A 72,089-nucleotide genomic window follows, 5' to 3' on the forward strand; every position below is an offset into this window, starting at 1 on the left:
CCGCCAACTTTCGTCGTTTCGCCAACTTTCGTCGTTTCGCATCTCGTGTTCGTTCGTGTCTCCGAGCATCTTGCCTGCTTTCTCTCTCTACCTTTCTAACGGTACCGTTCGCGCTCTTTCGCTCTCGCCATTGCTGCTTGTATTGTCTGTCTGCCGGAGGAAGCTTCGGCTAACGGTTTTCGCCGACAGCCGACAGCCGAGAGGGCCATCGGGCCATCGGGCCACCGGCCATCGGCCTCCTACGGCGACGTCGACGCCGGCGTTGCCCGAATGCCGAAACGCCAAAATGCCGAAATACCGAAATGCCATGCAGCAAAAACAGTTTGCATTTGTTTTTCCGCGTGTTCGCACACGTTCACGGGTCTGCGTCACATCCTTTCTGCCTTTCTGTCTTTCTGTCACATCCTCACATCACATTCACATTCCTCCTTGCTCTCTCTCAGCTCCAGTGCGATCTTCTTTTTTCTTGACTTTTTTTTTGTGAAATACCGCTACTCCGCCACCGCGTCTGTGTCACTGTGTGTGTGTGTGTGTGTTTTTGAGAAAAAGTTTTTCAAAAAATACATTTTTTAAAGTTTGTCAGTTTAAGCTAAAAACCGTGTTTGGAAAAACAAGGACTTGTTTAGTATTTTTTATAAAAAGTTTCAAATAAAATATATTTTTCAAAATCAAGTTCAAGTTTTGGAAATGTTTTTGAAAACAACATAGGGCTTAGATTTTGAAAAAGGGCTTTTCGAAATTGTTTTTAGAAACAAATGAGTGAAGGGGGAGAATTTTCTGAACAAAAACCAAAGATTCAAAACAAAAACTTTGTGGCAGTTTGAAAAAAATGTAAAAAGAGGAATTTAAAATATAACGATTTTCAAAATTTTGTTCAAAAGTGAAAATTGAGAAAGTTTTTGAGAAGTTGTTGAAAGAATTTCATTTGGAAACTATTTTCGAAAATAAAAAATTCCATAAATTCCATTTAAAATAAAATGTGCAGGAATTAGAATTTAGAAACTAAAGAACATTTCAAAAAATAGAAGAGAATTTTCAAAACATAGTTCCATAGTCATAGCTGTGAAGTAAAGTCCCGTTAGTCCTGAAAACTCTCAACACTTGACCCATAAACTGTTTCGAAACTTTGCAAATTAAAACCTCGCTCGAATGCCGTTTTTTTCCGAGATATTGCACTTTCTGCTGAGAAACTCCGGGAGTTGCAACTTGGCGTTGCTCTCGTGTTGCGGCTGCTGCTGCTGCTGCTGCGGTCTCAGTCGCTGCTGGCGCTGGCAGAGGCGGCGACCGAGGCAGAGGCAGAGGCGGCGACAGCGACCGCAGCAGAAGCAGAAGCGGCATGGCTCGCCTCCAAAGTCCGAGTCGTGTCGAGATCGAAGCGCCGAACGGAACGGAACGGAACTGAACGGAAGTGCAGTGCAAAGCGGAAACGGAAGTTGAGCAGCATTCCCACTTAGTACGCACACACTCTCACACACACACACACACGCATTGTGCGCATTGGAGTTCAACTCTTATTCGAAAAAAAATAAATTATTATTCTTTTATGATTAATTTTTGAAGCGCGCGACTCTGAGAATTTTTTTTGTAAATTTTTTTAAGGTGCAAATATAACCAAAAGCCTAATTTTAAAAATCAAATACTAATAATCTCCAAAAATCAAATCCCCCCTCCCCCCAAACAGCAGCAAGAACAACAACGCGCGGTGTTGTGAGCTTGCCACAAAAAAAAAGAGAAAAATATTATAGAAAAGAAATAGAAAGAAATATTCAAATAAAAAAAAAGCAAGCAATAAAAAAAGAAAGCAACCTTTGTGGCAAATCGAATAATGTCGGCAAAATGTTTGAGGAAATGCAGTGCGTGTGCATGAAGGAACAAACTAAAATGCCACTGGGAAAAGTACTCTGGACAAGTGAACAAGACAAGAAGTAAACAAAAGTATATTCAATAAAATATATATATACAAATTACAAAAACAAGCCAACAATTAAGAGAGAAACTAAAAAAACAATCCCTGGAAAACCGGAAAAATGTGCGGCAGCCAAGTTGGCTGCCTTTGAGGCTGACTGAGTGGCTCCAAGGTGTGTTCTTTTGTGAATATTATTCATTTTTCAATACTATATCCCCACTATATAATATCAATCTTCGATTTTTAATCCAGAAGTCCCCCCAAAAGTGTATACATTTCTTTTATTCTTGTATATTTTTCTTAAGTGTGTGTGTGTGTGTGTTTTTTTTTTTTTTTAATGATCTAAATTTGCTGATTTGTGATTTTTTTGTGAAACACTTCCGCTTGGTGGTTGGTGGTTGGTGTTTGGTGGTTCTGTTCTTTAATGGTCGCGTTGAAATCCCCCACCTCAACTCACCTCACCAACAAACCTGACCTATTTTGCGGGAAAATCAAAGAATATTCTATATAAATAAATATTCATTCACATGCTAGGAGATCTCGAGAGATCGAAAGATATATATTTTTCAGTTCGGGCCACTCGGCTCTCGGGCATTGAAGAATTATTTCTCGAATGCCATTATTCTTTTCTTGTTTTTATGATTTCTAATGAAGTGCGAACGAATTATACAAATATGGTTTCTTCAACAATGCCAAATGAATAATAAAACATAATTCAAAGGCTATTGCGATTGCGATTGCGATTGCTCATCAAAAAGATATTGCTAATGGGTTTGGGGATTTATTTTAGGGATATTAGGGGAATATTACTTAAAAGATATATTTTTAGGGAATTATAAGATTTTTTTAGAATTTTGAAATGGTAGGAGAGAAGTCTGAGGAAAAGATATTTGTATTAAATGGATTTTTTTTGAATGGAACTTGAAATAATAATATTTAAAAGGTGGGTTTTTTGAGATTTTAGAATTATGTGTTTTTTAAAACAACTTCAGAGACTTTTTGAAGAAAGAACCCTCTAATATCTGAATAGTTTTTTGGATGGTTCTTGTAGTTTAGAATAATAATAATAAAAGGCTATTTTTTCAAAGGGTTTTATAGGTAAAGAAAGTTAGGAACCTTTTTGAAACAGAAACCCTTAAAAACTGGATGGTTTTTGGATATTGGAGTAATATTACTGACAAAATACTATTCTTTTTGAGTTTTTAAGCCTTTTTTAAGCAAAGTTTTTGAAGAAAAAAGCTCTATTAAACAGATACACTACAATATAAGTAGTAGAAAAGTCTCTTTGAGAGATTTCTTTAATGAGATTTCATATTTCGGAATGCCCTAGACACATTTTTGCGATTTATTTTAGAGCTTAGGCACTGAAGAGAGAAGAGGAGACAAAAATACTCCATTGTCTCGATCAAAACTATTTCTAATTAAAACAATTTTATAAACAATTCCTCAAGTCAGCTGGCACTGCCACTGCCAGACAAACATAAACAAAATGAGAAATCAGAAATGAGAAAGAGGCGGGCCGAAATCTGAAAAACTTACAATATTTTCTAAAATAAATCTCGAGTTGATTTGATGATTTGTTCATGTCTTTATGTCTTCATGTCTTCTGGCATCTCGGCCAGGCCATCGCTCATTGGGAATCCAACGAACCGCAGCCCCGAAAACATCCCATTGGGCTTATGACTTTTGGTATTGAGGCTTTCATCTTTTTGGCATTTTTGGGTTTTTCGGGGTTTTTGGGCTTTAGAATTCTACAATAATTTGTGAAGCATTAAATTGAAAACAAAAAAAAAAATAGATTCTTTGCAACAAAAGGGGGAATTATTTAAAAATGATCTCATAAAAATGTTATTTATTCAATTAATTTATTTGCTGTCATTTGCATTGAGGCTCAATCGTAAAATTATACACCAGAGAGGGCTGAAGTCGGAGTCTGGCAAAGAAATGGCCACTTTGGGGGACTTTCTAGGCCACTTTCACATTAAATCATCATCAAAAAAATGCAAAAAAAATACAATCACATCAAAATCAGCCACAGGATAAAAAAAAATGAGAGAAAGAATTAATGCAAATGTTGGCGCTTTCACATTAAATATGCAAAAATTGCAACAAAAATGAGAGAATATGCTGTGAAAAGTTAAATACAAAAAAAAAAATACCAAAAAAAGAGGAATAACAATTGGAATAATTGTGAAATATAATGGCATATGAAATTTCATTTCAATTTCATTTCTGCATCTTTTTATTTATTTATTCAAGCAGCGCCCAGCACAACAGAACAGCAGTAGAGGAAATCATGTCCATAAACTGAAAATTGCCACCCACACACACACACACAACACAACACAAAACACACACATTTATAGGCAGGGACATTAAGAAAAAATCATTCACAACAAAGGCCACCGCAGAGCAGCCTCAAAAGCAAAAAAATTCAAAACTAAATGGATGGAAAATATTAAAAAATATTATAAATAAATTAAAACGAAATACATTTACTTTCAGTAGCTTTTTGGCCTTACAAAAAGTGTTTGTTGAAAGAGTAGAGGATTTTTTTAATGGAGTTAAGGGTTAAGAGGGTTTTTTTTAATTAAATAGATCAAGAAGGTTAAATAGAACAGTTTGGAAGGGAGAGATTTTGGTTTAGAGATATTGTATCTCTTGGAAATGTGTTTATAAGTAGGATGTAGATTTTATAATTCATTTATGAGAGAAGTTTAAATCATTAGTCATTAGACTTTAAGGGCTTTATAAGAAAAATAGATAGATAGATAGATGGACTTTAAGGAGTTATAGATATAGGTGTAGGTATAGGTATAGGTATAGTAAGAGTATAGTTATATCTTTTTATCATCTTGACTGAGAGAGATAGCCATAAAAGATAGTTAAGAGGTTATTTATATTTTAAAACTATACTTTTCCAAGTTATTCCTTACATACCTTCAAATGTTTCAAGTATTTAAGTGATAAATAAAATAATAAATATAAAATAACAATAAATAATATATATTTGAATCAGTTATAGAGTAAAGGCAAGTAGTTATGTCTACAGACCTGTCTCTTACTCCATAATTGACCTATTTTGTAATCAGGAAGCAGGAAACCAAGCTGACAAAAGGACATGAAAGGCTGAGCAATGGCCTGTAAGTCAGAGTAGTTATTGAAACACAAATTAAAGGACTTTTAAGGACCTAACTCAATAACTCTATAGTATATACCCAAAATATATATCTTAAAAATCCAAATAAAACCAAAAGTGACTGGCTTCGGGGGTAGACCTTCCCCTTTGTTGTTATCCCGACACATCCTGGCCGGCATTGTGAGCTTGGCTCTGTCCTGGCTCTATGTACTCCATGTACTGGCCCCATTTCTCCCATGTCCCTATGTAGTTGAAAATGGTCTTTAGGTCGCATCGCGCATTAAACCATTGCGATGAAAATTTTGCATACATAGAGGGGGTGAAGGGGAGTGTATATCTAGTATCTAGTATCTGGTATTTCAGTATCAGTGTTAGTGCTAGTATCTGTGTGAGTGTGTGTGTGTTTGCTTCCTTTTTGTCCTCTCGATGCGATGGTGTTTGTGTTTATTTGTTTGCTGTTGGCTTTGATTTGGTTTCTGGCCTGGTGGCTCTTGCTATCGCCATCAAATCAGGCTCACACAAACATAATTGTTCCCATGCCTTGCTTCCAAGTGTGTGTGCCTTGTCCTGTCCTGTATCCTAGTGTGTCACTGTGTCTGTGTGCCACAGTGTAAATAGCAATTACAGGCCATCTGAGCTCCTCAATGTGTTAGGGTAAATATACATACATAATCAAGCGAATGCCCCCAAAAACGAAAATGCAATGAGGCGAGGCACGGCTCACAACAACAACAACAACAACAACAACAGCAACAACTAAACAACACAACACAAAAAAAAAAAAAAGCGAAAACAACATGCAACAAAATAACAACAACAACTAGAACTATACTTTGCACTTGAAATAAAATTTTACAAAAAATATTTCAAGACTTTCGAGAGATTTCAGTCTTACACTTCTAGTCTGAAGTCAAAAATTCAATCTCTTCTAGTTAGTTTATATGATATTTTATCAATTAAATATTAATTATAGTATTTAAAAGTGTTATTTTTATTAAAAAAACGACTTTTTCCCGGTGTACTGCACTTAAGCCTCGCCTGCGCCCATAAGTATGCTTCGATAAGTGTGAATAAGCGTGCCTCGCGAAGACTAAGAGGATAGAAGAGAGAAGAAACTGAAAGAGAGAGGGGGGCGTGGCAGGAAGGAGGCTAAAAAGCCAGGAGTCTATAATAATGCATTAACTTGGTTAGAAAGAAGGGCTTCAAAAAGCCAAAAAATAGAGCTGGCAGAGAAAAAATTATAAAATAGAGCTCAAATAGATAATTATAGCACTTAAATATAGTATAACAGTATATTATTTTGTTCTATTATAGTATAAAGTATAATATAGCACTAGAACAGATACTAGATTTAAGGCAAAAGTCTGATTATTATTAGAGTATTATGATATATTATGATAATAGTAGTAGTATTTTAATAGTATTATAGATATTAGTATCTATTTAAAGGCAACTAAAAAGAAATATGCTATAAAATAGTAAATCAAATACATATAATTGTTCTAGAAGAGATTATAATGTGTTCTAGAGGGTTTAAGATAGTACTCCCAGAGATCTTGAAGTCTAGAGCTGAGTCTTAAGGTCTTGAGATCCTAATAGCTTAAGAGCGATCTAGAATCTAGAGGTCTAAAGATCTAGAAAGCCAGAATTCTAAGAGATCTACGAAACTTTAAGTCTTCAAGTCTTGAGATCTATAGGTCTTGAGATCCAGAAGGCTAGAGGTCTTGAGTTCTAGAGCTCTGGAGATGTATAAGGCTTGAGGTGCAGAAGTCTCATGGCTCTAGAATTCTGTAGATCTTGAGATCTCGTGATCTAGTGATCTAGAGGTCTAGAAGTCATGGGGTGTGGAAGTCTAGAGCTGTTAGGACCTGAGATCTTGAGGTCTAGAGCCTCTAGGTTTTGAGATCTTGAGGTCTAGAGCCTTAGAGGTCTTGGGATCTATAGATCCTTATAAGATTTTAAACAATTTCCCAAAAGCCAAGGTCCAAGAGCACCTTTCAGAGATTATTATATGAATTGTTGATTATTTTTTAACAATTTTTGAATTAAAAACACAATTAAACCTCTTAGAAATGGCTCTTTGGAACAAACTCTTATACTAATTCCCAAAACTAACAAAATCGGAGCAAAAAAGCCAATTAAATGATGAACTTGCGACAAGGAGAGGGAGAAAAGGGGGCGGAGAAAAGAAAGCAAAGAAAGCCCGAAAGAAAAGAACGAAGACGGAACACTGTACAGTGAGGCATGGAGGTGGACGGACGTCGCATTACACAATATTTATTTAATGGCACGACTTTCCATACATAGAGAACCGCCGCCAATTTATGTCGCCCCCCTCTCTCTCTCTCTGTGGCTAGTGCCGTCCTTGTCCAACTGTTGTCTGTGAGGCATTATTACCCACCCATATTGGAACTCCTCGTGACCGAGATTCAAAGCTGACGATGACGATGACGATGACGATGGCGGTGGAAGTGGCAGTGGAAGTGGAGCCTCAACCCCTTTTTCGGGCCAAGAAGAAGTTCGACTTTTGGCTTTGTCTTGAAAACGAAAGCAGCCCGGAAATGTTTGTGCTGGCCTGGCCCGGCCCGGCCTGGCCCATGGTATATAGTGACTACTTAACTGTACTATACCATATATCACCCAGAAAGGGGGGAGGGGAGTGCTGGCTCTGGGAAATGGGGAAAATGTGCAAAGACAGAGACAGTGGCAGCCGGCAGCCGGCAGTGGCAGTGGCAGCAGGCGCGATGTGTGCATATATTATGCAGTCACCTCCAAATGAAGCTACCAACACTGCCAGAAATCAGGGGGTAAATTGCTTAACAATCTAACTATATTTATTATAGCTCAAGAACTTAAAGGACAAGTTTAATGATCAAGATACTGGAGAAAAAGTCTGAAGAAATTGAAGAAATATGGATATATAGTGGCTCTATAACTTGATACATAAAGTCTGTTTAAAGTAACTATTATTAGGAAATTTAGGGTAATATTTAAAAAATTTATATAATAATAAACAAAATATATACAATAATTGAAGAATATGAAAAATAGTTTATATATAATAGATAGAATATTATAGCTCCTATATAATTGTTTATAATTTTATAATAGATAGATAGATATATAATAGTTTTCTGATAATATAATATATATAATAATAATAGTTTATTTTTAATATGATAACTTCTATGTAATAGCTTCTATATAATAGTTTCCAGATATATAGTAGTTTGATTATAGATCTATACAATTGTTTTCTTAGGATAGCACCTATATTATAGATTCTTTATAGTAGTTCCTATAGAATAGTTCCCTTAGGAGAGTTTCTTTATAATAGTTCCTAGAATTTTAATACAGAAACTGTCAGACAAAGATAGCTTCCTTAAAATATTAAATAGAAACTAAACTCATTAATAAATTAAACAATTTTGATAAAAAAAAACTATTATTGGTGCAGGAAATTATTATTAAACATAAAATAATAATATAAAATATGAAAGATGTAATATAATAGACACAATGTGATAATATTTATAAGATATAAGATTTAAGATTTAATAATAGTTAGTAGAAGTATAGATAGATAGTACGATAGATAGATAGAAGTATAGATAGTATAGTAATAATAAATATAAATCAGTATAATATTACTTACTAATTATGGCTTAAAAAATTAAATTACAAATCTTAGCTCACTCTTAACCCTTTATTAACTTACTCATTTAAGTATTATTATTATTAGTATTATAATTATTAGTTGTTATTAGTAGTAGTATTATTATTAACTATATTACTATATTAATTTGAGATATTTTTGTGCCAAATTCCAACCCCTTTCCAGCCCCTTTGCCGCTGGCTTTAAGTTGGCTTTAATCACGGATATGCCCGCATATGCAGGCGCCAGTACATAGGCTTATATATAATACTATATGTTATGCTATGTGCTATGTGTTATGTACTATGTGCTATGTGTTATGTGTTATGTGGCAGGCAGTCTGACAGGCCAGCCTGTCGCTGCTCCGCTCTTTTCACTCTTCTGTCTCAATAACTTTGGACTTTGCATTTTCGTTACGTTTCGTATGCAATTTTCGCATTTTGTCTATCTCTCTCGCACTCCGGCGGAGGAGGAGGAGGAGGTGGTGCCACGCCCCTTGGCCGCTTGTTAAATAGCATCCATAGCTATAGCTATATAGCCTATAGTATAGTACGTGTTGGGAATGTAGGACATTGTTATGCAGGCAGGCGGCAAAAAGGAAGAGCAAATGAGTTGGACAAAGCGGGGCAAGGGGGCAAGGGGCAAGGGAGGGGGCACTGGGTGGTGGACGGGAGATGAGGGGGGGGGGGCTATGGGGCAACATTGCAGGAGTAGGCCAGCCGCATGGCACGAAATGTGCAACACAAAAGTTTTCGTCATTATTGGCTTATGAGGTGAAATTTATTGCAGCATAATTCAAGGGGCTTGGAGCTCTGGCTTGGAGCTCTACCTTTCTTCAGCTCCCTCTCTTTCTGCCACTCTATACCTGTCTCTCTCAGGGGGGGGCTCAGTCTCTGTCTTTGGTGGTCTTTGACTCTTTCTTTGGGTCAACTGGAAGAAAGAAAGCTTGAAGAGTTCTTTAAAAGAATATTTTTTTAGAAGAAAGATGTTCTTAACTTACTGTCTCTTTTGGCTCCTTAAAGGCTGCAGACCCTCTCTTTTTTAGAAGAAAGTACTATAAACTCTATAAAAACCTCAGAAGAACCTCTTTCTACCTTCTAGACCTCGCTTTCTTTCATTCTCTCCGCCTCTCATGGTCTCTTTTGGCTTCTTAAAGGCTTTCTCCAGATGAAAGCTTAAGCAATTCTACAGAACAAAGATATACTTTATAAGAAAAAGGCTCCCAACTAATTCTATATCTTTTTATCTCTCACTTTCTCTATTCTTCGAACTCTTTTGGCTTCTTAAAAGGCCTCCCATTCTAAGAATCTTTGGTTCCGCCAGAAGAGAGTCTAAAGAGTTTTAAAGAAACCAATATACTTTATAAGAAAGAGGTTCCTAACTCGAAATATCTTAAAAAATGAAACTAAAACTATTGCAAATTAATATAATTTTATTAAAATAATATAAGTATTTCCCTGAAATTCCTTAATATTTAATCATAATTTCTATTTTAAATTTATAAAATAATAATATTTTCAAATATTTTCCTCCATTTTCAGAAGCACTCGGAAAAAATAAACCAAAACCCGAAGCCAAAAACAAGAAACTAAAAAATAAACATTAAAAAAAAAAGAGAGAGAGAGAGAGAGAGAGAGAGAGAGAGAAGAAGAAAAAGAAAAGTTTTAGAATTATTACAAAAGAATCTTCTATATTTGAAATATTTTCAAAACAAATTCAAAACTTAATTATATTAACTCATAATTAACTATTTGATAATTAATTAATTAATTAATTAAATAGTAAACAAAGCTCAAATAGACTGAAATAGAGTCCAAATATATTACGAAAGTAAAATGCAATTAATTCAACATATCATATAAATTAATTAGAACAAATTGCATTTAAGTTATTTAAAAAAAAAAACAAAAACCAGAAAGAAAACAAGAACAGAAAAGCAAACAAGAAGCGTACAATAATAAAAAATAATTTAATAAAAAAGCAATGAACCAAAAGTAACAATAAAAAATTCAAGCAAAAATAAACACAAACAGAAGATCAAAGTGCGGTGACTTTTGCTCCCAAAAGCCCAAAAAAAAACAAAAACACTAATAATTAATAATTAATAATTAATAATACAATAAAAAATTAATTTCGCGTTAAATAATAATAGTGTTTAAATGGAACAACTGACCTAAGAGGCCCCGAGCGACACAAGACGAGGAAAAATATTAAAAAAAGGTAATAATTTCATAAAAATTTCAAAAAAAAAATAAAAGGTCAAAGGCGGGGCCATGAATTTAAATGCCCTGCTGATTTTTATTATTATAATTTGTTTTTATTTTCAACAAGTGCTCTGCCCTCCTGAGATCTCAGAGATTTCCATCGCCCCCCCCTTCGGAAAAATGTCTATTCTTAGACATTCGTTTGCTTTTCTATTCAGATTGTCTTTATTTATTTGGTTTTTGTTTGTTTTGGATGCCACTGCCTCTAGTTCTGGCTCTGGCTCTATCTCCTTGTGAAAAATGATTTCTTAATGAGTCGCAACTGTGCGGTAGATTGAACAAAAAAATTAAAAGAAAAAAAAAAGAGAATGGATTGGCATAGATCATCGCGAGTATTACGCTGACTAATGGGTGTCTAATGAGTGGAAGAAGTGAAAAATGCTAGAGGGCCGGGCCGGCCTACAAACCACCACTCGACATTGAATCATAATAATAGATTGTGGGAATTTTATAGAGTTTGTTTTTCTCTTGTTGTTTTTGGGTAATGCTTGAAATTAGAGGTGGGGTGTTGGATTCAAAATTATACGGAGTTCTTAGGATACTTCTATTACAAGAGGTTTAACTTAAAAAAGTGGCTTTATAGGGTTAATAATAAAATAATAATAACTATATTTGATTATATTTTAGTTATAATCTTAAGAGTTTCATTAAAAAGCATAAAATATTGAACAATTATGGTATATACTTTGTAAAAAGCAGTATTTCTAAGAAAAAATACTACAAATATCCCTTAGAAGCAATACCTTAAAAAGTACCTTAAAAATATCCCTCAAAATAGACCTACTTAGTTCTTAAATCCCTCGTATTAAACCTCAAATAGTAAGCCCTAAAGAAACACTACAAAAAGTGCTAAAAAATAATCCTTTCACCCTCAAAAATAAGTCTAAAAATACTTCTTAAAATATCCCAAAAATACCAATTAAAGTACCTCTCAAAATACCTCTAAATAAACCCAAGAAAGCTCTAAAAATTCCCCTAAAACTTAACAGTTCTGCTAAAAATCTTTAAAAATCAATCCCCTGCCAAAAACTAGAATAAATTTCTGCAAAAAAAAAATCTTAAATCCAAAGGAAAAAAATGGGGAAAAAATATCCGCACACTCACAGAAATCGGAGGAGCTTCATTAACGGACAGCATTCCACTTTCGTAACTCAATTTGAAGCTGAAAAATCCGTGGCACATGTCCGTGGCGACAGCAGCGCAGGAAACAAGCTAATTCCCGAATCCACCATCCAGTATCCAGTATCCAGTATCCAGTCCAGAGTCCAGCTATATATCTGCTATCTGCCATCTGCCATCTGCGGATATATATCCACATCGCCGACCGACAGCCGAAAAATCGCTGACGAATCGAAATCAATTTCTGCAAAAATTGAAGGAGGGGAGGCAAAAAAAAATGATAAAAAACGAAGGAATTTCATGCGAGGTAGCAGGGACTTTTATTTCCCATTTTTTTTATACTTTTTTTTTTCTTCCTTTTTTTTGGTGTTGTCCTTGTGGGGCCATTCATCGGGATTCATTCATAGAGCAATCAGTTGGAGGACGAAGGATGGGGATGGGGGGGGACTTAGGACTAATCAAATCAAAGAGTTCGACTCCCACCCCCTCTCTCTCTTTCGGTGGGAAAAAAAATCAAAAAATCACTTCCGATTTCCGATCGGTAGATAGGAAGTCAAACAAACAAATACGAGACAGGAAATGAGGAGCCAAGGGACCACTCTCATATCCCAGTTATCCTTACAATCAGGACGAAGAGAAAAAACATAAAAAAAAAAAAACATTATCTATCAAAATTTATTGGCCACTGCAACGGTGATAAAGTGCAATTTTTTTTTTTTTTTACCTGAAAAATGGCCATTCTTGTTGCTTGCCACTTTGTGGCAATAAAAAGTTTGTTTTTAAAACAAACATTTGCTCTCCAGCCCCCTCCAGGCCCACCCTTGTCACTCGTCGGCTTGTAAGATTTTACAACACTGCCACGCCCCAACGCCCACACACACTTCCCCCCCACCCCTTACATGTGTGCTTCCAAGCCAATAAATACCATTTTTTTTTTGGGGCATTTTTTTTAAGGGCATTTCGGTTCTTGGAATTCAAAAGATTTCAAATCTTTTCGAAAATATTTCAAAGTTTTTGATTTGAAAGATTTTTATGATTTTATTTCGTAGAAATTACTTTATTTGGCATCTGGAAGAGATACAATTTGGCTTCGAAAAACTCATTTCCAATTATTTCAGAGTTTTTCAAAAAATTTATCTAATTTGTGTGAAATTTTGCAAGTGCTAGGGATTTTTATGAGGCTCTTTACTTCATTTTTGGAAATATTCGAGATGAGAGACATATGCCGGGGGAAGTTTTGGGGCTTAAATATTAGTTTATAATATAGGGAGATGAGATGTAGAAGGGGAGAGCAGTACCAGGTATCATATAATCTGGGTCATCACTTAAAAGATAAATATTTAGGATAATCAATAGAATATATGTTCTTTATAGCTACTATTTGAGATTATTAGTATCTGAGAGTAGTACCGGGTATGGTATAGTATTATTTATAACTTCAATTGGAAATATTCGAGCTAAGAACCTGTTCTTATCTAGTTTTTTATACAAGAAGTACCGGATATCATATAGTCTAGGTCAGGGGTGCCCAAGCACTGCTTATGACAGAGCAAATTCCAATACCTATGCACAAAAGCACAAATACATATGAGCGATAGTTTTTTTTTTTTTTTCTATCGTATCACTGAAAAAAATTTTTGTAACATTTTCAACAGAAAAAAAAAAAAAAATTTTTTCGGATAATTGAGAATTAATTTTAGGATTAAAATTATTTTCAATATGCTCAATTATTTTTCGAATTTTTTTTACTGCGCTTCCATATCGGCTTGTGACGCAGATACTTTAGCATAGCATTTAATAAAATGCCTTTCCAAATTAATTTTTTTGTTTCCGCTTATTATTATATTACATATAATACATTGCTGCTCGCAAAGAAAATTTTCGACAAAGAAAAAATGCATCGTTCCACAGTCAACCATTCTGTCCAAAACCACAACAAGAAGTGCTTTTTTGCAGTGAAAAGTTTTCGGCAATCCAACAACAAAATGCCAGAAAAGTGTTGAAACTGTTTAAGTGTTATTAAACTACGAAAAATTGTTATTGTAATTTGCCTTGCCTATACTGGGAGCAGCACACGTATATGATTTTGCTCTACCCATATGACAGAGCAATCCAACAACAAAGGAGGAACGAGAGCAATGGGACTGGGCATCCCTGGTCTAGGTCATAACTTTGGTTATATTTGAGATAAAAGACAGAAAAGTAGCAGGTATCTTATAGTCTTGGACTTAAATGAGAAATATTTGAAATAGGAACCAAGAATATATGTTCAATATAGTTGATTTTTAAGAATAATACCAGGAAACAAAAACCAAAGAGGTAGAAAATGAGAAAAGTACCAGGTATCGTATAATAATAGTGATAAGTTTAGTATTCGAGTTGAGAACCTGATCTTTAAGGTTAATTATAGAGATTAAATTAATTTTTGAAGAAGTACCTGGTATCGTATACCAAAAATACTAAATTATAATACTTCTACTAATAGAACTAAGAGTAATACTATTTCTTATATTATTCCTATTATTTCCCCTTACGAAAAAGAAAGAAAATTCAAAATTCGGTTTCGATTTCCAATTCCTCCTCGCTGGGGAACACCGAAAGGTGTTTGTATAAAAATAAATAAAAAATAAGCCCCCTGATCGGCCCATCGGCCCATGGCCCCAGTGATTTTTTGTAGCAATTGGGCGTGTGTTGATGGATTTTTAGTTGTTATTGTCGCCGAGGGCATGGTGTATGGTGTATGGTGTGTGTGCTGCTGGGGTGCTGCTGAGAACCCTTTCTGTTCCATTTTGTTTTCCATATTTTCTGGCCATTTTTCCCGGCATGTGTAATTTGTATTCATCATCGTGTTGATGATTTTTTGGACAATAGAGACTGAGATCTTGCTGTAATTAATTTTAATGCAAAACATTTTCTGCTTTCTGGCAGAGAGTTGCCGGCGAGGCATTTCATTTGTTCCGTTTACCGCTTGATGTTGCTAATTTTGATGAGCATAATGATTGATTGATTGATTGATTGATGGATGGATGGATGGATGGACGGTAGGATGGAATCCAAATGAATGCTGATGGTCTGGTTGAGTGAATTGCTTTTTGATAGATCACAAATATGTCAAAGGGGGTTCTGTCTGCTTTCTGCCAAAAATGCAGACAAGGGGTTTCAGTTCATTCATTCATTCTTTTTGTGGAATTTGTGGAATGGAATTCGAAATGGAAAGCCTGAAACTGAAATAGAAATGAAATTTGGTTTATGAAACGCTAATTGGATTAGTCTAAGCTTTCAAATAGAGCATGGTCACACTAAATAAGGGGGGCACAACTTGACAAATTCATAAATTCAACAGCAAGCCACAAATATGAGTTTCAGTTTCAGTAAGAAAAAATAATTAACAGGGAAAGGGAGTGAAAAAAAAATAAAAGAAATTATAATAAGAATTAATGGCCAATGGGGCGTATGAGTGATTTAAATTATTTACTTATGAGAGGAAAGTAGAGTTCCTGGCCAAGTTCTAATGACCACCCCTTGAAATCTCATCCCATAAAAATTATCCCTGATTTCTCAATCATCTGACCCTTGCACTCAATCGACTTCAAATGCAAATAGTTCATGCCATCCCCCCCTAATAATAAATATGTATTTCTGGTGCAGCAGGAAGCCCTTCACCCTTCAAGAGGAATGCATTTTGAGGGTCATATTTCTTGGAAGCTCAGCTCATGTGAGGGACATACCAGCATAGAATATAAAATGAATAATGGAGGCTGAAAAATGGCTGGAAAAAAAAGCTGGAGCGATGACAACTATAGGAAATATTATAAGGATATGCGCGGCCATAAAGCACCAAGACCACGACCACGACCAGGACCACGACCAAGACCAAGACAAATAAAAGAGAAATCGTTTATTGCAAAAGAGCCCATAAATTGATTTTTTCAAATAAAAATAAAATATCGACACACGAAGGAGACGACACACAAGACATACAAGCTAAGGACGAACAGGAACAGGACCCCAAGTCAGACAGATAAAATAAGCCATCTACCATAAGGAGCCACAAGGATGGTGGGTGGATGGGTGGGTGGTTGGGTGGGTGGTTGGGGCCTGGAAGGGGAGATGCTGGCAAGATACACGAGACTCAATGGCCTGCCGCTGCTGCTCTTGTGGTCCAAAAAGAAGCCGCCTCCAAGACGCCAAAGAAAAATACGACGAAAGAGCAAAAGATAGTTATACAAAAAAAAAATAGAAAGAAAAAAATAAAAATAAAATTTAGAGAGAGAGAAACATTGTCCTTGTTGGTTTTGTCGTCATCGTCCTTTCTTTTCTTTCCCATTTTTTTTTTTTTTTTTTTTTTTTTTTTTTTGGCCAAGGTACCATTTCCTATTTAAGTTAAAAACTATTAGGACCAAAAACCACCCACCCACCCACTGCCACAGTACATAAATTAAGTGTGTTGGATGGGACAGTAGGGGGTGGGGTGCGGTGGGATGATAAAAAATGGAGTTCTGGTCTGTGAGGGGTTGGATGAATTTTTATTAAAAACTATGGCTCTACGGCTCTTTAATAAAGATGCGAAGGAGAGACGACATCCTGGGTATCCTGGTAGCCAGGGAGAAGCATCACGAGGCACAGCCCATAAATAAGGACATACAGACGGCATTTATCTGGCCCGCAGATGAAAAAAAAAAAAAAAGGGAGAAAAATATACAAAAAATTGTTACAACACCGAAAAGATGGTCGGGGTGGAGGGGAAGTGGTTAGATAGTTGGTCTGGGAGTAAGATAGGAGTTATGTAACAAGCGATATTTGATATTTAGTTATTGAACTAGGGGGGAGTGGGGTGGGGACTAGGAGGTACCTGGTATTTTTAGTAATTTTTATAACTTTGGGGATGGGAGGTCTATTAGTTCTATAGATATTCATATTTTTCCTAACTTGGCTATTCAAATAGGGAGGAGTAGGGATGGGACTAGCAGATACCTGGTGTTTATAGTATTTTTAAGCTTAAGGAGGTCCTGCAAGGCCCACAAGTACCGGGTATTCATACTTTTTTCATTTTCTTCCATACTTAGCTACAGAACTAAGAAGTAATAGGGATTCCTGGTATTTTTATTCTCCGACTTGATTCGAACTGTATGGCCTGGAGGTCTATTAGTACCGGGTATTTATACTTTTTCCAATCTAACTACTAACTTGGCTACTGAACTAAGAAGTAGTAGGGTAAGGACTAAGAGATGTCTGGTATTTATGGTATTTTTAAGCTTAAGAAGGTGCCCTGTTTCGAACTCTTCACCCTAGAACGTCTACAAGTACCGGGTATTATTATTTTTTTCCCATTTCTTCCCTATTTACTTACTGAACTATGAAGTAATAGGGTTGGGACTAAGAGATACCTGGTATTAATAGTATTTTTTAGCCTCAGGAGGTCCTGAAAAGTACTATTTCTTCCCATTTCCAACCCCCCAGACCTCCAGAAACGATCGCTCTCTTAGATATTAGTCCTATAACTGATGCCCCTTTTAATTCCCCGCAACTTTGCCAACTCTAATCCGAAAGGATAAGCCCAAGAGTGTGGGGTCCTGCGAAGGACTCGCTACATAAATCAATTTGGCCATTTATTTAGCGGCAGGCGGCAGGCGACATTTGCATTTGCTTATTAAAAGGGATTGAGGAACAGAAACAGGAACAGGAACAGGAACAGGGGCGGCGGCGAATAAAATACTAGAAAAATGGAAAGGGGGGGGGGGGGGGGGGGGGGGAGATAGTCGAGTGGAGTGGAGGGAGGAAAAAGGACAAAAGGACGAGAGGCGGCAGTCGTGACAAATATATTTCACAATTTTAATTGGCCCAACAAACTTGAAGTCCTGAAGTTGGAAACTAACTGAACTGAAGTTGAGGCTAAAAACTTGATTCCTTTTCTTTATTTGCCGCCTGGACCTGCCTGCCACTTCATTTCTAGAGCTGCAGTTTCTGTTCTTTTATTTTTTTTTTGTTTTTCGAAGCTTTTCTTGGCCACTTTATTGTTTTCTCCCCCACAGATACCCTTATTTCCGAGCACTCGAGCATGGTAATTATGGGAATAGCTTTAGATCATCGGAAGCTATAGTCTCTACACCTCTCTAGTCTCTAATTCCCAAAAAAATAAAAAATAGAAAATAGAAAATGAAAAGAAATGGAATTTAAAGTTCAAATTCCTTACTCTCTAAACATTTTTAATCAAAAAGTTAACTAAAATCAATTAAAAACATTTAATGTGGAATAAATTGAATTAAGTACGCAGTTTAAGGCCACACACTTTTGACCACCATTCGAGTGTATTTAAAACTTCCAACTTGGTCTCGGTCTCAACTTTTTACCAACTACAACTCCCTTTTTTTTTCGTCCTGGCAGAAGGCAAAAGTTTTCGATCCAAAAGGCAGGTTGGCTAAATTAAAAAAAAGCAAAAAAAAAAAAAAAAAAGGGAAAAGGAGTGCGTGAAGAATAAAGGAGCTGTGTAGTCTCTGGATTCTATAGCTTCTGGATCCTCCAGCCTGGCCATAAACTTTATCGCCACTAAGGAGCATCTGCCTGGCCTGGCCTGTCCTGGCAGCTCCTGGCTTTCTGGCTTACTGGCAATCATACATTCATATTCTCATGTTTATTTAACGATGCTTTTTACGCTGCACGAGACTCGGCGCGAAATGCAAAAAGGATTAAAACTCATGCCCAGGATACTGGCTATACTTACTTATACACATACACATACACACACACATATATATATAGATATATATATATATATATATATATATATATACTGATGCTGCAGATCCTTCAAGTGGCGTGAAATTTGGCACTTTGAGTGGCGTTTCTCGGTCTTTACGTTCAACTTTTAACTAAACCAAAAAAGTACTTGTGTGTGCTGCTTGCTAAAATATTAAAAAACATCTTTTACTTTCGGCTCATCAAGTGTCAGAGTCATCAGGCGTTGAATGGCATGAATCCCGGCCAAGTACTTCATCGTTTCAGAACTGAAAAGTATTAAAAAGAAAGGTTCAGATGGGGATATAGTGTATTAAGTGTTATTTTGAGTTAAAAAGTGCCTTAAAAGAGCACCTCGAAGGACCAAAATATCATATTTTAATATGTCTTGTTTCATTTTGAAACATACATATTTCCAATATCTATAGTTTATATATCGATGGTTTTGAGGGTTTGGGTGTTTTTTAAGCTAAAAGGAGTCATAGAAATGAAGGTGGAATAGAAACTTCAAAGAATAGTGGCTCGAAGGGCCAAAAATATCACATTTAAATATGTTTTTTGTTTCATTTTTTAACATTTATCGATGATTTTGAGAGTTAAGTATCTTCCGAGCTATAAAAATGAAAATAGAATGGAAAAATGAAAATAAAAAGCAGGCTCGAAGGACCAAAATGTGATTTTTAAACCTATTTTGGACAAAAGTGATGAACTAAAATGGAGCCATGGACTTGAAGAGCACCTCCTGGTACAGTTATTTCCCTGTCCTCTGAAACAATTTCCCTCCCACTCCAAGACACATATATTTTATCCTCTCTGGCCCCCTTTTTTTATGATTTTTGCTTTTTCTGCTCCCATTGGCCAATTACGGAGGACAAAAGCAAACGGAACGAGTGTCAATTGGTGACGCAGAAAGCAAAAGATAAAGAATGCAGTTGAACAGATACAGATACAGATATATCTACGGATAAAGTTGCAGATACAGATACAGATACAGATACAGATACAGATACAGATACAGAAGCTGCAACTGAGAGATGGATATTTTTTAATAACACAAATTGGGCGTCGAGGAGAGAAAAGAATTATTATTGAAATATTTACAAGAGGCACACACAATTGATATCTTCAGTTGGTTGGAGGTGGGAGTGGAATGGAGTCCTTTGGCCTGATCCTGCTGCTTCCTGCTGCTAGCACCTGGTCTGGCCTGGCCTGGCCTGTGCTGGCATCTCCTCCTTCAGTGCGAGATGACATAATTTATGGGCCATCCTGCGGCTAAAATAAAGTGGAATGGGCTTCGACTCGACTCGACTCGAGTGGCAAGAAACGAGAAGGAAAGGACCGAAGTGGAGGACCCTTTAGAGGTCTCCTTCCTGGGCAATTAAAACGCCAAACTAATTAGATGAATTCTGTGTGATTTCCGTATAATTAAATTGCCCATTTGAGTAGAGGACGAGTGGCAAGGACTACTTCTATTCAGAAGAGATTCCACCTGATTTGTGGACAACTCGCAGGGCACTGAGAGAAGAGAACTAAGCGGCCCAATTAGGCCTCTAATTTATGGGGCAGTTTGGTTTAAAGATTTCTGATTCATTTCCCCAATCGATGGAACGTCGATGTTGAAACAATATGGTCTTTAGGGCCGAACCATATGCCCAGGGACCATAAACTCCTAGGCTTATAGCAAATCCATGCTATACTGATTTTACGACCATTTCTTTGCAGTGTCTGGAGGAGGATGTTTACAACTTTTATAACATGCTAACTATACAGGACAGGGGGAGAGTGGGAGTGGGTCTACCCCACCACTCGACGTTTAAGTTTACGGTACTTAACGTAATTTCCTTTTATTTTTTAGGGTAGTAGTAGTAGTAGTGGGAGAGGAAGTCCTGTCTGGAAGACAAGTCTTGGGGGCATCTCTTCATGTTGATGCGGAGGAGCCGGAGCCGGAGCCGGAGACCTCCAGTTGAGCCAAAGATAAATAAGCAAATAGGCAAATAAATCTTCATTTCAACTTCTTGTGAGGCTTTCTTAACTTTTTCTCAAGCCCACACCGTCGTCCTTCGTCCTTCTTCAGCTCCACCATCACTCACATCCATTTCTCACACACTTCTACTCTTGTCTTTTAAGTTTTCTTCGTTTGGTGCCCCTGCTTCTTAGCCAATTCAAAAATTTCTCCAACTTACGCTAGTAAATTGTTCGGGTAACATGCACTTAAGTATGCCAGGACGAAGAAGGACCTTCTCCGCCTTCTTATCCTCTGAAACCCGCAGCTGGAACATGTGTACCATGCACGAGCTCTTCTGTCTTTTTGGCCCACTCCGGCACCCGGCACTCGGCACTGTCTCTTTGCTCTTGCCATTAAAAGTTGGGCCCTGCAGGGCGAAAGTTTTCGCCCAAAAACGCTTAGTCCTGCTAACCAGACATCCTGGGCCACCCTACTCCTTAGCCTCTTTCCGCTTTTACATTGTTCAAGTATTTTTGGTATTTTACTTTGGTATTTCATTTGTCTTTTGGGAGTTATAGGCCTCTTACACTCCACTTTCCCAACTGGCTTCATCCAGAGCACCCAGAAGTAGGCAACACATTTATTTTCTCAACAATCTCTACTAATATTACTAACTAATTATTTATTTAATTTTAAAACCACTTCCTCCACTTCATTTTCTTTTAATTTTTAATCTAAACTCTAAACCTATTTTTCTTACAAAATTAAACCAACAATTTCCCTCCAAAGCTTTGGGATATCTTGTCTCTGTGGAATTCTTTTACTAGCGCCCCCTACCTTCTTCTGTTTCTCTTCTCTCTCCTAGAGCTGCATTGATTTGCATTTATTATTCCTGGCGTCAGTAGCGCGCCAAAAATTTCATTACAAACATAAAACTTTATTTGTTTCTTTTTGTTGTTTGTTTGTTTGCTGGCTGTTTTTGCCACCTTGCCCTACCTGAGGCACTAATTTCAGTTGTCATTGTCAGTTGGGAAGAGAGATTATCTTAAACTGTTCTACTAGAGGTAGAGATAGCTTCTCAGACATTCCTGGAATCAAGATTCTAGGTTACTTCGTATCTTATTTATAATTCTCCCGACAAATTCGTCGTCTAGCTGGCAGGCTCCTTCTCTCTCCATCCTAATCCTTCCGCCCTCCAAGTCATACACTCATCATTCAGTCAGTCATTCACTCATTCACTCACTCACTCATTCATTCACTCACTCACTCATTCACTTGTACACTTCCTGCATACCTTTGCATATTTTTGCAATTCAGCGGAAAGTTCACTACTCCAGCTTCCTTCTCGTTTTCCAGCTTTTCCTCCCGGCGCTTTTCTTCTCCTCCTTCCCATCCACCTCCATCCATCTCCATCGCCACTCGCTTGTGTCCTCGGCTTATGTCAGTAAACTGTAAATATTTAATTAATTTGCATGGATATTTTTTATGCCAGCTAAGTTGAGTTTATTAGTCGCGTCGAGCTGCTGCTCCTCCCACTCCCACTCCCACTTCCACTCCCACTCCACAGTTGGCTCTTCCGTCCTGGACTCCGGCTCCTTTCTTCCTCTGTGGCTCTGCATAATTTACGGGGGCTCTTTAAGCTCCAGCACGTGTGCTACTGTGTGTGTGTGTGTTCCACTTTTCCACTTTTCCGCTTTTCCGTCGCACCTCACAAGTTGCTCCGATTCCGGAGAAAACAAATTAACGCCAAATAGTGGATTTTTCTTAGATTTTTTGATCAATTTTCAGAAGATTTTGGCGCTAGCTTGGGTTTTAGGCTTATGAGTGAGGGAAAATGCCTGGCGAAAGCTTATTAATCGATATAGATGCGTGGTGTGTATATCGATAGTGCTATCGTTATGGATCTCTCATCTCTAGTTGCTATTTTTGCTTCTGAGAAGTGGGTTCAACTTCAGAGAATACAAATAAACTCACAATACAGTCTCTTCTTGAACTTTGAGATCAATTTCCTTAAAAATCTCATTCTCAAAAACTCGATAAAACACATAGATCTTTCATCTCTAGGGGCTTTCTGAAAGGTTTCTTTTGAAAAAAAAGCCTAAAAACTTGCTTCAAATCAGAAAAGAAAGAAAATTTAACCGAAAAACTCCCCAGATTTGACTTTTTCAGTCAATTTCCAGAAGAAAAAGACACTCAAATGCCTTGATAGTGTTGGAAAGTGCCATTTTAGAGAGCTTATTAATCTTTCTTCGATAGATCAGTATCGGTTATCGCTACAGATCTCCCATCCCTAGGGGAATATGGAAAGTTATCCTAAGGAAAGAAGGACCTACAGAAATCAGTAGCGGCTCGGCAGCCAAACCGTTCAGTCGGCTGCCAAAAAATAATTATTTTATTTTAACTTTGCTTTTTAATAATATATTTTATTTATTTTAATATTTTCTCATAATATTTTTAAATACAAAAACCTGAATTAAATTGTGAAATTTATTCTCCTCATCCTTTTATATTTTTTATTTTTTTTTTGAGCACCAGGTTCATTATTGCGGTTAATCTGTTTGTTCTGCTCTGGTCCTCCGGTCCTTGTTTGGGTTTTACCTTCAAACTTTACCCTCCGACCCGACCAACCGAGAAAAAACCCCAAAAATTTTTCATTTTATTTGAGCTTCGGCTTGTCGCACACCTGGATGGTCAGACGCCACCGAAGAAGAAAAAAAAAATTAAAAATTAAGGGAAAGTGTTGGTCATTCACCGTTTTAAGGGGTTAGAGGCCTCTTCTCTTTTTCATTTTTATTATTATTAATTTTTTCTTTTTTTTTGTGGCCTGGCACATTTTTGTTGACATCAAAAATGAGAGGAGGATGGAGAGGCATGCCACAAAAAACTCCTTTTCTTTTTTTATTTTTGAAAAATATTTATTTTTTTTTTTTGGTTATCGTTGTTGCTGCTACTGTTGGTAGTTGTTGGTGCTGCTATTGTTGGATGTTGGATGTTTCCTTCTTGCTACTGTGGATGTTGTTGTGCCTGCAACTGCTGGACTACTGGACCTTTTAGCCTTCTGCTGCTGTTGCAGGTTGTGGTCCTTCTTACAGTTGGAAGTTGTTGAAGTGGTTCTTCTTTATCTTTTTTTTTCTTTTATTTTTATTTTTATTTTTATTTTTTATTTCTGATACTTGGAACATTGTTGATGGTGATCGTTACTGTGCCTCCTCATTTGCTTCTATTTTTTAATTATTTTATTTATTTTTTTATTGGAGCCTTGTTGAAAGCTTGAGGTTCCTGCTACTGTGGATGTTGTTGCTCCTGCTCCTTTCCTTTTCTTTTTTTTTCTTTTCTTTTCTCAATTTGATGTTGTGGACTCTGCTATTGTTGGTGATGCGGCTCTACGGGTTTTTTGTTAGCACGACTCTTTTTGCCCCTCCTTCTTTCCTTCTATTATTTTATTTATATTTTTTTATTCATTTTTTTTACCGTGGGTCCTTGTTGGAAGCTGTGGATCTCGGTCCTCGTTCCTTCTAGTCCCTGCACTTCCTGCTACTGTGGATGTTGTTGCTCCTGCTTCTTCTTGCTGTTGTGTGGAAGTTATTCATCTTGATCTTTTATTTTTTATTATTATTTATTTATTTACGAGCATTGGATCCTGATAATCATCTGCTCAATACCGACCAGGCTCCTTCTTTTCTTCTATTTTGTTCAATTATTTTATTTGAATGTCAGAGCTTCTAATTATTCTTTTATATTTATTTTTATTTAAAAGAATTGGATCCTGATAATCAGCTGCTCAATACCAACCTGCTTCTTTTCTTCTATTTTTGTAATTTTTTTATTTTAATTTCCGAGCTTGGGGATCTTGTTGAAAGTTGTGGATCTCGGCTCCTGTAGCTCTCATTTTTTTTGGATTCCATTGATAATTTTGCAGTTATTTTTATTCTTTTATATTTATTTTTATTTAAAAGAATTGGATCCTGATAATCAACTGCTCAATACCGACCAGGCTCCTTCTTTTCTTCTATTTTTTTTGAATTATTTTTTTTGAATGTCAGAGCGCCTTATTCTGTTATATTTATTTTTATTTAAAAGAATTGGATCCTGATAATCAGCTGCTCAATACCAACCTGCTTCTTTTCTTCTATTTTTGTAATTTTTTTATTTTAATTTCCGAGCTTGGGGATCTTGTTGAAAGCTGTGGATCTCGGCTCCTGTAGCTCTAATTTTTTTTGGATTCCATTGATAATAATACAGTTCTTTTTATTCTTTTATATTTATTTTTATTTAAAAGAATTGGATCCTGATAATCATCTGCTCAATACCAACCTGCTTCTTTTCTTCTATTTTTGAAATTTTTTTATTTTAATTTCCGAGCTTGGGGATCTTGTTGAAAGCTGTGGATCTCGGCTCCTGTAGCTCCCATTTTTTTTTGGATTCCATTGATAATCTTACAGTTCTTTTTATTCTTTTATATTTAATTTTATTTTAAAGAATTGGATCCTGATAATCAACTGCTCAATACCAACCTGCTTCTTTTCTTCTATTTTTGAAATTTTTTTATTTTAATTTCCGAGCTTGGGGATCTTGTTGAAAGTTGTGGATCTCGGCCCCTGTAGCTCTAATTTTTTTTGGATTCCATTGATAATCTTACAGTTAGCTTTATTCTTTTATATTTATTTTTATTTAACAGAATTGGATCCTGATAATCAGCTGCCCAATACCAACCTGCTTCTTTTCTTCTATTTTTGAAATTTTTTTATTTTAATTTCCGAGCTTGGGGATCTTGTTGAAAGTTGTGGATCTCGACTCCTGCAGCTCTAATTTTTTTGGATTCCATTGATAATCTTACAGTTAGCTTTATTCTTTTATATTTATTTTTATTTAACAGAATTGGATCCTGATAATCAGCTGCCCAATACCAACCTGCTTCTTTTCTTCTATTTTTGAAATTTTTTTATTTTAATTTCCGAGCTTGGGGATCTTGTTGAAAGCTGTGGATCTCGGCTCCTGTAGCTCTCATTTTTTTTTTTGGATTCCATTGACAATCTTACAGTTCTTTTTATTCTTTTATATTTATTTTTATTTAAAAGAATTGGATCCTGATAATCATCTGCTCAATACCAACCTGCTTCTTTTCTTCTATTTTTGAAATTTTTTTATTTTAATTTCCGAGCTTGGGGATCTTGTTGAAAGCTGTGGATCTCGGCTCCTGTAGCTCCCATTTTTTTTTGGATTCCATTGATAATCTTACAGTTCTTTTTATTCTTTTATATTTAATTTTATTTTAAAGAATTGGATCCTGATAATCAACTGCTCAATACCAACCTGCTTCTTTTCTTCTATTTTTGAAATTTTTTTATTTTAATTTCCGAGCTTGGGGATCTTGTTGAAAGCTGTGGATCTCGACTCCTGCAGCTCTAATTTTTTTGGATTCCATTGATAATCTTACAGTTAGCTTTATTCTTTTATATTTATTTTTATTTAACAGAATTGGATCCTGATAATCAGCTGCTCAATACCAACCTGCTTCTTTTCTTCTATTTTTGAAATTTTTTTATTTTAATTTCCGAGCTTGGGGATCTTGTTGAAAGCTGTGGATCTCGGCTCCTGTAGCTCTCATTTTTTTTTTTGGATTCCATTGACAATCTTACAGTTCTTTTTATTCTTTTATATTTATTTTTATTTAAAAGAATTGGATCCTGATAATCATCTGCTCAATACCAACCTGCTTCTTTTCTTCTATTTTTGAAATTTTTTTATTTTAATTTCCGAGCTTGGGGATCTTGTTGAAAGCTGTGGATCTCGGCTCCTGTAGCTCCCATTTTTTTTTGGATTCCATTGATAATCTTACAGTTCTTTTTATTCTTTTATATTTAATTTTATTTTAAAGAATTGGATCCTGATAATCAACTGCTCAATACCAACCTGCTTCTTTTCTTCTATTTTTGAAATTTTTTTATTTTAATTTCCGAGCTTGGGGATCTTGTTGAAAGCTGTGGATCTCGACTCCTGCAGCTCTAATTTTTTTGGATTCCATTGATAATCTTACAGTTAGCTTTATTCTTTTATATTTATTTTTATTTAACAGAATTGGATCCTGATAATCAGCTGCTCAATACCAACCTGCTTCTTTTCTTCTATTTTTGAAATTTTTTTATTTTAATTTCCGAGCTTGGGGATCTTGTTGAAAGTTGTGGATCTCGGCCCCTGTAGCTCTAATTTTTTTTGGATTCCATTGATAATCTTACAGTTCTTTTTATTCTTTTATATTTATTTTTATTTAAAAGAATTGGATCCTGATAATCAGCTGCCCAATACCGACCTGTCTCCTTCTTTTCTTCTATTTGTTTTCAATTATTTTATTTGAATGTCAGAGCTTCTTATTATTCTTTTATATTTATTTTTAATTAAAAGAATTGGATCCTGATAATCAACTGCTCAATGCCGACCAGACTCCTTCTTTTCTTCTATTTTTGTAATTATTTTATTTTAATTTCCGAGCTTGGGGATCTTGTTGAAAGCTGTGGAAATCGGATCCTGTGATCCTCCTTTTCTTGTGGACTCTGATATTGCTGCTTGTGTTGAAGGTGGTGGATCCTATTGGAAGCTATTTGTTATTTAATTTTTATTTTTTATTTTATTTATTTTATTTTTATTACAAAACTCGTGTTCTACCGTTAGTAAGTGTGGATGATGTTGAAAGCTGTGGATCTCGACTCCTGTGGTTCCCATTGCTGTTGGAATCAGCTGTTAGTGCTTCCTTTGCAGCTTGTGGATCTTGTTGGAGGGTGTGGACCTTGAAGCTCTTGTTCTTGCCACTGTCCCTCCTCCTAATTATAAAAAAAATGCAAAGGCACGAAAATGCCGCTGTTTACCAAATTAAATGCTACTAATTGGACGAGTTTAGCGTCGCTCGAGTGTGTACTTTGCCACGCCCCTTCCTCCATCCTCCCCCCCCTGTTTTTTTTTTAGCACACACCCACCCCCTTGTAACACACACACACACACACTCTTAGTCAGCGGGCTATATGGCTTTTGACTGCGGGCCCATAGGAATTTTTAATGAAAGAAGTTATTAGTATGTATCAGAAGCATCGTTAGCAGCCAAAAATGAGAGTTGAATAAGGGTGGGGAGGGGGGGTGAGGGTGGTGGTGGTGTGTGGATGATGTGGTGCTTAAAAATGGATGTGTGTTAATGCCTCAGACAGAAGAGGTTCAAGAGAAGTGAATCAGGCACTGAGGGAAATTTCATTTTCTTATTTATTTTTGAAAACTAAAAATTTTTATTTTTTAATATTATTATTTTTACATTTTTTGGCGCTTAAAATATTAGTTCTTAAAAATAAGTTACACGTTTAAAGATATAAATTATTATTTTTTATGATAGAAACAAATTGTATCTTAAATTATTTTTTAATATTTTATTTCTTTATATTTTGCTACCTTTTTATTAAAAAAAATATATTTTAAATATGTTAGATTGTATAAAAAATATATTATAATTTAAAAGTTAAAAAGTATATAAAGATAAAGAATAAAATAGAAAGAAGATTAAAAAACTTAGACCCAACTGTTGAGATGTATTTTCTAATATATTCCTAATAAAATATTCAAAAATCCCCAAACTGCAGAATATTTCCCTGCTTTCTCGATGTTTTATCTTTTTTTTTTGAATATTATTCCCAACATCCTTGGGAAAATCTCTCCTGTCCAGGCCTAATCCTTTCTCATTGCGAATGAAAAGCAGGACTTAAGTTGTTGTTTTTGCTAAGCTTCATGCCAAATAATTATTTATTAAAAAATGTTGTTTTTATTTTTTGTTCTGGGAGGTGGGGAGATGTTGCCTATTTGTTTAGTCTTTTTTTGTGTTTTTTTTTTTAATGTTTGTTTCACGGGCAAATGAAAATCAGCTTCGGGGCGTACGAGGGGAGGATCTGATGAGCCGACGAGAGCCGCTCCACTTTCCACTTTCTACACTATACTTTCCACTTTCACAACTTTTTTTTTAATTTTTTTGCCACAAAGACACACAAACAGACACAGTTTGGCGGCATTATGTGGGGCATTAAAAGCGCTGACTACTGACTGCTGGTGACTACTGAGACTGCCTTGCAACATTTCCTACTACTCGTACTCGTAACCCCATCAGGGCTTCAAGTATTATTAATAAAACGTTGTCGCATCGTCGAGCGCATGATGTACCAGCTTAGTGGGGGGAAAAGTGGTTTTCCACTGGGCGGTGGGTGGCTAGTGGGCTGCTCGGAATGGGAACAGTGGGCGTGGCCTGACAATGCTTATGGAACAGCGAACATTTGCAACAAAACAAAATCCGGAAACCACGACAACGACCAACAAATAAATACAGCAAAAAAAAAAAAAACAAAAACAGCAAAATAGTTGAAAGAAAGAAATATATATAGAAACTGGCAAAAGAAAAGAGCAGAGTGGGCACAAAAAAATATATGTAAAAAAAAAAAAAGGGGGGGGGGAAAAGTAAGAAAGAATGAAAAGAAAAGCTGGGTTAATAGGTCTCATCCCATATATGGGGAAAAGGTCTCCGGTCTCAGGGCTCAGGTCTCGAAGGGATTGCTCGGAATCGTTAGTGGGAGAGATTAATTGCGAGTGCATATGGAGAAGTGCAGGGGAATTTCATTGAAAAATGTGTATGGGAGTTATCATTGCTGGGGATCGCGGGTGGAGGTAATTTATTTCGAATTATGGGGTTAAAAGGGGGTTACACCATTAGCAGTTGAGAATTATCAACAAATCATCGCTCTACAGGCTTCCTTTTTGTAAGAGTTGATATATATTTGATGTATATGTCAAGAAAATGATTTTTAAAATTTTGTTGCATACTTTGGGGTGCTCTGGGAGAAGCCACTTAATAAAAAGGCTATAACTCCTCTAAAAATAGTCCGATTTGAATGAATTTTGTTTTGTAGTTCAAGAATAGAAGACTCTTCGAGTACCAGGGCATAACAACCCATAGCCCCTGCCATTTCGAGCCAGAAAATCAGACTTTTCTCTCCCAAAAAGCCAAAACGGAAGTGGCTCCTAAGAATATAATATGAATTTCTTGCAAACAAGCTGCTCATAATTAAAAGTTGCAACTCACACATCAGATGCCGCAAAAAAACGAAAATGCGAAATAAAAATAAATAATTAAAAATGCCTTTCTCGGCAATAATAAGAGAACGAGGCAGTAGAGTGGAAAAAAAGGGGAGGCAGTAGAATCTTTCCATTTTCCACCAACAAAAAAAAAGAAACTGAGCAGAATTTAATAAATAAATGAGTAGCATGCCGAGTAGGTATTACTGACTCGGAAAGACTCGAAAGAGAGTGAAGAAATAATAGATATTATAATTTAAAATGATGTGAAAAACCAATAACATATTTAATTTAAGGAAAAGCTTTTCAATTTCAATAATAATCCTAACGAAAAATATCATGAAATTGGAGGAGGGAAAATTGATTTGAGAAATCCCAGCAAATGGCAACGAACATAAATCCTTTCATGCGGAAATGAGTTGGCCGAAAGCTCGAATTTTACCAAAAATGTCGGACTTGTGCCTCATTAATTTAAATTTCACATTTCGGGGGGCGAAAAGCGAAGCGTGTGTTTGTGATTTTATGAAATTAATTTCAACTGCATAGCACTGGACACTCTGTGGTTATGAATTTATTAAAATCGTTCGCCGAAAACTGCACCAAATGGCAAATTAAGCAGTTTAGTAGCAGATTTATGATCTGGGCTCACAAAAGTCTTTATGAACAACATTTATGGCTAATAAATATTTATATGTATATGTTCCGGAATCCGGATGATGAGATACATAGATATATATATGTATCTATACGCATTTCCTTCATTTGATCGCCTTTAATCGCCTGCGAATATAATCCATATTGCGTATACGCCGTGTATGGCATGAAGGACATTTTTTTATGGCCGCCAATTATGTTTGATATTAGCCCAAAAAAAAAATATATATATATAAATATTTTATGGATTATTTGTATGTATATGTATATGGATTTTCACTTTACTTCACTTGCCTGTCAGTCTGCCTTCACTTTTTGTGCCAATTTCTGCGGAATTCGCGTATTACATCCACCGCTCGGGGTCGCCGCTGCTCATTTTCATTTCCAACCTGACATGTACATTCAACCCCCCCTTTTTTTTTTTGGCCGTCATAAATTTCATTTGTCTGTTCATTGTTTTGGCGTGTGGAAATCAACGCATCAAAAGATTCCGCGCTGCAGTTGCATTTTTCGTTCGAGTTTTGTTCGAGTTATTTTAATACCCTTGATGGATGAATGGATAGAGTTCGGGTATTATGGGGGGCTTGGTGGCGGAATAAATAATTTTTGTAGCGGGTATTATTTAGGTTTTTGAGGGGAATAAATATAAAAGTACTGCAGGCTGTACTGTAGTTTGAAAAATTAAAGTACAGAGTGTATAAGGTTCAGAGGAATAATTAAAAATGCTTTTATTTAAAAAGTACTGGGTATGAGATAGCTATTTTGTAGGGATAAGACCATAACTATAGGGTATTGTGCAGCTTTTATGGAGGAATTAATACTGAAAAGTATGGGGTATAGTGTAGTTTATTGAGAAATATACCCTTTAGTAGCTTTAGGATTGAAATAAATACTAAAAGTAGTTTTTGGGAGGAAGAATTACAATAAAATGTATATTTTATACAGTTTGTTAATAATAGGAGAAGAATATATTAGTAATTATGCAAAAAGTATAGGATATAGTGTAGTTTTTAAGAACAAAAAAGTTGTAAATAAAGGACTGGGTATTATTTTGAAGCATTTAAAAAAGAATTATACGAAAAGTACCGGATATTTTATAGCTTTAGAACAGGATTTAGTATAAAAAATAAAGAAAACCCTAATATTATGTAGCTTCAGAATAGAAATAGGTACTAAAAATACCGGATATCCCCATTGTGGCTTATAAATAGGAACAAATATAAGAAGTATCGGGTATAATGTAGCTTTAGGAGAGAAATACATAAGAAAAGTACTGACATATAGTAGTTTTTGAATAAAAATTAATATAAAAAGTAGTGTCTATTATGAAGCTGTATGGCAGGATCAAGTAAGTCCCAGGTATAGTTTACCTTTTTGAAAGGAAAGTTATAAATATAGAAACATAGATGTCTGTGAGAAAGCATACTTTTCACATAAATTGTAGAATAAAATAGAAATAAATCGATAAATATCGATAAAAAATCAATGAGAAAAACTAGGATATAGATTATTCGCTAAAGTTGAACTGCAATCTAAAACAAATCTTGTTTTCTTTTTAGTGTTTTTGTGTTTTGTGTGCGTGGCTGCGTTTTTGGCTTTTGTTTCGAGTAACAATTTTGTTGCTTCTGTTTTAGCATTTGGCTTTTTTTTGCGGACTTGTTTATCTGTGTATTTATTTAGCATTTTCCGTGTTGTTTACTGGCCAAATAAACTTTTCCACACATCATTAGCTGGGAAATGGCAATCAATGCCAGACGCGGGACAACATCAAACCCACTAGTACTATACCCTTGTCGATTTTTCGATGATGATTTTTTCCACACCCTAGATGGGGTGTGTGTGTGTGTGTGCCTTGTGGTGTGCTAATTTGTTGCATTGTTGCAGGCTGTGTGGGACTGTGTGTGTGTGGCTGGGGTAAGAAAACGTGCTAAGTGCTGGACAGAAAAGTACATTGCTCGATCAAGTGAGCAACTTCATAATGGTCGTTTTTAGGCCACTGACTCTACGATGGCTACGATGGCTTTCTGTCTGACAATCGAAAACGCAAAAATTGCCAGGGAGAACCTGTAAACAGGCCTTGGGTAGGGTGTGGTTGATAAATTCCCTGTTATTGGTCACGTACAGCCCGGAAAAACACGCCGTGCACGGGCCTGGACTGGCCCCAACAAAGCCACAAAACACGGCTGACTTGTGTGCACTTTTCTAAAGAAATTAATAAGTGAACGTTGTCAAGTGCAATTTATTAATAAGGGAGCTGAAGGATGGATCCCTGGGGGGTTGGAGTTGGAGTTTAAAGGAGTTAGTTCTAAAAAAGTTGGGATTAAAATTAATAAAGTCTTATAAGATCGAATAAGAACTAGCCCAGTTATGGTCTCTATTTTGAAGAGTCTCTACCACTTAGCCACTTTATTACTCCCTCGAGCAGTCTAGTTCTTATATTAACCTATTTAGTTCTCCTTTTTTTTGCCATTCTATTGCAATTAACTGAATAACTATATCTGTCTTTGTAGGAAAGAAGGAATGCCAGCTCCTCCAGATGATAATTTTCCCTTAAACGTTCCCTAATTGATTTATGGCCCTGAAACGCACTGTAGTCGCCATAGAGAGAGAGCCAGCAAATCAAATTTGTTTGTGGCTGGTTACATTATTATGCGTATTATTATCATTAGCTCAAGTCCTTCCTTCCTTCCTTCCTTCCTTCCTAGGTCCTCTGACTTCCGAGTCAGAATACTCTCCACCCCCATAATTCTATTTTCTTCATGACATTTTTTCTGCGAAACGCTACCACGCGGTGGTGCCACTCGCTTTCTCTGGTTTTTACGACCCAAAGTCGTAAAGGCAAATACCAAAAACCAGAATTCAGAATCAGAATCAGAATCAGATTCTGAATGAGAACTAGGGCCCGAGGGTGTAGGAGGGGCAGGACATTCTGCGGCGGTGTTAATGCGATCTTGGTCCACGTTTATGGCATTGTTTAAAGCCTCAAGAAGGAAAAATCAGTGGCCAGTTCAGTGTCGTCATGGCATCACCCCTCCCCCAAAAATTCCATTCTATAACTACCTCTCAGCCCTCATCAGCCTACTTGGGGCTGATTGTATTGGGGCAGTCGAGCGTTTACAAATTCAATTTAATGGCTCGTATAATGCCCGTTTACGATCCCTTCGAATATTATGCTAGAGCACAAGTTAATTATGTTGAACGTTAAATAAACATCAATTAAAAAGTTGCCACAGTTGCCACAGTGGCCCGGCTCACTTCTGTCTCTTCTGTTTGAGCTTCCTTGGCATGTTTTTCTTTTTATTGTTGATTGATGTCTACACTGTAGGGGTAGACTTGGAGTGTGTGTTGCCATGCCAAAATAGCATATTTCGTGCATTTTAAAGACAAAAAGGAGTCACAGGCCAGCCAGTCACTGGCAGAAATCGGTGGAGAAGAAAGGAAGTTAAGCGGCAAAATGGCCACCAAGCACGACAATAAATATTCATAGCCCAGTCTCAGTCTCAGTCTCAGTCTGAGACTGAGTCTGAATCGTAAAACAAATCAAAAGTCATCAAAAAGTGCACTTTGCTCTAATTTTTCCTGCGCCGAATGTCGATGTCGTCTCATGGTATTTTTCTTTTGCTTAATTTTCCGTTTTCTGACAAGTCATGCTATGTTTATTCCAAAAAAAAAGAGGTACTGGAAAGGTAGGATAGAGGAGGAATGATTTGAGGTTTTTTTGATACCCTGGAAAGGTAAAAAAGAGTGATGATCCGGAATAAGCCGAATTTTGATGCCTATGATTTGGTTATAAAAGGGTCTAGTCATTCTTAAACAAAAGATTTGTAACTAAAAATTAAAAATAAAAAAATTGAAGTTATTGGCTTTAAAATTAAGAGACTTAGCTCATAAAAAAAAACAATTTGGCGGACAAACGGACAGGCGGACAGAGTCCTAGAAGCTGAATTGGAAACAGGAACTATCTTAAAAGATAACTCTAGAGGAGATATGTTCTCTATTTGTGAACTAAAACTAAAAGTTATCTCTAAAAAGGCATTTAAAAATAAATATATGATATCCGGTACTAATAAACTATAATTTCTTGAAAGTTTTAGACCCTATAGAGTCAAAGAATCAATACCCCCTAGAACTCTACAAGTACCGGGTATAAAATACAAAAAAAAAGAAAAAAAAGAAGCCTAGAACCCAGCAGGAGCAACAGTCATGGCATGGCAACAACTGAGCAAAGTCAAACTTATTAATAAACGTTATGACGACAATAACAACAACAACAACAACTGCAGGCCAGGCCTATATAGTCGTAGTATATATAGCCGGATAGTTTATATATTTATGCATAAATGTTGCCTGAAAATAAAATCCTTGGCTGGCTTCCTTCCGACCTACCACCACCGACTACCAGTATTTGCCACCAAATTGGCAAAGTTGGAACAAAAACGAAGCGAATCAGTGACAACAACAGGACTCGAAGCAACAACAAAATGATAGCAACAGGACCAAAAAGGAGCAGGCCATTGGGACGGCATAATTGCGAAAATGTTTAAAAAAAAAAAGGAAGAAAGGCAGGAAGCCAAGAAGTCAGCAAAGCATAAGTAGAGACTTAAAGGAATTCTTCTATAAATTATTTCAAAAAATAAATAAAATCTTATAGTAGTTGGGAGTAATAAGATATTTTTTTAAATAAAAAATCAGCCAACACTCTACCATTTATTCCCGACATTGACACCCAGGACAATTAGCATTTTGCTGAGTGTCCTGGCTGTCTCTCTTCTGTGGCAACTGTGTGTGTGTGTCTCTGTGTCTGTTTGTCCTTTTGGGAATCTGGAGAACCGATTCCTGGCATTTGTCTCTGAATTTTTGGGCTATTTGTGTGCAGCATTTTGTGGCAATTATAAGAGGAGATTTTCAGAAAAGGGTTCAGAGGACATCACCATCACCATCACCATCATCATCATCATTTTAAAGGCCTCGCGGCGTGTAAACAATTTTACAATTTACATTCAATGCCCAGCTGCTGTTTTGGCTCGCTTCGAAGGATGTCCTGGTTGTATGTCCTGGGAGTGCGAGAGAGTGTATATGTATGTAGATATGAAAATGAAATTAGTTTTGTCATAAAATATTCATTAGTGCCCGATTCCTATTGTAATTTGCATTAATTGAATTGTTTGTTAAATTGGAAAATTCTCGCCACCTCGCCACATCATCCCAGTCATTATAAATTGTGCTTAGTTTTCACGCCCCTTCCTCCCCCCCTCACAGGACAACAAGGACGACGTCCAATAACGATAACAATTTCCTCCTCACTCTGTAATGCTGTCTCACAGAACAAGGACAATAACAATAATAATAAAATGAATTAAATATGACCCAAAACCCCTCGAACCTCGAACTGCGAACCTCGAACCAATTGCAATTCCGAATCCGAATCCAAATCGGAATCCGAATACGAATCCCAGTCCGAATCCAAAACCACATTGCGATTAAACAGCTCCAACAATTGTCGCACGTGCGTCCATCTCGGCAACAATGCCAAAAATCTCACACTCGACCGCAAATTGAATTTAAAATGAGATCTGTTCTAAATATGCACACACACGCCTCTAAATATGTGCGTTTCATGAGTGTAAGTCGGAGGGGGAAAAATGGAGACAAATTTTTGCCGGAAATTGTTTAAAGAGGTCCACAAAAAAGGGAGCTCTGAAAAAGGTTTCTGAAATATATTAATAGTGGTATCAATTATAGTTATATTCTATATAATTGTAAGATTCTTAATCAATTATAGCCCGAAAGTAATCGAAAATCAATCCTCTTTATCGATAATACAGTTTGATATACAGGAATATATAATTTTTCTTATTTTTTTCGAGCTTATTATAATTTTTCTTGTATCATTTTATATTTTAAATCATTTATTTTAGCAAATATAACTTTAAAAATAATCGAAATTGAATCCTTTTTATCGATAACTGTCATAACTTCCCTAATTTTATAAACCATACACCGAAAATTGCTCATAAATAATATTTTTGCCTTCAAATATACCTGTCTTCTTATTTTCTCTGATTTAATATTAATTTTAATAAATTAGTTAATATTTTAACTAATTCTTGATCAATAACTATCTGAAAATGAATCGAAAACTTAACCTAACTTATTGATAACTCATAGAATTAGAATTATTTTATAAAAAAGAGACACCAACTTCTGCTTACCATACAAATTTTGTCAAATAAATATTCCTATTTCTTATATCCTCCGATTTAATATTAATTTCCAAAATATTTGTTAGTAATTGTAACCTAAAAACGTATCGATAATCATCGATAACTAAATATTTCTTCAAAATTTAAAGTACAAGCCACAAAAAAAAGTTGCTTATTACACAGTTTTGTCAAATAAATATCCCTCTCTCTTCTATCCCCCGACTTAAAATTAATTTCCATATATTATATACATATATATACATATAATATAATATATATACATCGCTTTGTTCTTTTGTTTCCAGGTAAGTCACTCAACGTGAAATTTTCCCCCCCGGAACATCATCAATTTATGCGCCCCGAATGTAATGATGTGTATGTAAGTGAAAGACGATTTTCTTATTGATTAAATTACACACACATGAGGACACATCCAGCCAGTCGGCCAGGACACATATATAGTAGGTTTAATCCTATATGTTGGCTCCACTTTGGGCGATAAATTTCATACACAGAGTACAGAGTCCCCCCCTCAGACCTCATACAGACAGACAGAAATCTAAATCTATATCTGTAAATGCGATTTGGGCCTGACTTTATTTTCTGGTTAGGGGTTATTATACTTTGATGGCCATTTTGGATGGTGGTTGATTCAATTTCTAAAAAAAAAAAAGGGGGGGAATTGCATAAACTGGCATTACTACACCCAATAAAAAGGGGATCACGGAAAGCGATAGTTGATTGGCCATCCAAGTGGCAGCTAAAACACTAAAAAAGAGTGTAAAGTGGAGGGATATATGTATCTTCACTTAAAGAGATTCATCTATATCTTTAAGATAGCCTGGTATATAAGGATAATCCCCTACCATCCGAAAAGAAAACGGCATCACCCCCTCTCTGGATTAATCTCGCAATTCGTTATGGCCACGATTCCAGGACCTCGCCACTTAATTAATCCTGTCACACATACCTCGGCTATACCATGCTATAGCTATCTCTTTCTCTCTATATATAGCCATCTCTTTCGCGGGCTCACCTTCCGTTGACCGCATGCGGTGCTGGGAGTTTAATGTGTGGCGCACGTAAGTATGCTATGCCATTTGGCCAGGCACGCACACACAAATTCCCATGAATCCCGCCGCCGTCTGAAGGAGGATTTTTGCACATACACTCCCCCCCCCCCTTAGGTTACTACTACCACCCGCCCTCTGTGCAGGACACGCCAAATAGTTTTGATGCCCATTTAATAAAATTTTCTATCTATTTTCCTGTCTTCCTTGCATTCGTTTTGTCATTTATAGTATTTTTTTTTTGTTTTTTTTGCCTCAGCCACGCCCCCTTGGTGACTGCGGCAACACTTTTGCCTGCCACGCCCCCTCCTCCTGGCCCACGCCCCACGCCCAATGCCTGGCACTTCCTTCTCCCAAACCGGAAAGTGAAAAATCCCAAACGGAAATACATTCATTTGCTTGTTTTACTTTTCCAATTTCAATGCCGGAGCTCTGATCGTCCATCTCTCTTACACACTACCACTCCCTCTATCTCTTTCTAACATTGTTACATATGTAGGAGGCGTGTGGGTAGAGTGGGCGTGGTCCATGGGAACCGTAGTGCCGCAGTCACGTTTAAAACATTAAAGTTAGATTTATGACTTTTCGGGTTATAAAATGACTTTAGATTGATTCCCGTCACATGATGACAGTTTTTCGTTTTTCATTCCCAACAAGGACTCTTTCCTCTTTCTTCTCTTTCTTACTTTCTTTTTTTTTTTTTTTTATATTCCTACCAGTTCCCCCCCTTGTTCTCTAAGGACCTACTTCGTGGCAAGAGATCCTGGGGCACCATGTGTAGACAATGAATTTTTAAGTTGTTTATAAGTTGGGGAATCGGAAGGATTTCGAAGGGCTTCAGAGCTTATTGGAATGGGTTTCTGGGCTTTTTTTTGTTGGGAAATATTAGGGGGTTTTTTTTAGGGAAGAATTATTGGGAAAAGGTTTAGAGGTTGGTACTAGAGGTACTATGGTACTAGGTATGTAAAGTATTAGATATTTTTAAAGGCTATAATGATGGGTTGTTTATGAGCAGAGTACCGGGTATCTTGTATTTTTATTAAGTAATTATGTTGTATAAGATTGACTATCATATAGATCTATTATATAAGGTCTACTATCATATATAGTAAGGTATTCTATCAGGTAGGTCTCTCATTTCTATTTCTATAATTTCTTTCTTTCTATCAGATCTATTAATTAGTCCTTATGGTACATATAGTTTTGTGATTATACCATATATCATACCTTATTACTATATCATATAGAATTATATAGAACATGAAGGACTTTATTCTATGTTTTAATCCTAAAAAAATAGTCCTATAATACAATCCTATCAAATATCACATCATATCCCTCATATAGTATCAAAAAGGTCAAGTAGATCTCATATATCATATCATAACACACACATAAGATCACATCATATAGTCCTAAATATCAAATATATCACTATTATATAGTCTTGAAGATAGTCCCTTCATAAAAGATACCATATAGCTTTCTTTAATCCAATTATTTAATAAACAAATAATAATATTTATTAAAAAACCTAAAGAGCCATCACTTTAAGGCACAACCTAAGGAGTTCTAAACCAACCCTCCTATGGAAACCCTATGGGATAACCCCCTCCAAAAACCCCTTCTAATACTTCCCCCCCCTGATAATTATTTACTTTTCTGTGGAAAAAACAGAACCTCTCTACTTGAAAACAGCTCCTGGCCCCTTGGCTTTTAGTCGCTAATGTTAATTTAACATTCGGGCCTAATCAAAGGCCAGTTTTAATTAGTCCTCCACCTCCACCGCCCGGTCGTCCTGCTGCGTGGACTTGCCGCCAACCTCAAATCCTGATGAAGAAATGCCATGACAGAGTTGCATTTCCGATGAAAAAAAAAAAAAAAAAATAGATGAGAGAAAAATGGCGTTTTTTTTCGCGAAATGAAACGGGGCCATCGTGGATTCATTAGCGTGTCTCTTACGCCTTTCCCTTTCCCCGCTCTATTAGAGAAAATGGAAAATAGAAAATAGAAAGGGGGGGTACTACTAAAAAAAAAAAAAAAGAGGGAAAAATCAGTGGCAACCGGACCGCGATAGAGTTATCAAACGTAGCCACAGCGAACTATTAATGAAGGTGGCATGGGAGGACCAGGAGGACCAGGAGGACCAGGAGGGCCAGGAGGACAAGGGGGTGAACTAGTGGACTAGTGGGTGGTTGGGTGGTTGGGGTCTCACTTTACGTGCCACTGCACACATTATGCCAGAACGAGATGGGACACTGAGTGGGTCACTCTCCCTCGGCGGGCAGGATCCTGGCAGATTTGAAGCGCTAATTACGTGGTCATTAATTGCGCTAATTATTTTTCTTTTTCCCCCACCTATCCACCTCTCTCTCTCCATCTCTTTTTCAATCTGCATCCATTTCCATTCCATTTTTTTTTTTTTTTTGCGTCATTTGCATTCCGTTTCTTTCTTTGCGTCTCCAGTTACCCCCTTTTTTTTGTTGTTGTTTGTGTGTTGTGTCCTGTTTTTTATCCTTTGGTATTTTTCAATTTGCAACCAGGTATTTTTCAACTGGGGCGGCAAAAGTCACCTGTTTTCCACCTCTGCATTTTCCGTTTCACTTCCTTTCCGCTCCTTTTCCGAACCGAAAGTCAAGAGTTTTCCATTTCACCTTATTTTGTATTTCTTGATTGGATTCCCCAGAGGACCAAAGTGTCTCTATTAGTTTCATTGGCTCTGTTTAAGAGATTCTTAAACTATTAAATCCTAAACTGAAAAGTCATAATTTCAGTCTATCTTTTTTAGACATTATCGGTTTATCGAGAGAATCAAAAATAATAATAATATTTGGAGAGAAAGTTTCGAGAAAGCTTCGAGAGATCTGAGTATTTGTATCGAAGGACCAATGGCGGGATATCCATAACTCCGCCAATTCCCATCCGATCCTCAAGCGGAGTGTTTTAATCGATTTGTATATCGATTCCCCATCATTCTGCATCAAAACCTGAATGCAAAATATTTTTTCCATTTTTTCTCAAATTTTCCCAAGGGGTCCCCTTGAAAACGCCAGAAACCCCCATTCGGCCCACTGCGATGTCTATATCTCTGCCAATTCCCATCCGATTCTTGAGCGGATAGTTTTTATCGATTTGTGTATCGATTCCCCATCATTCCGCATTAAAACCTGAATGCGAAATATTTTTTCGATTTTTTCTCAAATTTTCCCAAGGGGTCCCCTTGAAAACGCCAGAAACCCCCATTCGGCCCACTGCGATGTCTGTATCTCTGCCAATTCCCATCCGATTCTCAAGCGGATAGTTTTTATCGATTTGTATATCGATTCCCCATCATTCCGCATCAAAACCTGAATGCAAAATATTTTTTCCATTTTTTCTCAAATTTTCCCAAGGGGTCCCCTTGAAAACGCCAGAAACCCCCATTCGGCCCACTGCGATGTCTATATCTCTGCCAATTCCCATCCGATTCTTGAGCGGATAGTTTTTATCGATTTGTGTATCGATTCCCCATCATTCCGCATTAAAACCTGAATGCGAAATATTTTTTCGATTTTTTCTCAAATTTTCCCAAGGGGTCCCCTTGAAAACGCCAGAAACCCCCATTCGGCCCACTGCGATGTCTGTATCTCTGCCAATTCCCATCCGATTCTCAAGCGGATAGTTTTTATCGATTTGTATATCGATTCCCCATCATTCCGCATCAAAACCTGAATGCAAAATATTTTTTCCATTTTTTCTCAAATTTTCCCAAGGGGTCCCCTTGAAAACGCCAGAAACCCCCATTCGGCCCACTGCGATGTCTATATCTCTGCCAATTCCCATCCGATTCTTGAGCGGATAGTTTTTATCGATTTGTATATCGATTCCCCATCATTCTGCATCAAAACCTGAATGCGAAATATTTTTTCGATTTTTTCGCAAATTTTCCCAAGGGGTCCCCTTGAAAACGCCAGAAACCCCCATTCGGCCCACTGCGATGTCTATATCTCTGCCAATTCCCATCCGATTCTCAATCGGATAGTTTTTATCGATTTGTATATTGAATCCCCATCATTCTGCATCAAAACCTGAATGCAAAATATTTTTTCGATTTTTTCTCAAATTTTCCCAAGGGGTCCCCTTGAAAACGCCAGAAACCCCCATTCGGCCCACTGCGATGTCTATATCTCTGCCAATTCCCATCCGATTCTTGAGCGGATAGTTTTTATCGATTTGTATATCGATTCCCCATCATTCTGCATCAAAACCTGAATGCGAAATATTTTTTCGATTTTTTCGCAAATTTTCCCAAGGGGTCCCCTTGAAAACGCCAGAAACCCCCATTCGGCCCACTGCGATGTCTATATCTCTGCCAATTCCCATCCGATTCTCAAGCGGATAGTTTTTATCGATTTGTATATTGAATCCCCATCATTCTGCATCAAAACCTGAATGCAAAATATTTTTTCGATTTTTTCTTAAATTTTCCCTTGAAAACGCCAGAAACCCCCATTCGGCCCACTGCGATGTCTATATCTCTGCCAATTCCCATCCGATTCTCAAGCGGATAGTTTTTATCGATTTGTATATCGATTCCCCATCAGTCTGCATCAAAACCTGAATGCGAAATATTTTTTCGATTTTTTCGCAAATTTTCCCAAGGGGTCCCCTTGAAAACGCCAGAAACCCCCATTCGGCCCACTGCGATGTCTATAGCGGATAGTTTTTATCGATTTGTATATCGATTCCCTATCATTCTGCATCAAAATCTCAATGCGAAATATTTTTTCGATTTTTTCGCAAATTTTCCCATGGAGTCCCCTTGAAATCGCCAGAAACCCCCCTATGGCCCACTGCGATGTCTATATCTCTGCCAATTCCCATCCGATTCTCAAGCGGAGTGTTTTAATCGATTTGTATATCGAATCCCCACCATCTGCATCAAAACCTGAATGCGAAATATTTTTTCGATTTTTTCTCAAATTTTATCATGAAAAAGCCTTGAAAAGTAGCTTCCCAGCTGACTGTTTGAGAAAAAGTTTCTTTTTGAATCACAAGATAACTTCTGTTGGGAAAAAGTTTCATACAATACTCTATTATTTACCCAAAATGTTGTCATATTTATCTTAAAATTCATTATCTTCTGGAATAATTTCTCAAATCCCTCTCCCAGTAACTTTGATTATTTTTGAATAGATTGTTGTACATTCTTTGTGTTTTTTTTTACAACCAACCCTCAAGTAATAGTTTTACTTAAAAAATGTATATTTATTTTGCATTTTTCCTCTCCTATTTTCTGTTTTTTTTTTTTGTTATTCAGATTTTTTCATTACGTCCATTTTCTTATGCACATTTCTGTAATAAGAAAATGCGCATGAGGTAATTTTCCTGGCTATTTGCAGCATTCTACAAATTGGGCACACCAAGGGTGGTCTGGAGGTGGTCTGGGGGTGGTCTAGGGTGGCCTGGGGGTGGCCTGGGAGTGGCTTGGGGGTGGCCTGAGAGGTGCTACTGGGAAGGTGGAACTTGGGGGTAAGCCGCAAGTGACCGACATTTTGTGTCATCGTCGACCAGAAATGAAAATGGCTAAAACCGGTGGCAGCGGAAAAGATGAACACGCTGTTGGGGCAACTTGGTGGGGTGGGGCGATGGAGGAACTTCCGCTTTGGGGAAATACCAAGGGGGAGCAAGGGGAGGGTGGAAAATGCGCTTGGGAATCGGTTGTGTCGGTGTCACTGGTAATTTGATGAAAATGATGCCGCCAAGCCGCCAAGCCGCCAAACCGCCAAGCCGATGCTCCATTTTACACTTGCCGCTAATTGAAAGTTTCGTCATCATCATCATCATCGGTGGCAAGTGGCAAGTCTGTTGGGGGGCGTTACCTCCAAAATGGGGGCGTGGTAAAAGAAGGAAAAAAAAAAGGAAGGAAGAAAAAATCAGAACAGCTAGGATGGGATTTCTTTTGAATGGGAAAAATGATGGATCAAAAGAGGATAATTGAATGAGATTAGAGGGGATTAATTAGATGATGGGATAATGAAGCGCCACATGGAGGTGCATCCCAAATGCATTCCACTGGCGGGGGGACGGGATGGAGAAAAGTGTGTGTTTCAATTAGTAAAATGGAAAACTAATGAATGCAAAAGTGTATACTACACTATATAGTTCACTAGCTGGCCCAATGAATAGTTTTTTCTCTCCAAGAATAACTCACAAGTGCAATTAATTTCCATTTAGGAGGGAGAACTTGTGCAGTTTCAAGGACAGGGGGTAGTCTTATGATTAATAGAGGGGCTACATTTGAAAGATGGTACTTGTAGGGAGGGATATTAAGAGTTTTTGGTATTTTTTAGAAGATATTTTTTAGAGGGATATTATTATTTTTGATTGTTTCTTGTAATAAGGGATATTATTATTTTCGGTATTTTCTTAATACTGTCTGTAGAGAGGGATATTATTATATTTGGTATTTTATAACACTGCTTGTAGAGAAGGATATAAATATTTTAATAGTTTCTAACACTTTCTGGTAGAGAAAGATATTTTTTTTTGGTATTTTCTTAATACATACTTCTTTTGGAAAGGGAAATTATTATATATGGCATTTTACAGCACTACTTTTGGAGGACATTATTATTTTTCTTGCTTTTCAATACTGCTTTTGGAAAGGGAAATTATTATATTTTCTATTTTACAACACTACTTGTAGAGAAGGATATTATTATTTTCGATACTTATTGTAGAGGACATTATTATTTGTAATATATCTTCTAGAGGACATGATTATTATTAATATTCGGAAAACCTTCTCCTTTCTCTTCCAATTTTGAAGAAAACTCTTCCAAAGAAACTTGCCATTAAGACAAATGCTTTGAAAGTGGAACAATCCCTAAACAGACACATGTGTGCCTTAATTTCGCTGAAATCCAAAGCTTGGAAAGGATCTCCCCCCTTCTCTACCCCTATCCTCTGTCACTTCCCCCTCTTAATGTAATAAATGCGAACTAATTATTTATTTAGATCTTGGCGGCGAGTGGCGAGAGAGCGTTGAGTTTGCGAAGCTATTCAGTTTTTGGGCAGCAAAGTTGGGGGCCGAAACCGAAACTTTTCATTTCATTCCGTCCGTCCGTCCGTTCGTCAACAAGACAGAAATGGCCAACCGAAAACGGCCCAAAAACAGCAACACAGTTTACACAAAACTTGAAATTAATCAGAAAACTGTTTGGCCAGCAGAGTCTACTGCAAACTGCAATTTGCACTTTTTTTTTTTTTTTTTTGGTGGTTGAAAGCAAGTTGAAAGCAAATATGATGGCGAAATGGTTCAAGTTCTACTCTGGATGGATATGGAAGGACCAGCAGGAAAGGAGCAGAAAGGAGCCTGGCGACATAATCTGTGACATCCCTTCGTCTGTTTGTTTAAAGCTCAAACAATCGAGAAGGATTTTAGGACAGTAGTGGGCTGGATGGATGGTGGATGGTGGCACGTATCTAATTTATGCCATCTAAACAAAATACAAACAACAAAAGACCAACTTTTGCCAACAAGGAGAGAAGGACATCATGTATGAGTGTGTCCTTGCTGGAGGGGGCTGGGGTTTGGAGGCTTGGAGTGTTGCGTGATTTCGCTCGCTATCTTTTCTATAAAACGCTTTTCCTCCTCTAACTTTTGTCTTTGGAGAGAGTTTCAGTTTTTCCCGCTTTATGAATTGTATCTTTTTACGGTCTTGTTGGCTTCTGTCTTCTGACCTTCTGTCTTCTGTCTTCTGTCCGATATGATTGTTTGTCTATTTCTATCCAGACATGAGAAGATATTAAATACAAAAATACACAAGCGTATATATTGAAATGAAGACATAAACGGACAGTTGAGAATTATTGCCGATAAAGTTTGGATTGAAAGAGGAACTGACTAAGAACTAAGAACTGAGAACTGAGAACTGTGGGCAGACGCCGTGACTTAAACAGATTGAAGATGTCGCCGCTTTTCCATCGGCGACACGAAAAACTGTTATGCTTCAGTGTCCTTTATATATATTTTATTTATTTTTGTTAAGTTTAACCCAAAAGTTACCCCCAAAACTCCATCGCCATCGCCATGCCATGACAGGCGAGGCGTGTAATTTGAAACTTGGCACTCGATGGGGCAAGGGCACAACGGAAAAAAATAAAATAAAAATAAATAAAAAAAGGATAAGATGCAAATTCGCAGTCTGCAGAATCCTTTGGGGACCTCCTTTGGCCAGGAGAGCCAGAGAGACGGAGCTGTGGAAATGTCGAAATTATTTCCACTCTGCAGTGCGGTTTCCCTCGATTGATCAAAGTTCAAAGTGACAATTTTGTTTAGTTTCTGTTATTTAAAGTCGTGCGGCGACTGACAGGGTTGAGGCATTTTCAACTTAAAGTATACTTTCAGGCGCTGTCTCTTGTTTCTTGGCCTTTTTAGTTCTTATTTTTAGCTTTATAATAATATTTATTAAGTTAGCTATTTATGGTTATTGTTTGTAAGGTGATTTTAAGTTAGAAATTAATATTATAAGTCAGATAAGATAGAGAACAGAGTTTAAGATATCAGTTTTTAATATTTTATGCCAGATTTCATAGATCCTTTTTATATTCTTTTCTTTTGTTTATATTCTTACCTTAAAAAATCATAAACAATTCAAAAATAGAACGAAGAATAAACCTACCTGCTTTTGTTTATTTAATTTCTTCCATTTCCTCTTCAAAATTATTCTTAGTGGTAGTGAGAATGGATCGTAAAGGATATAACTTTTGCCTTAAGTTATATGGTATAGTAGGATTTGGTCACAGGGATATGGTATGTTATGGTATATATATAATATTATATTATTATAGATAATGTAAGGCAGTATAGGATGGTTAGGTATGGTATAATACGATCTAGTATGATAAGATAGTAAGATAGTAAGAAAAAGTATGGTATAATATGGTATTGTATGGCATAGTTTAGTATAATATAGTGTCTTTTCGTCTATAATCTTTCAAAAAACAACTATAGATGAGTGTTGAACCTAAAGGAACCTTAGATTCCATCCCATTTAGTCCTCAGATGATTGTAGATAGTTTCTAAAGTAAGAAGTACTCTTCTCACCTTGTCCCTATATATTTTTTTTCTTCCCAAAATGAATATGAGAAGGAGTTACCTGCCCATTTCTTACTCTTATCCCCTTGTAGCTACAAAAGCCAAATATTATTTCAAAATATCCTTTCGGAAACACCACCCCCCCCCCCACTAGTTTCCACTTTGCATATGATTTGTGAGAGGCAGGCACTTGCAATACTTGCAACTTGGCTCATCGATGCCACTGCCACTGCCACTGCTGCAATGTTGCACATGGGCTTCTCTGGTTATTTCCCAAGTGTGTGTGTGTTAGAGTGTGTGTGTGTGTTGGCTGGTAAATATTATTTGACAACATTTGGCCCAAAACCGAAACGAGTCCTTGCTCCTTGCCGCCGCCGTCGTCCTCGTCGTCGGAAGCCGCAAAAAGCCAAACGGCAAACGAGAGCAGATGTGTCCCGGGCTTTATCCTTTACCCTCCTGGCGTCCTGTTATTTTTTATCCTGTATGCTTAAGGATGTGTCAAGTGGCTGAAAAAGGAGCAGAAGGAGAAGGGTGAGGAAGTAAAAAGAACGGAAAGGACATGCATTTTCATGGCACATCCACGGAACTTTGCATACTCGCCACACCATGCCACACCATGTCCTGGCTCGTCCTTCTACATCCTGGCTGCATTAATCAAAATGTTAAATAAGAAATCGGAATCGGAAGTGGAATTGAAATTGGAATTGATTTCCTCACAGGCATTTGCTTTCGATATTATTCCATTTTTTTTTTGACTTTTCTGCAAAAAAAATGAATAACGGTAACAGCTGCAAAAACTGCACTTGCAACATCATTTATTTTTGTTCGTGCTGCAAGCGGTGGCAACACCTGACAAAAGTTGCCACTCGAAAAAGGACACTTTCGTCCCTTTTCTCTCTCTCGACTGGACACGGTCGAAGGTTTTGTGCCTTCGGGGGGTGGGGGAATCGCTCTCCTTATTTTTTTTTATTTTACGAGCCAGAGTTGCAACCTGCAACCTGCAACTTGCAACAGCAATCGTTTATCGCCTCCTTGAACATTGATTGGCAACTTGACTTCACAATTTCGATGTTTTCTTACTTTTCTTGAGGGTTTTTTTCGGGTTTTATTGGCCTAGAGGCTCTTGGGGGTCAGAAAGTGGCCAAAAATAGTGTCGGAAATGGCTAGAAATCTTATTCCTATTTAGTTAATATTATTTTTGATATTTTTAAAAACCCTTTTTTTTATATTTTTCCCATCAAAAAAAAAAGAAAGAAAATGCAGCAATTCCTAGACTGGCCATAAAAATTGGTGTCGAGTGCCTGGGTTTGTCGATTTTCAAGTGGTTTTTTGTTTTTTTTTCTATTTTTTCTTGGCTGGCTACAACCCTGGCTCTGGCTCTGGCTCTCTCTTTTCATACCATTCTAGCTGTCTCTTTCTGGCTGGTAATGCGCTAATTAAAATGCCCAAGATGGAGAAGAATTTTTGTTCAGCTCGGCTTTGAGGCAATGGAATGCAAGTTAAAAAATACTACAAAAAATACTAAAAAAAATGGGAAATTTAAATTAAAAATATTTTTTAACAACAAATTATGAAATAGAGCTATTAAAGTTGATATTTTTTAATATTTGTCATAATTTTAATGAATTTTAACCCCTAGTTTTGATAGAATTTTGTTTCCAGTGCCTCTCAGAACATGTCTTAACATGTTTGTGGCAGCAGATGCGTGGGGCGGCCGAGGCCGAGGGATAAGCTTTTTGACTTGCCACTTATTAACTTGCCGAGCAATTATGGCCTGAAGACGGAGCCCGAGAGCGGAAAAGAAGCCGAGAAAAAGATTTCAGGTCGTTGGACCACTCATCTATAGAGAGAGGGGGGGTGGGGGTTTTAGGAGGGTGTAGGAGTGAGTGTACCCCTTCCTTTAGCCTGGTTTCGCTATCCTTTTTCCTATCCTGGGCGGCAGCGATGATGCTTTTTCTGTAATTGCTCGGGTGCCGGGTGCCGGAGGACAGGAGCAGTAGCAGGAGCAGGAAGTCATGTGTGTGCTTAATAGGTAACAAGTTGCAAAAAAAAAAATAAAAAAAAAAAATAAAAAACGTCCGACCATCTCTTAGATGCATCTGCCCGTCTCTTTCACTCCGTTTCTCTAGAGAAAGAGGAGACTTCTCCACCTCCGACGACTGACTGAGAGTCATTATCTGCATCAGCACGCATAAACTTCGTTTGCACCAAAAAAAAAAAAAAAGCAACAAAATAATAAAGAAAAAAAGAAGAGAAAAAATAAGGCGGGAAAAATCTAGGAAAAGAGGGGGCGTGGCAACTGCTGGCGGAACAAGAAGTCATTTCTTTTAAGCGCAGCGGAGGCACTTTTCCTTTGCGATTCCCAAGCAGCTCCAGCTCCAAAAAGCAAAAGGCACAAGCAAGTGATTTAAAAAGAAAAGTAGAAGATATAGTTTTCCAGAAAAAAATAATATAAAATAAAATAAAAATAAATTAATAAGAAAATAAAAACAAGAACTCCTCGATTCTGTGCCTGCAAGAACACTAAAGTTTATAAATAAAAAATTAGAAATAAATAATAACTTAGGCCCGCGTGTAGAAATTTGTAATAGTTCCATTGCTTAGTTTAAAATAATAATTATTAAAATAAAAAATAAATAAAAATCAAAATAAAATAAGAAAAGAAGTACATGTCAATGAAGAATTCGGGCGCTCAGACAGAGGGCCAAGAGTTAAAATATTTAATAAAAAATAAAATCAGCATCATAAAAATAAATAAATAAAAAATGTAGAAGAAAAACGAGAATATTCCCTGGAGGATCTAGACAAGAGCCCAAGATATTCGTTAAATTAAAAAATGCAATAATAAAAATAAAAAAATAAGTGAGAAAGAAGAGCCTCAGCCGCCGCAGCACACCCAAGACTAAGGTGTTTAATTAGGAATTAAAAAATAAATTAAAAATAAAAGTAAATAATTATAAATAAGAGTTGTTAGCTGCCTTGAAGGCAGCCAGGAACTGATTCTAGAAAGAGCAGCGCCTTCTTATATACCAGATATTTCCAAAAACTCCTTCTTTCAGGGCCTACTTGTTCAGTTTAGACTTTGCAACACTGTTTTGAGAGCAAATTAAGAGCTTTTGCAACACTGACTTTATCTTAAATGAAAGGAATTGCAAAGCTTGCTCTAAATAGGTTTCTCAACACTAGTTCGAGTCAGAGAACTGCACGAATCACATTTTTTTTGTTCATACTCGAGTAATGATAGGTTACTCTGATTGATTTTAAAATTTGATTCATGTGAACAGAGCGATCCGAATGCTTCGTGTCAATGATTTGGAACAATTTTGAATCACTATCGCATCAATTGGGAATGATTTGTTTTGATTTGTTCAGAAGCAAAGCAATACCCGAAAATGATGTAAAATCATACACATATGATTGATTCTGATTCGCCTGCTGAGCTTAATGAGCTTTAATCTGGAGCCTTTTGAGGCTGTATCTGGAGCCTATATGAGGCTTAATATATTTATAAGGTTACGTGGAAATTTGGTTAAAAGCAACGCCATAAATAGGGTAATCAAAATTTGGTCAAGAGGATAATAAAATAATAAATAAATATTAAACAATTGGCTTTGTAACATAATCTTTCTCGGTGTGGAGCAACCTGACTTATAGCTATGCGCGTTTGAAAATGTCGCCAAACGGAAATTCCTATATTGACTCAGGAGGTGATCCTGATTAAGAATATATATACTTTATAGGGTCGGAGATGTCTCCTTCACTTGATCCTCCAATTTGATCAATTTTTTCTTGGGTGTACTGCGGAAACTGAGGGTGAAAGGTCGTATGACAGATCTGGACTATGGTTTATGGGAGCCTCAAGGCTAGGGTCTGCCTATTTATTACGTTATCAGCATTTTGGTGATTTTTGACCCCTTCATGCATTTTATTGTGAAGCATTGTGAAGAAATATTATGATAATATGAAACGTCATTATTTCGCTGAATCCCTGTCCCCTTAGTTGATAGAGAAGCTGAAATTCTGTCTATTCTATTTGTATATTAAAAAAATTAAAATAAACATTACTACAAGTCTCTGGTTTCAATCATACATTTTTACTCGAGTATACCTCAATGATTTAAATCATCTGCCTGGATCGTAGCCTACTTCAACAATCATTTTGTATCAAAGTCAGTCAATTATACCTGACGATTTTTTTGAAGCGATTTGATTCAAACCGAGCTAAACTATACGATACAAATCACATCAACTGATTTAAAGTTGACTTGTACTTGAATCGATTTGAAATGTTGTGACATATGATGTGATTTGATTTGATCTGTTTTTGTTAAAGATGATTTTATCATACTCAATCATACTCGTTGCAGTTCTCTGGTTCGAGTGTTGGTAAATAGATTTAATTACGATTTTTGCAACACTGTTGGGAGTGAGTTTTAAAACTTAATGCTTAAAATTTTTAAAATTGATTTTCTTTTATTTTCCGACTTCCTTTGACTTGCAACTGCCCCGCCCCTTCTCAGTTTTCGGTCATTTATTTATGCATGTAACATACACTTACCTACTTAGGGGCCAGCCCCGCCCCCTAGTCCGCCCCCTTTTATCCCATCTTCTTGGAGTCCGCTTTTCGTTTCAATTTTGTTTTTTTTTTTTTTGGTTTCATTTCATTTCCTCGGCTTACTTTCTTCCTTCCTCCGTGATGCGTTTTTTCCCCCCGCTGCCAGTGGCGCAATTCTAATGGGAATTTACAATTTTTCACCAAAAAGCGAGCTTTTCGTCCTTCTTCCATCCACCCCCCTCCACACCCAGCCCTTGTTTTTCCAAGCCCGCCCACTCGCCAAGAGCCAAGAGCTTCCCTTCGTCGTTTCTTGCATAAAATGAAATTGTATTGCATTTTCTCCATTTTTTTGTTGTGCCTTCATGTTTTTTGTGTTCGCTGCTTTATGGCTGGACACAGAATTGCTGCTTCAGCAGTGAGGCACTGAAAAAAAAGTAGGGTTTAATAGAGAAAAAATAATATTTTTAACGAGAGAGAGTTTCAAGAACTTTAACCAAAAAACAATGAAAAAAAGAGTCTACTTCTAGTATTATTTTTTATTAGTAATGTCCATTAACTCACTCCTTAGTTTCGCTCAGTGCAGCTTCAGTTACTGCTACTCCAGTGGAAAGTTTCTGGCTGTCTTGGGCCTGGGCTCTTTATGTCCATTGCTCTAGTGGAGCACAATAGAGAATCGCGGGAGCAACATGAAAATTTATGATGCATTTCTTGCACTGCCAGTGGCCACCACTGACTGCCCCTTTTGCACATTACCCAACACTACTATACATGTACATTACACAGCACTGTATTATACAGGAAGTACAGTTGCTACTACTTCGCTTCTGAATTTATTTCAATTGTAATGGAATTTATATTAGACTTTAGTTATTATTTCTTTAAAGAGAGTAGAGTTTTAAGTTTAAAGATGAAGATTAAAGAGAAAAAACTTAGCTTAGATAGAAACTGTTTATTAATAAAAAAAAAAAAATTTATAGAAACACCTTCCACTCCACCTCCCGATTGAAGTCTATGAGTAGCTAAGGCTTCAAAGGACCTCAGTGAGATATCTTCTTCTACTCATACCCTTATTTTCTGTTGTTGCTGTCTGAAAAGGGTGTGTGGCATAAAATGTGGCGAACAAATAGTTTTCCGCTCTTGCAGCGCAATACAAAGGATTTTGGATTAGGGACGGCCCACGGCCCACGGTCGTGTTCTTTATCAATTTTATCTGTGAAATATATTTCCGAAACATTTGCCATTATATTTGCATTAGTGGCCACAGCTTCCTTTCCGTTTGCCTTCGAAGTCCTTTGAAGGAGTATCGTAATACAGACAGAGAAATTGGGGAGTAAAATAGAAAATATTACTATTCTTCTCATGATTATTATTATTATTTTTAATATATTTTTTCTCAGTGTATATTTTTTTTGGGAATGGACAGTTGAACGCCAATGAAAAGGAAAAAGGCGAGGCATAGGCATTCGCATTCAAAGAACTATCCTTGCACCAAAAGGATATGTGTGTGCGGGTGTTCTATTCCCTGGCGGAAACTGCTTATCACACATTTCCACACAGCCACGCAAAATCACACACACACACACACACACACACACACACTCTGTAGAGGAAAAAAAAAAAGAGAAATAGAAATATAGTATAGAAAAAAAAAAAAGAGAAGGGGTGGAGAGGAGTATCCTTTGCCAGGAGTATCGTAGTTGAGTAATAGCACAAAGAATGATGCGTAGACATGATTTCCGTGCGGTTGATTTTCCATACCCCCCCCCTGCTACCCCCCCTCCCTATTACTAGCCCTAGTATTTATTTATTTATTTTTTTTTTTTTGGGAAGGCCCCCCTTTTATTTCCCAGCGAAGCACACTGCTTACGATTCTAGACGGAAATTGTTAACCGAGAATTTCCATAAATTTCAAACAGCATGTGATCGGATTTCGGTTAGAAAGGAGAGAGAGTGTTGCATTGGGAAATTAGGTTAGGGGGGGGGGGCTAGGGAAGGGGAAATTATGGCATTTAAGGGGGTTTTTGTTTAACATTTTAGGGAATTTTTTGTATAAATTTTATTTGCTTTCTTAAATCTTAAATCTTTACTCTTTAGTTCCTTTTTTTGCTTTAATATTTTGAATAAAAGTATTTTTTTTTTTAATAGCAACTTAAACAGTGTGACCATCTTTTCTTTTTCTTGGTATTATTTTTTTTCAAATTTTTCAATAAAAGAAAAAGAATTAAAAGTTATAGAGTTTTATACTTGAAAAAGAAAAATAAATCAAAGTGAGCCCTGGCAACCCTGGCAACCCATTTAAACAAGAAAGTATTTTGAAGATTCTCTCTTTTCTTCCCAAAAACTATTTCAAGACTTTGAATTTCTTAGATATTTCTGTCTCTTGCATTTTCTTTCTCGTCCCTCGTTTCTGAATATTTTCCTTTGTTTTGTCCATTTTTTTATTTTTCGTCCTGTACTGCCAGCTTTTAGCTATAGACATTTTTTTTGTAGACATTTTTGTCCTTTTTTTTGGGAAGCCTTTTGTTTCAATGTTTTTGAGAAACTGGCATTGCTGGGAGAACTATTCGCTGGGGGATTTAGTTTCTGGTACCTTTTTGTGCGTTATCTGCATGATTTTGCATGGCCAGAGAAAGAGTCTCTCAAGTGGAGAGAAAGTGGAGAAAGGAGAGAGTGGAGAAAGGAGAGAAGCCTAGGGGAGGCTGTGCTGCTACTTCAGTAGCATGTAATTCATCTTATTCCCCAAAGACAACCACCAGCGAGCGACAAAGGAGACACGGACGCTTGAGCTTACAATTCCGGCGGGTAAATTGCTGGCGCAGATGCCGTCCCAGGGAGGAAGTTAGGGGGTTGGTAAAATCCGGAAGAAAACAGGGAGACAGGAGACAGGAGGAGACAGTCGAAGGCGTTGCTGTCGTCGCGTTTCTGTGCGTGTCTCCATTGGGACATAAATGCCATTTGGCCCCTTGAAAATGGGTAGCAGGAAGGGAGGAAGGGAGGAGGTCCTCTGGACAGGCACGCGCCTCATTACGTGCCACATCCTCCCTGCCCCTGCCCCATGCCCCATGCCCCTGCTCCTGCCATCCTTGGCCAATCCCCAATCTCCTTTTGACGCATAAAATGCGTAATGAATTTTAGATTTCATTTCAATGGCATACAGAAAGAAGTTATGACCGCAGGCGCTCCAAAGATTTGGATTTTCCCACTGTCCTCAGTCCTTAGTCCTCCGTCCTCCGTCCTCCTCCTTGCCTTGCTCCTTGCTCCGTCCTCTGAGGTCCTTTGAGCTTATTCCGGACACCGGAAACTTTTATTTGGCCGTTAAGTGCGTGAAGAGCAGCCGCAAAAGTGTTTAGTCCAATGGTCTGCAAATAGTTTTAGGTGATTCCCCAACTGGGTGTCGACCAGCGGCGACAAGCGATTAAGGAGCAAATGAGGGGGGGGGAAATAAGAGATTTATGGATAAATTCAAAAGTGGGAAGGAATAAACACACGCGGCGTATGAGTAATTTTTTAGGGAATATAACTCATACGACAGGTGGTACGACTAGTTACTAGTAGGGGGATGGAGTTTAAAAGCTTAGATGATTATCTTGGAGAGAGATGCTTTAAAAGTTAGTCTATTTTTAGTATTTAAAGTATAAACCTTGGGAATCATACACTGCGTATGAGTAATATGAATAATTGTAACTCATACGCACTGTTGGCCGGCTTTAAAGGGGAAAAGCAATATGAAATTAAGGGCTTGAAAAAAATAAGTAGAAATAATAAATGAATAAATTATAATAAATGGCTCAAAAGTGATGAAATATTAAATAAAAAGTAAAGCCAAAAAAAAATTTTACCCCATGGCGTATGAGTAATATTGGAAGGAATTTAAATAAAAAAAATATATATAAACAATATTACATTATGGGAATAATTTACATAAAAGAATTTGATAAAAATTGAAATATTAAATATTATAAACTGCTCGCCTTATACAACATAGACCACGTGGCGTATGAGTGATATTATACGGAATATAACTCATACGCAGTGTAGGCTGCTTGAAAATCAAATAACTCTTCAAAAAGCGTAATAATTAACTGTCAAATAGAAGTAAGACATTAAATTAAAATAAAAAACTATAAAAATCCATATCCCCTATGACTTGCACTTGAAACAATCCACAAAAAAGCCAAAAAAAAGACAAACTCTTGCCAGAATTGAGAATAATTTTTCATTCAGGGTCGTTGGCTGCGACGTTGCGGCTGATTTTGTTCGCCCCTGCTCCCCCTTTTTTTTTTGTATTTCATTATCTGGTGCAGAGCAGACACAGAGTCCCCCCCTTTTCTTCGCCGGAGAAGACTGGCCGAAGACCGCCTGTGGTCTGTGGAAGCTGCAAACATAATTTTTCTTGCCTCTAATGCCAGATAAACGCAGACAAGAACTGAAATACACGAGGCCACAAAATAAAAACTAAAAAAAAAATGCAAAAAAAAAAAAATGAAATAGTGGAGAGAAAAAAAAAATGGAAACCGAAAACGAAAACGCAGCTTGGGAAAAAGTTCTTTAACCCCAAAAGCCAAGCCATCATATTATTTTCAACATTTATTTGCCGTGCGTAAATAAAAAAAAAAATATGTATATATATATATATATATAGAGGTATAGAGGATATATAGAGGAAGGACTTTCAAAGGCAAAAGTGGCAAAGTAAAATGGAAAATGGAAAATGGCTCTTTCTCTCTATTCCTCTCTTACTCTCAATAATAAATGCAAAACTGCAGCGGGAAAAGCGGTTGGGGTGGAGAATTGCATTTTAGGTAAACATAGAGCCTGGCCAAAAAGGATTTCAGGGTGGCAGGACAGGACCAACAGGGGTTAAACGGATGGCAGGCAGAGCCATGCGGCATCAAGGGGGTTAAAGGCGTGTCCTGGCGCTTCTCCAATTGACGTAAATCGTGCACAAGTTTTGGCAGCCAAAAGGACTGCGGCTAAAATGGTAGACAGGACGACTATGGAGAGAGATGGAGATAGATAGAGACAGGGAGACAGGACTGAAGAATTGTGCCAAAAACGCGGAAGAGGTCAGCAAACTCACGGCTCTCTTGGGTTTTTCAGCAAAATTTTAATTCACAACTTGACGAAATTTGAAATTTAAATAAACTAACCAAAAATTAATCCTCCCAGTTGGGCTCTACAAACCCCGCGACAAACTGAAGAGGTCCTTCGAGTGATATAATAGGGCAGTACGGAGGCTCTTCTTCAAAAATCCACGAGTGTCGGCGACAATTTGGCTTCAAAAGTGGCGCTGGCAGCTCTTCAGAACACGATTTTGTAAAAAAAAAAAACAGGCAGGATGGCAAGGACTATACGGATAATAGAGGGCGCTTCTAAAAAAAAATTAAGCCCTGCAGAACTAATCCTTGCGGAGCTCTTCTTCCCAGGCAGCCTGCGACTTGGACTCGTCCTTCTCGCACTGATCTTTGTCCTTGCTGGTGTCCTTGGCCTGGCTGTCCTGCATGTCCTGAACGTCCTGGATCTGCAGCACCTCCAGCGAGATCCCATCATCGATGTCCTCGATCTGAGCGGGAATGTCCTCGGCACTGCTCTCCGAACCGCAACAGCAATCGCAGTCGACGGGATCGGGGGCCCGACGGCGCTTCCTCTGCTTCTCGAGACGATTCCGCTGACGGACCTCCGGATGGCCGAAACAGTGCTCGCACTCGTCCTCCGTGGAGGAGGAGCTCTCGCCGAAGGGATGCGGCTTCCGGTAGATGCAGCAGCACTTGGACTTGCGCTTGTTCATGTGCTCGTTGTCGATGACGCCCTCGTGGAAGGCCACATGGCGGGCGGGCGCCAGTTTCAGGGTCTGTCCCTGTCCCTGTTCCTGGCCAGAGATGGCGGCCGGTGCCGAGGCCGTTACCCTTGGCATCCGCGGCGGTGATTGGGTGTGGGACAAGCGCAGTCGAAGGACACAGGGCGCACCACCTCCACCTCCACCTCCGCCTACCACTGCTCCAAAGGCCCTCTGGACGGAGTCTGTGCTCTCCGCCGAACTGAAGCCGGAATCTGATTCCGGTCGATTCAAAATTCCGGTCACTCCAGTGCCGATGCCGCTCGATCCCTGGCTGTCGGCGGTTGCCCCGATCCTGATGGTCCTGGTCGGAGTTGGGCTCTTGGGAGCGCCCCCCGACTCACCGCCCTCCTCCACGCTGGTGACCTTGGCCTTGGACTGATCCATTTTAGATGATCTTCTATATATATCTTGCTCCGTTATGACCGATAACCTATATTTTTGGGCGGGTTGCAAAGAAATTTCTTGTTCTTTTTTTTGCTTTTTGATTTTTTGAAATTAAAAAATATATACGAATTCGTTGACTTTTCTGCTTGGGGATCTCTACTTCTTATGATCTGAATAGCAGTAGGGTTTCGAGTGGACTGATTGGGAAACGGAAGTCTAGGCCCTTGCCTAATTTTGAATTTGACGGAAGAGAGTCAGGGACTACTGTGATGGGAAGGAAGTACTGCAAAGGCCTTCTATTTTGGGAAGTTAACATATTTGGGGAGAGAAATGGAAATGGAAATGGGTTAGGGAAGTTTGGGACAGTTTCTTGTAGAGTTAGAGGCTCTAGGAGTCATTAAATAAATATTTAGAGAGGAATTAGATCTCTATTTTGGGAGTTTTTCAAAGAAATTGTACAAAAGATATTGGAAATATTATTCTTTTCATAAAACTGAAGATTTTTGAGGGATTTTACTTAAAGGTTTCTTGGGAACTATACTCTATAAGATGATATAATATTATATTATTCTAATATTATTATTAAATATAAATTCTAATCACTTTAAAATAGACTATAAGATCCAAAATATCATCCCAATATTGTCATTTTTTTATGAAAATCCCAAAGGCCATCCAATAATACCTCCAGAAACCCCCCTTAAAAAAAAGCCAGAAAACAACAAAGCCAGAAACCATTTTTTAATAAATATTTCCCACCTAATGAACTGTTTCCAAAGGCCAGACAAAAACAAGACCAACATCCCGCAGGTTTTTCCTCTTAGCCATTTAATCTAATTTTCTTGGTTTTCCAGGTTTTTTGCCAAACATAGTTTTTCTCACTAAGAGGAAAACCCGCTCGGAAAATGCTATCCTGTTCCTGTCACTCAGCCGTTGGAAGACCACAAAAACAAAAAAAAAGAGTGTCACGCCCATTCAGCAGTCACGCCTACCTCAAGGGGGGGGGGTGGGGCAGAGTAGGGTATAGGGTATAGGGTTTAGGGGGTAACATGTTTACGCCCCAGAGTCCCTGCAACCTCTCCTGTCTATTGATTGATTATGCGAACTGTCTGCGCGAACTTGTAACTAGATTAATGAACTTTTTGCCGTGGATGCAGTGCATCATTCCTGCCCCTCCTTCCCTACCCCCCCCTCTTCTTGTTTTTTGCGTTCTTTTGAGGCGGCTACCCACCCCCCTAGCCCCTTAGTGCACTCTGTTTGAACTTTGTCCCAGGCGCTGAGTGAAGAGAATTTAAGTTGCCAGCGAAGCGAATGTGGAGCTCGATGAAGCGGCATGGGTATGGGGCTTAGGGGTCTACTACTGATGGCTTTGTGGTTGTCGACCTGTCATCCTAATCCCTAATTCCATTTCTATTCCCAGCTACCAGCTACCAGCTACCAGCTACCAGCTCCCAGCTCGCAGCTCTAATTCTGCCTTCAGTTTGCATTGAAAATGGCTGATAAACCGGCTTCTGGGGTTTCTTTTTCTAAAAACTCTATTTAATTAATTTTTATGGGTTTTATGGTATTTATTTAATTTAAAATTTTAAAGTAGTTCGAGGTTGGAAAAGGTTTTTGAGGGGTTTTTAGTTATAATTATATCTATACAAATTTATATGTTTATTTTAAATATAAAAATATTAAAATAAAAACAAAAAAATGATTCGATATCTAAAATAAAGAAAAATATCTAAGGAAATAAGACAACTTTATTAAATAATCATTTGAATGACTTAGTTTTGTGACGAAAAACATGATATTTCTTAAAATCTTACCTTAAATATTTTTAATCCCAACTAGAATATAAATAATAATCTTAAAATAGATTTTTTCTATTTAAACTATTATAAAAATAATAAAAAATAGAAATGCGAATATTTTTGTTAATTACTTACTTCGTCACAAAACTTTTCTTTAAAAAATTTTTTACCTTAGAGTTCATGGCAAAAAATATGAAACTCTTTCAATTCCTTTATAGATTAGGATACAATTCTCTTAAATATTTTATAAAATAAATATAAAAACTAGTTAAATAATAACTGATAATAAATAGCAGTTAGTTTCGTCACTAAAATTGTATTAAAAAAAACCAGACATTAATGGAAGAACTATTCCCATTTGATTCCCACCTGCTTTTGGCTTTTGGCAAGATATCCTTTATAATTTTGACACCTGAACCGAGGTGATACATCCTCCGAGGTAACCTGCCCCTGCACCAGCCCTCTCTATACACATAACTGTAAATATATATACCCTGATTCGTGAAACCTAAACCTACTCTAGTCTAGTTTCAATTCCCTGTTTAATCTGTGGGAATTTTCAGTTGCCAAATGAAGCTGGAGGCCTCACTTCAGATTGCGAGACAGAGGGGCTAGGACAGGGGTTGCAAATGAAAAGGGGTGGAGAGGAGTGGAGTGGAGTGGAGAGGCTAGAGAGGTTAAGGGGTTGGGGTTATGCAATCCCAGTCACATGGCATGGCACAAATTTTGTTCAAAAATGGCAAAAAAAAAAAAATACGAAAAAAAATGGAGCGAAATATTTCTGTTTTGGTTTCTCTTCTTCTGCCAAAGTTTCAAGTGTATGTGTGTGTGTGTGTGTGGATGGTGTGTCTGTGTGTGTGTGTGTAAGTCGCGTTAGTCGTTTTTTATGAGGTCTCTTGGCGCTTGATTCCGCGGCCCCAAACCGCATTTAAAGTGCCTTTGCAGGCAAAAGCTAAAAAAATATATAGATATATGATATATAGAAGGAGCCGCACACATACACATATACACATACATGTGTGGTTTGCATAACTCATACATGTATCTCTTAGATGTGTGTGTGTGTGTGTGTGTGGGGGGAGGGGGAGGAGGTAGGGGGATTTTTTAACTTGGTCAATGGGTCGCCGTCAAGCGAAACTGAATGTTTCCTCTCGTTTTATATTATTTATTTTCCCCGCCCTTTCTTCTTTCCTTCCACCATTCCTCCCCTTCTTCTATATTATTTTCTTGCTCTTTTTTTTGTCCTTTTTTTCGTCCTTTTTTTTTTTTTGGCCCAGAAAGCGCAGAGCGAAGATCCTTGCCAGGCATAATATTCCTTCTCCTTCAATGATTGAGCTGATGAGGCCAGGACGCGGGTGACACAAAAAACAAGACAGATTCCTTTGAACATGACACAGATTTATAAAAAAATGTATAAAAAATAAAATAAAATTGAATAAAAAATGTATGAAATTAGGACAGAGTTTGAGGTTATTTTTTATAGAATTTTTAGAGTCTGAAAGGATAAAAATAATACTTTATTGGCTATGAGAAAGGAGGGATCTCAACTAATGATCTAAAGGATCTACAATAATATATATCATATTTCCATAAAATATATATCATTCTAATAGAAAATCTTCTCTTATAAGAAATTATATAAAATATTAAAAATATAAATAATGAAATAATTAAATAAATAATTTTCTAACTTTTCCTACCTTATTTTTTCAAGATTTTTCAATATTATATCATTTTGTATCCTTAGATCTTAGAGATAGATCATACATTATAGATCTCATAGATGTTAGATACTATATTGTACTAGATACTATATAGATACTCTATAAGATACTTTAGAGCTAAATATTCTCCATAAAAAATATCATGTTCTATAATATTCTCTTCCTACAAGCTCTTTTTCCACAAAATATAATAATTCTTATTAATATTAGACCCCCTTAGTCCTTAAACTTTTCCCCTAAACTTTAATTAATTATTTAACCCTTAAACCTTCAACCTTAACCCTTAACCTCTTAACCCTTTAACCCCTCTAATTACATACTCTATTAACTAAAAATAAACCGAAAAAGCCCTTAAATGAAATCCCTTAATTGCTATTAAAATTGTAATCTTTAGCCTGAAGTTATTCGGAAAATGAAAACACCTTCTATCTCACCTTCTTATTCGGTTTATCCTGTTGGTCCTTGTCCTCGTCCTGTATCCTGTTGCACTGCTGTCGGCCATAATGCCCAAATAGCTCTGAGGTCGGCAGTAAACAATTTGAGAGCAATTCCCCAAAAATATTGTGGTCAAATGTAGAAAATGTGCCACAAGCCGGGGCCACTCGGCCCGGTCCCCCAAAAAACTCAAAAGACACAGAAATTGGACCACAATTAAGGGGGTGGGGTGGGGGATGGGGGATGGGTGTTATGTCCTTCCCTGACCAGAGACACAAATAATGAGGCAAACCACAACAATTACAACAAACAGACAAACAGACAAACAAACAAAACAAAAAGGCAACACGACACACCAGAAAGCACAGAAATGAAAATAAATCTGTAAAAAATAAAAAAGCAATTGAAGCAAAACAGGACGAAGGAAGGCAGGAGGTGGACTGAAGGAAGAACCTTTTGTGATTCAGAGAGTGTGTGTGTGTTTGATTGTGTGTGCGTGCGTGTAAATGCTGTGAAATGTGCCAAAGTGAATAATTTCTTTTTAATTTCCACTTAAGTGACTTTTAAATGCTTCACACAAACAGACACAGAAGGGAGGAAGTCAAAAAGGGGGTGGAGGCTGCAGGTGGGCCAAGAATATAAAATAAGAAAGGGGGGGAGAGGATCTGTCTGAGAGGAAGGACCTGCCAGACGACACGTCACTTTGACGCCCTCTGGTGTTGGCAATTGACAGCGAAGGGGTCGCCACGAGATGCAATAGGCGGCGGTGGCTGTGGGTTGTTGTGGGCGTGGCAGGTGTTGAGCTTCTGGTTCGACCCTCTCTCTTTGATTTTCTTCAAGTTTCTCTTCCTTTTCTTTTCTTCTATTTTTTACTTTCTTCTTTCCGGTTTTGTTTCTTTTTTTAATTATTAATTGCTAGATATGTCTATATCTCTATCCGATAAGCGGATTATATTAATCGATTTGTGTATCGATTCTCCATCATTCTGCATCAAAACCTCAATGCAAAATATTTTTTCGATTTTTTCTCAAATTTTCCCAAGGGGTCCCCTTGAAAACGCCAGAAACCCCCATTCGGCCCACTGCGATGTCTATATCTCTGCCAATTCCCATCCGATTCTTGAGCGGATAGTTTTTATCGATTTGTATATCGATTCCCCATCTTTCTGCCTCAAATTCTAAGAAGAAAAATTTTTTTTGATTTTTGTAATTTTTCTACCATACATCCTACCATCCCCTTGTCTATAACTCTTCTCCCCATAATAGACTCTATGATAATGTCTTTAAATTAAAAGTGTGATTGAAAGTCCTCTGCCCCAAGTCCCGCCCTGCTTCCTCAGCCATCACTCTCCTAACATTTTTTGTGGATTTTTTAGAACCCTCATATTTCTGCATACCGTTTATGTAATTGACTTCATTGCCAACAATCGATTTGAGTAGAAAAGCCGCCTGCCGCCTGCCGCCTGGCCTCCTTTGTCCCTTTCAGCATCCTTGGCACTTTTTCTTTCTTTCATTTTTATTTCAGCCCCCAATCCCCCTCCTCCCCCCCTATTTTTTTTTGTTGTGTGTGAGCCCCTCTTGTATGGCGCACAATTTAAAGGCTTTTGAACAATTTTTGAGTATCGAAATGAATCCCACTTGAGAACACACAAATAAAATTGGTGAATGTGATATGCAAATATGGGGAATGGAATGGGGATGGAATTGACAGCTGAGTCAGCTCAGAGGAGGGGGGCTCTCAGTTAAAAAACAACAAAATGAAAGACAACAAGAACAACAAATGAAAATAAGCGAAAATGCTGCATAAACGTTAAAATGATGGGCCGGAAAATTCTTGACATTTTTATTTCTTTTTTTTTTTTGCGAAAATTAAGAGGCATGAGAGTCAGTGGAGTCAGTGGAAAAATAAGAAAGAATTTAAACAATTTATACAAAAAATGTAAATTAATTTTAAATGGAAAAGGGAACAGGATAAAAAAGAGATTTAAATATAAATAAATATAAACAAATATAAATAAAATAATAAAAGATGACTTTGAACCTTAGTCTCTGAAGCAAAAATACTAAAAATACTAAAAATACAAAAAATACTGTCTAAATAAAGCCCTTCAATTCATTTAAATACTAGCTACAAGAATAAAGACATCAAATCGATGTAAAAAATTGCCAAAAAGCATAATATTAAGAAACCGCAATGCGTATTGAAGGAAAAAAAAAGGGTCTGGAGGGGAAGAAAAAAGGGAAACAAAAGGACACCCATATAGGAGGGATCTCCTCCGAAACCGTAAACATAAATAAATAATAATAAACAACAATAAAAACTGACTTCTCAAATGGGAAAGGTTTGGTTCGCAATTTTTGCGCCTCGTTCCCAAAAAACCAGAAAACCAAAAAAACCAAAAAAACCAAAAAAGAAACACAAATCATGAAAGCAAATCATGTGAAGCATGCTTTTGGGCGGGGGGTGGTTAAGGGGTGGAGGTCATTTTTACGCTGATGTCTATGACATTATCAGCAAAATTTATTAAATGACAGACACATAAATATATAATATATTAGGCCATAAATATGTGGGAGTCGGCAGTGGGGGACTTTCAGATAGCCAGTGGTTAGGAGGGGCGAGAGGACATATGCGAACTACCAGATGCCCTACAGGAGGCGTACAATATGTGATAGTTAGACCCATAATTGGGCAGGGTATACGGGAAGGTATACTCCCTTCTATTATTTTAATTTGATGTTATTATTACGAGAGCACACATGCTACAAGAGCACTGTTTGGCAGTCACGCCCTTTAAAATTATATTTTATACAGATTCTGTATATGTATCTGGCAGATATATATCTGGTATATATATCTGGTATATGTATCTGGTATATGTATCTATAAAACATATCTGAACAACCACAACACACCACGTATTTGTCGAGTCAAAATTATTGACATCTAAATTAGCAGCCAGCACCTTTTTTTTTTGTTTTTTGTTGGTTAAGGGGGGGTCTTCAATTTGCTATTTTATATTTATTTTTTCAAAGGGGGGTGGTGTGGGCGTTTGGCTCTGTTTTATTCCGTTTGATGTTGGGAAATGGCAAATAAATTGGCAAGATGGCCCAAATTGGCTTGCAAGCATTTTGGCATTGATTTTAAATATGGTTTTTTAATCAAATTTTTTTGATTTTGGAGAGGAAAAAGGGGGTGTTTTGTAGAAAAGTGGGTTTTAGGGAGGGTTTTATATAAATTATTTAATTTTAGAGGTAGAATAGTATTAGAAATATAATTAAAAACACTTTCCAAGCTTAAGAAGTGTATGATTTTTATAATTGATTATTTTAAAAATTTATAGAACTCTCTATCTTATCCCCATAACTCTAAAATATCTATTAGAAGAGAGTTATTTCTTTAAAGATTCTTATTTATTTCTTATTAAATTTCTATATATTTTATATTTAATATTTTAAGAAATAGTTCTAAAACCCCCTCTTAACTCTTTGAAATATTATTTAAAAACCATTTTCAGACTCTCGGCACCCCCTTTTTTTTCTGACTGAGAGACGCTTATGTCTTTGTTTGCTACGTGGCCCGCTTTTGCTGAATGGCTACCCCCCTTTATCATCCCCACCCCTTTTTTTTCGCCATACAATCAGTTACAGTCTCAGCTGTCAATAGATTGTTGACATTTTTTTTCTCTTTTTTTTTGCGAGTGTGTGTGTGTGGGAGTCCTCCTTTAAGGACCACCAGGGAGTGTGTAGGAGGTAGGTGGAAGGAGGAGTGTTGTTTGGGCCTGTTTTGTTGGCCGTTTTTGTTGTTTACTGCTTAAATCTGCCAATTTACTCGTTTACGTTTAGGCTTTATGCCAAGGCGCCACTTCCCATGACTCGAAAAATGTGACAGTCAAAGTGGGAGGGGGTGGGGGGTAGAGGCGAGAAAGGAGCCAGGATCTGGCTGCACACACACACATGTGTGTGTGTTGGGAAAATTAATATCTGTGTCATTTTTTGGGTTAATAAGGCTAAATTGAGTATATGTGCGAGACACACTTAATTATCATCATATTTATGGCCGTCACGGGGCTTGGAGTCGGAGTCCTTGTTTTTTTTCGTCCTTCTCCTGTTTTTATTTTTTTTCTGGCTGGTTAGGTCTTGTGTGTCCTTTCCAGTTTCCGTTTAATTTTTTATGCCCGTTTATTATGATTACTTGTAATTATTTCTAATTTCTAACAAGCAGGCCGGCAATGTTATCAGGGGTTACTATGGTTTTTTTTAGGGGGGGGGGACTTAGTTACCCTCATCATGGAGAGTTTAGAAAGAAATTCCATTCCCTGCCATTTCTTGGCAATACTTTTCTGTCTATTTCCGATTAAGAGTGGGAGGCGATGATCCCCAAGTAGATTAAAAGCAATTCTGTATGCGTCAGAGAAGTGACTGTTTGCTGTTTGTTGTTGAGAAGCCATCGACAGATGTGTCTTCTTGCCTTCTAACCCCTCCCAGACTCCTCTCAGGTCAGTGTGCGAATGTCTAATCTCCCGGCTGACTGTCTAATCTCATTTGATGATGACTCGACTTGACTCCACTTGATTCCCTTCGCAGCGATACAATGCGATTCGATTTGACTTCCCATGACTTCTCCCTTGACTTGAGTTTTCCGGCAAAAGCCGGGCTTAATCAATCATTGGCCTTCCCATTTTCCATTTTCCCACTTTTTCTTTTCTTTTTTTTTTTATTCACTTGCCAGTTGCCAGTTGCCAGTCGGTAGTTGCTATTTCTTACTTTTATTTTATACTCTTTCGATGGGGTATTGAGGTTTTCTTTTAGTTTTTGGTATTTTAAAGGGAGAAAAGTATGTACTTTACTTGATTTTTATTCCATTTTTTAATATTTGAATATGCCAAGACCTGTTAAGAGTTATTAAAAATTGTTGAGACTAATGAGTTGAGTACTAATGTCCTCTTTTCTTCACTTTTTTTTAAATTAGTTGCCTGTAAGTCTTGAATTCCAACTCTATAACAACCAACTCTCTATTTTATTTATTCCCAATTTAATTTTATTATTTTGTCCCTATTATCTATTAGAAGCCTATACACTTCTAGATCTCTACTTCTAGAATTATTCAAGAAAAGAATCTAAAATCCCTCACTCTACAAGCTTCTAACTCCCTAAAATTTGTTTTTCTCCTGAACCCATACACTTCTAGTAATAATTCTTCAATAAAGAGCATCTAAAATTCCCCTATTCCATAACCTTACAACTCCCATTATTTGTTGTTCTCCGGAACCTATCTATTTCTATGCTGATGGCCTCTCAACATGCTTCGGTTTCAATTAATTTTCCAGCTTATGCCAGCTGCATTGGCCACAAATGCCCCAAAATACGCCAGATACGCGCTGAAAAGTTGACTTTTTGGGCGGAAAATTGATTGAGGAGTGGGGAAAGGACCAAGGACCAAGGACCAAGTCCCAAGCCCCAAGCCCTAAGCCCCAAAAAACCCTCATACCTAACTCTGCCATTTGAACTTTGAACCGAGAGTTGACCGAAAGTGTGTGGGCCCAAGGATGGGTAGCCGAGGCAATTGAAACTTTTGTGGGTATCCTGGAGGCAGGATTGTCAAGTGTTCCCTCTCTTGTAGAAAGTTGAAAAGTGACCTGAAAAGTATGTTTGAGGAAATTTGATTCGATTAGATAGGACTTTCTCCACTCCCACCACCTCCCACCTTCTTCCATCTTTTTGCTCAATAAAACTGAAATCTTTATGTTTTTGTTGGTTTTAATATTTTTGGGTAGTCCTTGCCTTGCTTTTTCTTAAATATATGTGTAAAAAAAAAGCATAAAAAAAATAAAAAACGGTGCACAGGTGCAGAAATGGCAAACAGAAAGTAAAACAACAAGAAGCGACAACTGTAACAGAAGCAACATCAGCCAGCATCTCAGCATCAGGCCAGGAATTTACATAAAAAAGTTTGTCATGCCAGAGGCCTTGCTTCCAGTAGAGCTCCAGGGCCAGGACCAGTGGGGGAATACTTATTTCTGGGGATGGGAATGGGTGTTGAAGTTAAAGGAGAACCTGCCATACATGCTTGTTGTTTTTGATTTAACAAAAGCTTAAGTTCTCACTCATTTCTCTCTCTGTAGTTTTAAAGCAAGTTCGCAGACTATATAGACTCGACATGCCATAGTCCTGTATGCCAGATCATGTCTGGATTAGCTTAATGAAAGCAAGGACTTTAGCTGCAACCAAAATGAAACAGGACAACGGCCGATGGCAGGGACCAGGGAGTCCTGCTTGCTACGCCTGCTAAGATGCTGACAATGTCTTCCATCCTGGGAAGGACACGTACCGGGTACCTGGTTGGGAGAGAGATTGAGGGAATTTTTACGAGATGCCCTCACTTTGGGGGGGTTTTTGGAAGAGGAGGTTATATTTAAATCTTAAAAAAATATTTACAAATTATTCAGTTACAGTTTAGGGAGTTATTAGTTTCTTTTTTGGGGATTAAATAGTATTTTTCCATAAACATATACTAAAAAGAATATTAAATAGTATTTTTAAATAGTTTTTTCATCAAAATAGCCTTTTTTTTAATATTTTTAATATTATTAGAAGTATTAGAAGTATAAGTAATATTTCCAATAATATTTTTAGAAATAAATATAATTTTAGCAAAAACCTTGCAGCAAAAAATCTAAAAAAGAAAGTCTTAGAGTAAAAGAGAGTAGAATATGCCAGAAATAGCTTTGAAGTTGATCCTTTTTTCCTTTCTTTTTTCTTGAAAGTTGGCAGGACATGTAATGCTTACATGTCTGTGGGGCGCATTTTGTGTGCTTATGGGAGTTATGTAGCTGCTACGTGTTGTTGCACTGACATGCTGACGGCAACACGACCAGGAACTACTGCTAGTGTTGCAACAACAACAACAACAGCAATAGCAACAATAACAACTAGGCTGCATTGCAGTTGCAACAAAAGGACTAAAGGCTATTGCTTCAGCGACTGCCAGCCATGAAAATCCTTCAGAGTCGCGTCGAAACATCCGCGTGACGACGTCATTCTCATCGTCCTTGTCTCTTGGTTTTATTATTGTTGTTGTTGTTGTTGTTGTTGGTTGTAGATTGTTGTTGTTGTTGTTGTTGGTTGTTGCCTCTGGCAGACATTGCTGCAAAGATTTACGGAAAGTTTACAGCCCCAGACATTTGTTGTGGCTTTTATAAATTGTCTGTGCGTGGGTGGGTGTCCTGGCCAAGGTGTCCTCGCCTTCGAATGCCTTCGAGCTACTCTAAGAGAGAGAGATTTTTCAAAAAAGGATGCAAGCGTGCAAGGATGTGAAAGGACGAGGCTCTGCTGTCGATTGCTGCAATGACAGCCACCCCTCCCCCCCTCGAAGAAAGTTAAGCGCATTTGTGCCACATCATCGGGAATCAATAGTAATGGCAGAGTAGAGTGAGCAAAGTGCCTCCAATCATACGACTCTACCTTGAAAAATATTCATTCTAAAAAGAATGCCAGAGCCAGAACCAGAGCCAGAGCCGGAGCATAAATGCCAAGCCAATCCATGTTATTTAGTTAAAGTTTATCGAAGAAATTTATATAATCACCTCCAGCTGCGAGCGTGGGAATAAGAAAAGCTGCTTTTCTCCAAAGCACAAAAAAAAAAAAATAAATAAAATAAAAATAAAAAGCAAGATTCATTCTTTTGGCAAACAAAAAGCATTGTTGCCATTGTGATTAGGGATTAGGGATTAGGGAGCTATGGGAGAGTGCCCAGAGGTGAGTTTCGATTGATTAGGCGATAAAGATGATCGATGGTTATCGATGATTATCGAAATGGGTCATCAGGGCGGCGAATTATAAAGAAGTAATGGCCTTAATGATGATAAAAAGGATAGTAAGCATAAAAATAATAAATATAACAAGAATATTACCAAAAGGATTTATGAAACGAGGTCTAGAGGTGACTTTCGATTGATTAATCGATAAAAACGATAAATACTTATCGAAATGAGACAATGTGAGGGTGATAAGTGGGTTTTTTATTGAGAAGTAGTAGGTTAAATAATAATAATAAGGATAATAGTTATAGAAAGTAAAAGTAAACAAGATGTGGAGATGATTTTCGATTAATTATCGATGGTTATCGATAAATGAGATACAGTTTTTTAATAAATAGCCAGAAGAAGTACAAAAATAATAAGTAGGGCTAATAAAACAAGTTCTAGAAGTGAATTTCAACCAAGTATCGATAATAATCGATAAGAATCTTGTTTAAAAAATTCAGTAATTAATCATATTGTACAATTATTGAAAAATCAATTATGAAAAGTAATTGAAATCCCTTAAAGCTTTAATTTTATGATTAATGCGACAATAATGACATTGCAATCTGCAACCTGCAAAGTGCAACCTACAAAGTGCAACCTGCCTCATGCCACCTGCCACCTGCCACGTGCAATTCAGACTCAGTCAGTCATTCACTCACTCATCCATTTATCAATCTATCAATTTTTCACATTTATCGATTACGGTTATTAAGCATTCCCTTTCGATTCGATTCGAATGCGATGTGACTGCACCTTTGTCGATGATTCCTCTGGCTTAAGCTCCTTCGGCTTGTTAAATGCATTGCTGGCAAATTGCATTCCCCATTTACCAGTTACCAGTTACCAGTTACCAGCTACCATGTACCAGTTACCCCATTTACCATTTACAATTTGAAAGGACTTTCTCACAGGACACAGATGTTGCCGGGGACAATGGAAGGAAGGAGCAGGAGCAGGAGCAGGAGCAAGTGCAAGAGAGATGGATAGCCCAACTCGCGCTGTAATTAACATTAATTTCGTATAAACTTTGGCACATTGCGTATACGAGGTGTATTGCCTTTTCAATTGTCTGTCAGTGACAGGAATATCATCACAAGACACAGGACATTGAGAGAAATTAGGATGTAATATGTTATAGGTGGTATTTGTTTAAGATTTTAAAGGGGTAATAAGTATAAGAGGTATAATGGGCATAGTAAGTTAAAAAAGAGTTATATATGTAAGGAAAATATGTATAATAATTTGGAAATATAAAAGTAGAGGTTTATAATAGAGGTTTTCTATTGTAAGATACCCGGTACTACTCTCCTACTTGATCTACTTGATCTGAAGACTACAGGAGTCTAAATAATAGCCTAAAATATAGTACCGGGTATAATTACATAGACTTTTAATAAGATTCTTAAGATTTAATATTATTTTTATAGAATTATAACAAACACTTGTCATATAGATAGACTTTAACAGTGAAGATACAAAATATATATACAAAATACAAGGCATATAGTTCCAAAAATTGAAAAAAAAGAATAGAATCTTGCACTCTATCTTTTAAGAAACAGATATTATATCTTCTACCTAGCCAAAAGAGAGTCTGCTCAAGTAATTTCCCAACCTCCTCTCAGAATACACTTCCCCCTACTTATTTTCTCGCAGTGTACAGCTAGTAGTCCTGCGAAATGTCGTTGCACACAAATTAACTGCTAGAACAATTGTTTTACACATCGTTCTCGGGGATTGTTGTTCTTGGAGGCAGAGACTGGTTGGTTGGGAAATGGTGAAAATGTGGAAAATGTGGAAAACTGTGGATTGGGAATGAGAATGGGCAGCTACATATACATATGTTTGCTTTAGTGAGGCCAGAAAGACTCCCAGCCAGAAAGACAATAAGCCGGAGAAGGCAATAACATTTTAGCATTTTGATGAAGGAGCTTATGGAGGCTCTATCCTGGCAGCTGAGATATCACTTAACCCTTGGCTGACTCGCAGGAGGTGGTTGCCTCAATTAGCTGCCACTTGAGAACCATTGCTTGTTTGTATTTTCACGCCAACACTTTTATCTAATGGGTTCTCTGTTCTCTGTTCTCTTCTCTACTTTCTTTGCAGGTAAGCCCAGATCCAAGTGGAGGCCACCTCCGGCCAAATGTTAATTGGTTAATCACGGAGATACAAACACAAACACAAACAGAAACACACACACACACACACTTTCCGAGCGGGTAAGCTATGACTCTGATTGTATCTTTAAGATGTCAACAAATCCTCAGCTGCAGATACAGATACAGATATAGAAGAGTCAAGGGGGAAGCTTGCTTTTGCCTTTCCTTTGGCTTGTTTGCTATTTGCGGTTCGTTGCATTGTCAACTGACAATTGCAGCTCAAAAAGCAAAACATCCAGAGGAGGACAGAGGAGGACAGAGGAGGAGGACCAAAGGACCTCCAGCCAGAGTCAGAGTCAGAGTCAGAGTCCTCCTTCTCGCCTCAAACTAGTAAGTAAAAGCCAAGTTAAAGGGAAGAAGTCGCTTCTTTTTAATTATGGTAGAAGTTACAGTGAGTTTGGTGGATAAACTTACTAAAGGATTATAAATTTAATTTAAATTTAAGATATCTGAAAGATATTTAGAGGTATATGATGGAAGGAATAAGGTAGAAGTCTAGATAGAGGCTCTAGGATGAG

At 37.2% G+C, this 72,089-nt stretch overlaps 1 protein-coding gene and 2 long non-coding RNA genes across 3 annotated transcripts; 1 reads left to right on the forward strand and 2 right to left on the reverse strand.

The window, feature by feature from the left end:
* Positions 1 to 277: 277 nt before the first annotated feature.
* On the forward strand, positions 278 to 37,266 carry LOC116655135. The gene is made up of 4 exons (XR_004310293.2): positions 278 to 361; positions 1,682 to 2,078; positions 10,242 to 10,920; positions 37,022 to 37,266. It is a non-coding gene; the product is annotated as an uncharacterized LOC116655135 (long non-coding RNA).
* LOC123257646 lies at positions 13,911 to 22,611 on the reverse strand. Its single transcript, XR_006507771.1, has 3 exons — positions 22,058 to 22,611; positions 18,805 to 19,087; positions 13,911 to 15,307 (listed from the first exon to the last, which is right to left on the reverse strand). It is a non-coding gene; the product is annotated as an uncharacterized LOC123257646 (long non-coding RNA).
* Positions 37,267 to 56,508: 19,242 nt separating the features above from the next.
* On the reverse strand, positions 56,509 to 57,900 carry LOC6504376. Its single transcript, XM_001967055.4, has one exon. The coding sequence runs from the start codon at positions 57,644 to 57,646 to the stop codon at positions 56,822 to 56,824; it is 825 nt and encodes a 274-aa protein (XP_001967091.1). The 5' UTR covers positions 57,647 to 57,900; the 3' UTR covers positions 56,509 to 56,821.
* Between the last annotated feature and the right edge of the window lie 14,189 nt (positions 57,901 to 72,089).

The sequence above is a fragment of the Drosophila ananassae genome, chromosome XR (genome assembly GCF_017639315.1).
Source record: "Drosophila ananassae strain 14024-0371.13 chromosome XR, ASM1763931v2, whole genome shotgun sequence".
Taxonomy (NCBI): Eukaryota; Metazoa; Arthropoda; class Insecta; order Diptera; family Drosophilidae; genus Drosophila; species Drosophila ananassae.

Excerpts from the sequence above, each read along its gene's own strand:
- LOC6504376 (XM_001967055.4), bottom strand. The coding sequence starts at position 57,646 with ATGGATCAGTCCAAGGCCAAGGTCACCAGCGTGGAGGAGGGCGGTGAG.